This window comes from Tyto alba, unplaced genomic scaffold, assembly GCF_018691265.1.
Source record: "Tyto alba isolate M040663 unplaced genomic scaffold, T.alba_DEE_v4.0 Super-Scaffold_42, whole genome shotgun sequence".
Taxonomy (NCBI): Eukaryota; Metazoa; Chordata; class Aves; order Strigiformes; family Tytonidae; genus Tyto; species Tyto alba.
Genome location: NW_024881318.1, coordinates 12,810,412 through 12,880,310, shown reverse-complemented (window position 1 = coordinate 12,880,310; position 69,899 = coordinate 12,810,412). Strand labels below are relative to the sequence as shown.

Below are 69,899 nucleotides of genomic sequence, written 5' to 3'. Positions count from 1 at the left end.
AACAGAACAGAATAGAACAGAGTAAAATAGAATAGAACAGAAAAGAACAGTTCAGCTGGAAGGGACCTACAATGGTCACCTCATCCAACTGCCTGACCACTTCAGGGCTGACCAAAAGTTAAAGCATGTTGTTAAGGACACTGTCCAAATGCCTTTTAAACACTGACAGGCTTGGGGCATCCATCACCTCGCTAGGAAGCCTGTTCCAATGTCTGTCCACCCTCTCTGCAAAGAAATGCTTCCTCGTGTCAGGTCTAAATCTCCCCTGGCACAGCTTTGAACCATTCCCATGCATCCTACTGCTGGGTACCAGGGAGAAGAGCTCAGCACCTCCCTCTCTGCTTGCCCTCCGCAGGGAACTGCAGAGAGCAATGAGGTCGCCCCTCAGCCTCCTTCTCTCCAAACTAGACAAACCCAGAGTCCTCAGTTGATCCTCACAGGACATGCCTGCCAGCCCTTTCACCAGCTTTGTTGCCTTCCTCTGGACCTCAAGGAGCTTCACATCCTTCTTAAATTGTCTTGAGTTGATGGACATAATCTTGTCCATATGGGATCAGGTTGACTGGCAGGACACGTGGGCTGGGAGCAGTGCTCTCACTTCACTGCGAGGGTTCCTGGGTGGCAGGTACTTCCATCACTGTTGTCTTTGGCCAACCATCTCAGTACTTTAACATCTGGGCCACTCCTGGGAGGGCTCCAAACACAATGGCCTCAGCAGCACTTCCTCTGGGACAGGGAACACACGTTACCACTGCCCACCACGTCCCACCCAGCTCCATGACATGGGTCAGCAATGAGTCTTTGGCTTCGTCCCAGTCTTTCCTAGTCTCAACAGCCCAGTCCCAGCTCTCCATGCTTCATTACTGTTCCCTGCTCTGCAAAACCTATCAGCCACATTCACACCTCCATCCCTGCCTCCCAAACACCCAGGCTTAATGTCATAGTCATCATCATTTCCCAGCCCCAGCATCCATTTCCAGCTGCCCCTTTATGTGCTCCATTTTCATTGCTAACAAGGATAATAATGCATCTGAACCAGAGAGCCACACTGTGACCTTCCCTGTTGATGCCAGCCAGCAATGACCTGCTCTGCTAACAGGGCGTCCCAGCTCACCAGTGAACCATGGTTTTGCTCATGCTCAGAGGAGAATGTTGGGTTGATTCAATGTGCAACAGCCAAGCCCTTTCAGGATCACGCTGCCCCTATTTCTATGGTAATCAAAACACCTTTCCTCGCAGCCAGCCTCCAGTGCAGGCTTTGTCTGAACCAACCTAATGCTGGGAGAGATTGGAGAAGTAAAGTTTGGATCTATTCAGGACTTATTTTCGCCTGCTGCCTGTCTCGAATGTTAACGAAAGAGGTAATCATGCAAGGCAGCAAATAAAGCAACCCCTAGTGTATTCAATAGGGCAGGCTGAAAAATTCCCATCAGGCCTGCTTTTAGAGAGAATATTGGTCTTTTTCCCCAAAAATTTTTTCCCCCCTCTCCTACAAAAACATCCACTGCTAACAGAAAATAGAAATTGTTGAAGCAACAGAGCATTTTGAATCCTGGGCAGCCCCCTCTGAGGGTCCTGCCTGCATTTCTGCCCACGCTCCTGGGGAGGCTCAGCCTCCCTTCCTGGTGTCCCCTACCCTTAGCCCAGGCTGCCCTGAGGCTGACATAACTTTTTTGATTTATATGGCATTTCTCCCCACTAATCAGCTCTGATATATTACAATGAAAGGATTAAGCCTTGTCCTCCTCCTCCTTTAGCTGCTCTCCCATGGACAGTCATTGCCTGTCTTTAAGCAGGGCTCTGCATAGGGTGTGCTCTACCACAAACTGTACTGTTCCCTCTTCATTTGCCTTTTTTTTTTTTTTTTTTTTTTTTTTTTACACCTGAAGGAATCAGTTTGTTCTTTGTGCTCAGAGAACAAGAAATAGGGTCTGGTGTAGGAACACATGGCTCCAGAAAGGGGAAGTCTCAGCAGGAGAGGAGGAGGTTACATGTGCCATTAATCCAGCCCCCCAGCAGTGGAACTTGTTGCTGTAAACTGGACCTCAGGACACCACTGGCGCTGTATGTAAATCTAAGATAAAAACTTCTCTTAAAGTCCTTTCTGCTTTGTTCTCATCATCTATTTTTAATATCTCTCTTCCTCTTCTCTTTTCTCCTTCCCGCAAGCCACATTCATGAAGGATGACAAACTGAGAGTTAAACCCTCTGCTTATCAACAACAGAAGCTTTGAAAATGCAAGTGCCATCTCGGAGTCATATTAGAGGGTTACTGCCCCGTGAGCTGGCAGAGAGAGGGGATAAGAGGTGGGAACATGGGGGTAGCTCCTGCCTATGTGACTGTGTTCTTGGGACAGGATCATTTCACAAGATATTCTTCAGCACTTAACCCAATTTCTTTCCTGAGTGGCTCAAAGGATGAGACTTCTGCTCCTTCCCTAGGACGATACCATCTCCTCTCCCGGTTCCTCCTCCCTGCTCCTCTTCTCTGGCAAGGCATCGGCAGGGATCCTGAGAACTCTGCGCTCGACTTTGTAACACAGTCTCACTCCCAGCACATCAGATGGATGTTCTTGTGATGGAGAAGATCAGGCAGGGGGTAGGAGCTCTGATCAGCTCACTGGCAAACTGCTTACTGCCCACCCCGTATAGCCCCTTGGGCTGTACTGAAGCAGAGCAGGACATCTGGAGGTCCACCTCATCACCCTCCTGCTCCAAGGCAGTATCAGCTTGTCCTAAGCAGCCCAAGACATATTTGCCCAACCAGTTCTTTATTATTTGTCCTTCAAACTGCCCAAAGTGGAGATTTACTTGCTCCTAGGTCAACATGCCCCTGGGCTCAGCTCACGTCCCTGTTAGAGAGCTGTTGGGTGGTCCCCCTGCCTGAATCTCATCCTGTTTCTTCTTGTCCAGATCACTATGAGGATATGGAAGATAGAGCGGGGAACAAGGATTATTTCCTCCATCTCCTTCATGGAGTGCCATTGTCCAGGCTGGACGCATATCTCCAGCCAAGGCCATACCAGTGTTGGCAGCACAGCGTTCCCACTGCAGCAGCACGTGCTGCCCGTGAGCCAAGGGGAAACACCACCTGGGGCTTTGCAGGCTGGTTTCTCAACCCCAGAGGAACCAGTGACAGAGAAATATGGAGTTGCTTGTTTTATTTACACTAGATATCTCAGTCCCAGACTGGAGAGCAGACAAGCACTGTAGTGATGGATCTCAGCCCAGGCACTAATGCCCTGTTGCCAAGGAAAGATTTCCCCAAAAAACTCCCCAAGTATTTAACGAGGGAAATAAAAGTGCAATTATCTGCTCTGCTGCCCAAGTGAGCAACACAGCATTACCACATGGGCTGATTCTCACCTCCCAAAAAAGAAAACTGGTGTACAAGATTCCTCACCTTCACGTTGGCACCGATATAGGTTCTTCTATTTGGGGAGCTGAGCATCTGAGCACTGAAGGGAAGGAAACATCAATCTTTGAGAATAAAACTGTCTACAGTTCACCTTTTGGCTCTCTTTCACCTAAAAATGGGGCAAGTCGATCCCCAGGCAAAACTCATCACACGGATGAAAAGATGCTTTTGAGTGTCAGTTGGCAGCATCTGGGTTAACAGGAGACTCCTGCATCAAAGTATCCACCAGCAGAGAAATGCAAAGTTTGGAAGATTCAGAACAAAGCAGAAGAAAAATGAAAAGAGAAAAAAAATCTTTAGTGGAGGTTTTTATAACCTTATTTTGATTTGCCCTTTTTCATGCTTGTTTAAATTTGAATAGAATAAAGTTGGGTTTTGTTGTTGTTGTTGGGGTTTTTTTTTGTTTGTTTGTTTGTTTGTTTGTTTGTTTTTTCTTTCTACTCTAGTTTGCTGTTCTAAAATGGATGAAGTCCATCACAGGGGTTTGATAAAAGAGTGCTATCAAAATGCCTGCTGCTGCTCTCATTCAGCTGATGAATAAATTATAAGCGCATTACAATGCTATTTCAGCTGTGATTCCAGGGACTGGGGAGGGTGATGGCTGTGACCTTATGCCTGTCAGAGACTGGTTTGCATTTCCAAAGAGTTTGTGTAACTGACTGTTCAGGTCATCTTACACCTCCCTTTCTGGGCTCAGTGTGCAGAAATGTCAGAGCCTGTTCAACCTGCCAGCTGTAGGGACAGTCGTCTAGCTGCACACAGCAGTGATGGTACATGCTGTGGTCCTCAGAGGCTCCAACTCCGATTTCTGTTGAAGTCTGAAGTGACCATTGTCACCCTTCAAAGCAGCAATTTGGGCAACATCTCGCTTTACTGATGGGGATGTAATTAAGATATCCCTATTGTTTGGTCCCAGCAATATTTTCTGTATGGGGCACTGGCATTTTAGGTTATTCTTGCTGCACAAGACATCCCTGTCTCAAGCATTATGGTGTGGCTGAGATGGTGTTGCTGTCAGCATCACTGGAGCTGGTGTAGAACCCTGGGTGTGCTCAGGGAGAGGCACCAACCTAAGCCAACACCCCTGGTCCTTCACCATAGCCTCTGCTGTAGCGTCAGCTCTGCAGGACTGTCCTTCCCTTGAAACTGGGTGACCATCAGGCAGGGACTCATAGCTGCCCCCATTCCTGGGGATGAGCCGTGTGGGTTAGGCAGGCACTGACAGCAGGGTGAGGGAGCTGGAGCCCATGGAGCAGCTGCCCAGTGAGCTCCTGAGTGGGTCTGTCAGACCCTGGTTTTTACCTTCAGAGCAGCCAGCTCCTTGTATTTGGGCAGAAGCCACAGTGAGACGGGACCGCATTTTGCAGAAGGCAAGCGAAGTGTAGGAGGAAGCTCTTCTGAGTCTCACATCGCTTCTGGTTCAGGGACTGAGTGCACATCAACATCATGATCTGTGCTTTCACTTCCAGGATGTTATCGGCCACTCTCAGCTGAGCTTATGAGCGCTCTCACTTGCTGCTGTACTGCTGGTGGTCTCTGTGGTCTGGTCTCCAGCAGCAATGCCATCATCTTCTGCCACTAGTTCAATTAAAATGCATGGACAGCTAGGCTTAGCTGAAGATGCACATCTCAGGTCCTGCCCAGGACCTTGAAAAATTATCACAAAGAAGAGTTTCCATTAGGAGCCAGAGGAAGAGCAAAGTGAATTGATCTGGACCTTATTCTGTCAAGACTGAATGTGGCCTTTTCCTGACCCTTCTCACAATAAATATGAACAGATTCAGAGGAAGGAAACTAAACTGCAGCATGAGCACCAAGCCTCAGGCACAGGCAACAGGCTTGGGTGGCTGAACAGAAGAGAGAATCCCTTGGGCAAGAAGGTCCAGATTGGGGTTGGGGCAGAAGATGTTCCCTTAGAGCTGCCACCTCCAGCTTCCTAAAAATGAGATGTTCCTCTGAAAAAACTGCTTGCAGGGCTCATGTAGCAGATGCAATGTGTCACTCTTCTGTATGCACGGGCAGACTATGAGCTCTGGAAACCACACTGTGGTGGGTGTGAAGCAGCATTGGGAAGGGGAAGACCATTGCACCAGCCCTGCAAACTGCTCTGTGTGCCCATGTGTGGTGAGGAGGAGGCTGAACTTTCCTGCAGGAGCCTGAATCACCAGGAGGGTAATGCAAATTTCCCAGACAGGAGAACAAGTCTGGAAAAGCCTCACTGTTTGGCCTGAACGCGCTGAGCAGCGCAGTCATCTCCACCCTGGGGCTTGCCGTCCCCTGGAAATTTGGGAAGAGCTTCTAAGGGGTCTGAGAAGAAACAACGAGAAAACCACTGGTTTCATCTCACAAGGCCAAAACCCTCCAGCATTGTCTGTGTGGGAGAGTGATGCTCACATGTCCTCCTGGAAAAGCGAGGCCGGTGGAGAGATAGGCACCTCAAAGCCAGCCAGCAGGAACGAGGGCTCAGGAGGCAATAGCTGGAGGTTGATCGACAGCCCCTTGGCCCCACCAGCTCCCCTGCATCCATGTCCCCTCCAGCCACCCCTTGTTGGTCTCCCTTGCTTCATCAGCACCCTGTTGCAGACCTTAGGGTAACCCAGTTATGCCCCTGCCCTGTTTTTGTGTCTGTGGCTAGAGGGCTCAGCCCTGTGAGAGGGTCCTTGGGGGAGCCGTGGATATGGCAAAGGGTGGCTGTGCCCTGTAGGTGCTGTGCCTCAATGCTTTGATGTGCCAACATCTCAATCCCCATCTACAGCTGCCCCCAGGGGCAGGTAACTCTCCTTCAGACTTGTTTACCTGCTGGGAGATTTCCATTAATTACTTGGATGCTCATCCATCCTGCAGGAAACTCCTTGGCTGCACCAACTTGGAGCTCTCAATGTGTGTGGTGGGTTTGGCACATCCCATATCCTTGTCCTGTCTCGCACATCTCAGCATCCTCTGCCTGGCCTGTAGGATGGGTCATCCCCCTCTTCAAACTTTGGCTGTCAATTCGAGGGCTGTCAGAGCGTGGAGGGAGCCAGCACCAGGCTGCATGTTTGCATATGGGTGCGCATCAGGGATGGTCTCCTCTGCAGGAGTATCCCCATTTTAAAGGTAGAGAAGGCTCTGAGGCTGCCCCAAACTACCAGCTGTGGATTTTATCTTAAATGAGTTTGTTTTGTCTTTGCTTGGACATGATGAAGGTGTAGAAGAGTAGGAGGTAGGGTGCTTAAGAGACAAGCCTTTGCCTCTAGACCCTCGCTTGTGCAGTGCTTTAAATTAAAATGCTCTTGTTCTTGTCTCCAGTACAGGGTGGGTGGGAAACCGGTGGGAGAGGGCGATGCATTCACTGGTGCTGCAGGGGAGGCATTCAGCTGGGTGAGCTGGCTGCAGCCTGGTCCTGCTTGGTCTGTACTCTCCTTATCTCCCAAGATAATCAAAGGACCTTTCCTTGCTCTTGCCCTGCAGAGGGAAAAAAAAAAAAACCAACCACCTGAATGTGCTTGCTGGCTGGTGGGAAGGACCAAAAAGGGCAAGTTTTAGCTACTTCTCTCTATCTGCTGCCCCTCTGGTGTGAAAGGCAAGTGAGTGAGGCAAAGCGTGGAAGGTCTGCGGGGTGGAGACCCGAAAGCATCTCCCACCACAGGGAAAATGTGTGGAGCAGGGACTGCAAAATGGGAACCAGAAGAAGCAACAAGCGCCTCACAGGGAGCAAATCCTCTTCACAAAGAACCAGCCAAAATACCACAAAGGCCACACAACTTGGATAAAAGCTTTTCTCCACCTCAAGTGTGTTTTTCTTTCAGCATCCATTTTTAATATATTTCTCTCTTTTCTTCTTTTTTTTTTTTTTTTTTTTTTACTTTAAGTGCAGCACTGGTAAGCATTGCCAGGGCACTCAGATCCTTCCCTCTGCAGCAGAACACATGCTCAGCTTCAGAAATGCAGAGTCTTTCTCTAGAGTGAGACGTATTTTCATTTACCTGATCATTTAGGAGGAAAAAAAAATAGAAGGGAGGGTTTAGTAACATTATGCTTAGCCTGTCCTCTAAGAGTAAGCTGCTCCTTCCAGAGCCATTTCCAAGCGTGACTTGATCATAGGACATTTTTCTCTTTTGTTTCATTTTTTTTGTTAGTCTTTTTTTTATATATATGTGAAAATATTGTCCCACTCATTCTGCTGCCCCACCTCCTTTTTGTTTACACTCATCAACATCATGTCTTTCACATATATATGAAACATATATATATATGCTTCTTTCACATCTACTTCCTGTCTAAAAATTTGTGAAAGCTGTTGAAGGATCTGATAAAAGAGTACAGTGAAGATACCCTGCTGTTATTCTTAATATTCTGATGATTAATAAATAATAAAGGAAACCACATTTGAATAATATTTTATCTGGGCTCTTGGAACACAGGACATAGGAATATATATATATAACCTGTGAGGCTGCCAGCTGTTCTCATCCTTGGAAGTATTTCCAAAGGTTTGTCAAAGCAGAAGAAAACAAAAAGCTTCTCACTTATGGAATCATGGAATGATCAAAGTTTGGGTTGGGTGGGACCTTTAAAAGTCATCTAGTCCAACCCCCCAGCAATGAGCAGTGATATCTTCAACTAGATAAGGTTGATCAGAGTCCCGTCCAACATGGCGTTGGACACATCCAGGGATGGGGCATCTACAACCTCTGTGGGCAACCTGTTCCAGTGTTTTATCACACTCATTGTAAAGAATTTTTATATTGTATCTAGTCTGAATCTAGCCTCTTTTTGTTGGAAACCATCACCCCTTGTCCTTTTGCTACAGACCCTATTAAAAAATCTGTCCCCATTTTTCTTATAAGCCACATTTAAGTACCGAAAGGCTGCAATAAGTCCTCCCTGAAGCTTTCTCTTCTCCACGCTGGACATCCCCAACTCTCTCAGCCTTTTGTCATAGTAGAGGTGTCCCATCCTTCTGATCATTTTTGTCGCCGTCCCCTGGACCTGCTGCAACAGGTCCATGTCTTTCCTGTGCGGAGGACCCCAGAGCTGTACACAGCACTGCAGGTGGGGTCTCACAAGAGTGGAGTAGAGGGACAGAATCTCCTCCCTCAACCTGCTGGCCACACTTCTCATGATGCAGCCCAGGATACAGTGGGATTTCTGGGCTGCCAGCGCTCAGAGTCAGTTTTTCATCCATCACAACCCCCAAGTCCTTCTCTGCAGGGCTGCTCTCAATCCACTCATCACCCAGCCTGTGTCGATACCAGGGGCTGCCCCAACCCAGGTGCAGGACCTTGCACTTGGCCTCGTTGAACCTCATGAGGTTCCCATGAGCCCACTTCTGGAGATTGTCCAGGGCCCTTTGAATGGCATCCTGTCTCTGACTGTGTTTCTTGGGCTTCATGTTGGCAATGTGGCCAACAGCATTTTATTGACATAGGTGGCTACAGAGTAAGACCCGAGACTTCGAGGCTCTCTGCCAGCACTGACACTGACTTTTCATACAGACAGAGGGATGGCAGCATTTTGCAAAGCCCTTGGTGTGAAGATGGTATTCTTTTCATATGGTGGTTTTATGCTAATAAGGGGGTAATAGATGACTGAAGACTTGGAGGATGTTTTGGGTGCAATGGACTTGTCTCATTTACAGACACAGACATGAGAGCAGCCCAAAAGATGGGAAGGTGCTACCATCCATTGCGGTGACTCTGAATCCTGCTCCTACCAGTGCTTTAACCATGCAACTCTTAGGGCATCTTGTTCATGAAGACCGTGAAGATATTGCACATACCATGTCCTGCTCACACCTTCAGAGCCTGGCCCTGCAGCTGGGTCTGGGGCAGCTGGGCTGGGCTGGGCTTGCTCAGAGTATGTAATAATTACTTTGAATATCGTACTGGGTTTGCGTGTCCAGGTTTTGGTACCAGATGGGCTGCAGGAGTGGCTTCTGTGAGAAGCTGCCAGAAGCTTCCCCCGTGTCCGACAGAGCCAATGCAGCCAGCTCCAGGATGGACACACCGCCGGCCAAGGCTGAGCCCATCGGTGACGGTGGCAGCACCTCTGGGATAATGTATTTAAGAAAGGGGAAAAAACCTGTGCAAGGGCAACTACAGCCAGGGAGCAGGGTGAGAATATGTGAGAGAAAATATGTGAGAGAAACAACTCTGCAAACACCAAGGTCAGTGAAGAAGGAGGGGCAGGAGGTGCTCCAGGTGCTGGAGCAGAGATTCCCCTGCAGCCCCTGGCAAAGCTCATGGTGAGGCAGGCCGTGCCCTGCAGCCCACGGAGGCCCATGGTGGAGCAGATCTCCACCCAAAGCCTGTGTAGAACCCCATGTTGGGGCAGGTGGATGCTTGAAGTAGGCTGTGACCCCTTGGGAAGCTCACAGTGGAGCAGGATCCTGACAGGACTTGTGACCCTGCAGGAGACCCACACTGGAGTAGTCTTTTTCTGGGAAAACTGCAGCCCACAGAAGGGACCCATGCTGTGGATTAGTTTGTGAACAGCTGCAGCCCATAGGAAGGACTCATGTTGGAGAAGTTTGTGGAGGACTGTCTGCTGTGGGAGGAACCCCACTCTGGAGCAGGGGAAGAGGGTGAGGAGTCCTCCCACTTAGGAGGAAGGAGTGGCAGAGACAACATGTAATGAACTGAACTGACTGCAACCACCATTCCCTGTCCCCCTGAGCCATGGAGGGGGAGAAGGTAGAGAAATCATGAGTGAAGTTGCACACAGAAAGAAGGGAGGGTAGGGGGAAGATGTTTTAAAATTTGGTTTTATTTCTCATTTTCCTACTCTGATTTGACTGGTAATAAATTAAACTATTTTTCTCTAAGTCAAGTCTGTTTTGCCTGTGATGGTAATTCATGAACGATCTCTCCCTGTCCTTACCTTGACTCATAAGCCTTTTGTTACATTTTCTCTCCCCTGTCCAGCTGAGGAAGGGGAGTGATAGACCGGCTTTGGTGGGTACCTGGTGTCCAGCCAGGGTCAACCCATCACAAATATTTCCCTTTTTGATGTTGTTTACCTTCATCACAGGAATGAAAAAGGAGATTTGGAAATTCTCACTGCAAGGTCATGGGCTGGTTTCTCTCTACCTTCTCCTTATCTCATGGCCTTCAGGCTTGGTTTTTCACTTTGAGAGCCAGCAGCTGGTGCTCTATCAAGGAGCTGCACTGAGTGATTCTCCCCCTGTCACCCTATCTCCAGGAACCTGCCTGCACGGGTCCTGCTGGGCACTATCTCCTTTCCCCACCTGCTGGGTGCCGCATGTCCCCCCCCCCCCCCCCCCCCCCCAAACCTCATGCCTCCAGGAGATGCTTTGCACAGCACAGCAGTGAGATCCTGGGGCAGATTCACACAAGTGGATAACAAACTTATGATGATCAACACCACATTTCAGCGCTGGGTGCTTCTATATGTGACCCCAATGGCCCGTCTGGCTGTGCAACTCTCTTTGTGGAAGTTTAACCTTGGAAGGGCATAAGGACAAGTGATACTTCCCCAGAATATTTCCTTCACCTCTGACATTTTTTAGTGACTCAGACTCCTTGCCTCAGAGGTGTCCTTGTATTTAATAGCCTTCAGTAGATTTTTCTCCCATTAATTTGTTTAGTTATTTTTGAAGCCTAATAAATTTTAAGCATTTGCAACATCATGTGGCAAACAGCTGCCCAGTCTAATGACCTGTTTGGGTGCAGAATCATTTCCTTTGGTTTGGTGTGATCCTGCCACCTGCTAGTTTTTTGGATGCCCTCATACTCACAGTGGAGAAGACAACGAGTGATCCTTTTCTGTCCAGCCACACTCTGCCCCTTGTAATTTTGCAGGCTCTACCATAACCTTTCCCATGGAAGTCTTTTGGGGACAGAAGTCAGCCTCTGCAGCTCTTCCTCCTATGGAAACAGAGACCTTATGGTGCTATGATCACCTGAAGATGTTTACTTTTTGTCTCCATCCCTTTCATAATAAGCATCATGAGTCTTGGGTACACTCTCCAATTGTTTAGAAGACAAAACAAAGGAAAATACCTCAAAGCAAGATCTCCACCATCTCCCAGGTGACTTCAAATTGCCCCATGTCTGTATTTTCTCCCCTGGCTGCCGCTGCTGTCCTCACTCAGGCTGCAAGACCTGTTGCCTGGGGGATCTGTCCCTCTGTGTTTCTTCCTACACTAGGCACAGGGGCAGCAAAGGAAACCCCAAACGACAGCAGAGTCATTCCTCTCCATCATAAAACTTGTGTGCAGTAACCAGCCTGTTTCAGGACATAGGCTCATCACCCAGGAGGCAAGGAAGCCTTCTGCTCATGACTTGGTAACCCACAGCAGGGCAGGAGTGGGTGTAGCCAAGCAAGAGCATCCAGATGGGAGTTTCAAGTATCCCTGTCACCCCTGGGTCTGGGCATTTGGGATTTTTGGATCCACCTGGATGTCAGACGGCACAAAGCCCTCAGCTCCCTCTGCAGCCTTCAGTGCCTTCAGGAGGCAGCTGGCCTCACCCCATGTTCCCTTGATTCACCTCAGGGCATGTTTCTCCCGGGTGTCCAAGCAAAGGCAGGTAACTCCTACCCTTTGAGGCCAAGCCAGGCTAAAGGGCAACAAAACAGATTTGCCCAGATTCCCCAAAGACCATGCCCAGTTTTTGTTTTGGTGCAAGGACCCTCATGTAGACCTCAAAGGGGTCTTCCATGATGAAGAAAACACCTCTGACCTCAGCAGAAACAGCTCTGGCTCACAGAACAGCCTTGTAGGGGTTACAGTGGCTGGGGAAGAGGGGTTCATCCCAGACCAAAGCCAGAGTGTTCCTCTTTGTCCTTCCTGCCCCAAAGCACCCCCTGGGGTGAGGCCACATGCTTGGGACTCATCCTTGCAGAGAAGGATGCCCAGGAGAACAGCTTCAGCACCCACAGGGTAAGACTTGCAAGATGCTCCTGGAGCGGCAGAGCTTTGAAGCTGCTTTCTGCTAGCACCCTCTTGTGTGGAGTCTTGGGTTGATAGTAATGCAATTCAGTGCACCCCGCTATCTTCCTCCCAATGGAGGAAGACTGGTCTTTCTCCTCCTCCCAGCTGAGCTGCCTAATTCCACAAAGCATCTCTGAAACACCTACATCTGGGGGTGAAGCTGTCCCCATGGGTTAAAAGCCATGAATGAGGAAGGATCTGGCAGAGACACAGGCAGCACATTTGCACAGTCTCTCTTTCTGTGGGAAGCAAGATCAAAATGGAGAACTGTGAAGTAGTTTCCTGAAAGCCCATGCCAGCTTTGACTCAGCTTTTCTGTACCCTGGCAAACCCAGTCACTGCCCTGCCTCTGTTTCCCCCATTAGGTGAACAAGGATAGACCATACCTGTCTTGAGACATTGGGACGAAGGTGCTGGGCCAAAGGAAAAAAGAGCCAGAGCTGTTAAATCTGAGCCAGGTGTGCCTGAATATTTCAATTAATTAAATCATAATCATGATCACTTCTGCTGATGTTTACCCAGTGCCATGCAGGTTGAGTTTGGCTGAAAGGGAGGAACAGATGGCACTCACATTGCCAGGCAGTTTGGCACTTGGAAGTTTAAGCCATTAATAAGTAAAAGCTGCATTTACATGTTCCTGTCTCTCTCCACTCCCTCTAGTCTCAGTACCTGCCCTGGAGATTGAATTTTTATTTCAGGGAGGGGGGGAATCAGAGCACTATTCTACTGCAGGGAGATTGCCAAGGGCTGCTTTGGTGGGACACACAAGGCAAACCAACCATTGCTGATAAAACACGGCACAACTGCAAGAGGAAAGAGGGCAAAGCTTTTCCCCTCTCTGAGTGTCTCCAATGTGATTGTTGGAGGCTGCAGGTTGTTTCTAACTATCAGGAAAAAAAAAACAAAAAAAGTTTTTTTTCTCCTTGTTGCTATGTGTAAAGCCCACAGCAACAGCCAGGAAATCAGATAAATTTGCTCTCTTGCCTGTCGCAGAAAGCAAACAAAAGCAACTGGAAAATAAATACAAGGACACAAAACAATCTACTCAAAAAAGCAAGTTAGTGTTTTAAAATGAGACAAAACATTGCTAGCATGTTACAAAGTATATTAACTTCCCATTAATTCTCTTTGTGCAATTCAGGTCACTACAGTTTTGAGATAAAGCTGCCAGAGCCACTGACTTTGGACAGTCAAAGTAGTCTCTCCCTCTCCACCCTTGACCTATATGTATGGATTGGATTATTCCTCTTTGAATTTTTGACCTTCTAGGTTTGCTTGGACTTGTTTTGGTTTGTTTGGTTTGTTTGGTTGGTTGGTTGTTTTTTTTCTAAGGAGAAGTGTATAACACACCCTCCTAGCATATGACCCACCGAGGAGGGTTCTGGCTGTTGTACCACTCCATGAACCTCAGCTTTACCCTCATAAAGCCATGGAGCCACTGCTGCTGCAGTGGGGGGATGCAAAGTGGCTGATCCATTCCCATGCAGACAGATGAGACTTAATGAGCCAGGTGAGACTTAATGAATCATCATCCATCCAAACAATGAGTAATGATTGAGGGTCCTTTTAATCAACATGGTGCTGTGTTGCCTGGGTGGTACCCAAGCACCAGGAGGGACCTTGGCATTCCTCTGACTCCATCCCATGGGCAAAGAGGTGGTGGTGTCTGAGCCAGCAGCTGGCCTCCGGCCCTCTGGGGAGATTTTTTCTTTTGGTGGCTGCCAGGAACATGCTGGATGCCTGCCTGAATCCCAGGGTGAAACTCTTGGGGTATTGTTTAAAACTTCAATGACTATAAATATCTACTTTACCCTATTTCTTTGCCCTAATGAGGTCCCCCACTTCTTGGCCATCATGAACTTTGCTTGTTAGCTACATGTTTGTGTGATATTAAGTGTGTGATATTAAGTGTATGTATATGAATGCATGCAGTATTAAGTGTTCGTGTGTGTATTAAGTGTATGTATATGAATGCATGCAGCTTGGGGAACAAACAGGAGGAACTAGACCTCTGCGACCAGTCAGAAAGTTATGATATCATGCAGATAACTGAAACATGGTGGGACAACTCACATGACTGGAGGATTGCTATGGATGGCTGCAAGCTGTTTTGTAAAGACAGGTAGGGAAGAAGAGGTAGAGTTACACTCTATGTTAAAGAGAACCTTAAATGTATAGAAGTCAACTACGGTGATTGTAGAAGCATTGAATGCCTCTGGGTCAAGACCAGTGGGGTTGTCTCCAAGGGGGATCTTGCAGTAGACATCTGATACTGCCTTCCAAACCAAGACAATAAGACAAACAAATTAATACTTGGGTCACTTAAGCAAGCTTTAGGTCAAAAGAACCTGGTTCTTATGAGTGGTTTCCACTACCCAGACATTTTTTGGAATAACAATACAGCAGCTGACACATCATCCATCAAGTTCTTGGAATGCGTAGGGGACTGCTTCCTCATACAAATGTTAGATGTGCCAACCAGGAATGAGGCACTGCTGGATTGCTACTCACAAACCAAGAAAATCTGCTTTATAATTGTGCTTTTTTTGTATGTGTGGCAGGGTTTTTGGTAGCAGATGAGGAGGCTACAGTGGTGGCCCGTGTGAGAAGGTTCTTGAAGCTCCCCTGGCTCCAAGTTGGATCCACCTCTAGCCGGGGCCAAGCCAATTAGCGATGGTGGATGCACCTCTGTGATAATGTATTTAAGAAGGGGAACCTAGGAGTAAAGGAGGTAGTTGTGAGGAAAAATTGCAAGGAGGAATAGAGACTCCCTGCAGCCCATGGGGAGAGAGTAGGCTGTGGCCCGTGGAGGTCCACATTGGAGCAAATGCCCACCTGTGGCCCATGGAGGAGCCCACACTGGAGCAGATGGCTGTGCCCAAAGGAGGCCGGAATCTGAGGGGAGAAAAAGCCCCCACTGTTGTAGTTTGGCATTGGAAGGACAGCAACATGTAGGGGGGAACCTGTATCTCAGGAAGAGCTGCAGCCCATGGGAAGGACTCATGCCAGAAAAAGTTCATGGAGGACCGTCTGCAGTGAGAGGGACCCGTTGCTGGAGCAGGGGAGAATGCGAGAAGACCTCCGCCTGAGGAGGAAGGAGTGGCAGGACTGACTGCACCCCCCATCCCCTGCCCCTGCACCACTGGAGGGGAGAAGGTAGAGAAATAGGAAGCAAAACTGAGCCCTGGAAGAAGGGAGGCGTGGGGTGACGGTGTTTTTAGGATGTGGTAATGCTTCTTACTGTCTTACTCTGTCTGTTAAGTGGTGTTGTTAGTGTCTGAATTAAACTGATGTTCTTTTTCTTCCCTTAATGAGTCTATTTTTTACCTGTGACAGTAGTGCACGAGTCATCCCTACCTGTCCTTATCTTGATTCTCAAATCTTTTCCTTTATTTTCTCCTTCCCCTTCCTGAGGGGCAAAGTGTGAGTGAAGGGCTGCATGGTGCTCCGTTGCCCTCTGGGCTCAAAACACGACAGTAATATCTTGGTTAGTGTTAGCCTTGGCTGCAGTGATCACAATATTGTGGAATTTGGGATACTGTTGAGCATGCTGTACTAAGATCAAGGTTTTAGAAGAGTAAACTTGAACTCACTCAGAGCTCAGTTGGAAGGTATTCTGTCAGCAGGTTCCGTGAAGGATAACAGAGCTAGCAAGTGCTGGGAGTTTTTTAAGCACGCTCCCCTGGAAGCAGAAAACCAGTTCATCCCCTTTAAAGGTGAGGGAAGTAGGCAAAGCAAAAGAACCTCTTGGCTTAACTGGGAGCTTCTGAGTCTGATCAAAACCAAAAGAGAACCATACCAGAGACAGAAAAGAGGATGAACGCACATTGAGAACTACAAGAGCATTCATTGACAGGGCTTACACAGATGCAATTAGAAAAGTAAAAGCTCAGCTCAAATTGAAATTGGCCAGAGATTTTAAGAACTACAAGAAAGGGTTCTTCAGGTATGTAAACAACAAACAGAAACAGAAGGGAAATACTGGCCTGCTGTTAACCAGGGGAGGTGAATTTGTCACCAACAATGCTGAAAAGGCAGAGGTTCTCAACACTTTCTTCACCTCTGTCTTTACCAGCACTGTTGGTTTCCAGCACTTGGGAGCAAAAATCCAGGTCAATGCAAACACAGACCCACTACCAGTGAAGGAAGTGTTGGTATGCATACAGGAGCTTGATCCCTACAGATCCATGGGCCCTGACATTATCCACCCAAGGGTGTTAAGAGAGCTGGCTGATGTCATTGCAAGGCCTCTCTCCATAATCTTTGAGAATCTCCAGATCAGGGAATGTCTCAGAAGACTAGAAGAAGGCTAGTGTCACCCCCATCTACAAGAAAGGATTCAAGGAGGGTCCAGGAAATTACAGGCTCATCAGTCTTACTTCAGGCCCTGGGCAAGTTGTGGAGCAGATCCTCTTGCGGGCTATCACAAGTGAAATGAACCGCGTGACTGGGAAAAGCCAGCATGGCTTCACCAAGGACAAATCATGCTTGACAAACCTGATCACCCTCTACAGCAAAATAACTTGCTCGGTTGATGTGGGTTGAGTGGTGGACATTGTCTACCTGGAGTTCTCCAAGTTTTTTGATGCAGTTCCCCACAGCCTCCTCCTAGCGAAACAGATGCGTTACAGCCTAGACAAGTGGTCTGTGCGGTGGGAGGGGAACAGGCTGACAGGCTGCACCAGCGGGTGGTGGGAAGTAGTTCTTTTTCAAACTGGCAATTTGTCACAAGTGGGGTCCCCAGGGCATCAGTATTGGGCCCAGTGCTGTTTAAATACCTTCATAAGTGATCTGGATGATGGGATCAAGTGCACCCTGATGACATTTGATGGCAATACCGAACTGAGTGGGGAAGTGAACACTTCAGAAGGGAGATCCATCCTGCAGGAGACCTGGATAGGCTGGAAGAGCGGGCTAACAAGAACCTGATGAAGTTCAGCAAGGACATGTGTAAGGTCTTGCACATGAGAAAACATAATCCAGAGTGCAGCACAGACTGGGATCTACCTAGCTGGGGAGCAGCTCTGTGGAAAGGGACCTGGGGGTTCTAGTGGACAACAAGCTCAGCATGGGTGAACGGTGTGCTGCAGCAGCAAAGAAGGTCAACAGGATGCTGGGCTGCATCAACGAGGACATCACCAGCAGAGGTAAAGAAGTCACCATCTCACTCTACTCAGTGCTCGTCAGGCCACGTCTGGAACACTGTGTTCAGTTTTGGTTCCTGCTATACAAAAAAGTCATGGACAGGCTGCAGAGGGTCCAGAGAAGGGCCACAGAGATGATCAAGGGACTGGGAAGCCTGACATGTGAGGAAAGGCTGAGAGAGTTGGGTTGGTACAGCCTTGAGAAAAGAAGGCTTAGGGGAGACCTTATCACCATGTTCCAGTATTTAAAGGGTGGCTACAAAGAAGATGGAGATTTCCTTTTTTCAAGGAGTCACATGGAAAAGATGAGGGGTAAAGGGCACAAGTTATTCCTGGGGACGTTCCGAATGGACACGAGAGGAGAATTTTTTCACAATGAGAACAATCAGCCACTGGAATAATCTCCTCAGGGAAGTGGTGGATTCCCCAAAACTGGACACTTTTCAGATTCATCTAGACCATGCTTTTGCCAGAAATGTTGGACTGGATGATGTTGAGGTCTCTTCCAACTTGGTATTCTATGATTCTACGATATGGCCATACTTGGGATGGACAGTGAAACATTACAGGAGTGCTTTCTTATGTCACTACCCTAGGTACCAGATTATTTTTGCCTGGGAGCTACAAATTACTGTCACGTGTAAATACTTGAGAACTTAATCCTATAATGAAATATGGATTCTGCTGGGGTGGGACACAAATCCCTCTCCGCAGCAGAAGCAAGAAACCCATCAAATCTGGGTAAAGCTACTGGGGGGGGTCAGCCAGGCAATGAGAGATGCCATTCTCCTGCCTCACTCCAGAAACTATTGCTGAGATCAGGTTTGCGGGGGCTTAGAAAAGAATCACCCATAGCCGCGGGGTGAACAAGGAGGGTTAGAAGCTGGCGTTGCCCATGGGGAAACATGAGGCATCCACAGGTGATGCCAGGCCTGGGGACATGCCGAGGTTTTAGCTCAAGGTTTAGCTCCCCACAGCTGCCGTGTGACCAGAGCATTTCCGCAGCAGCAGCATTTGCGGGAAGGCCCGGAGGTGGTGCAGAGGGAGGGTGGATGCAGCACTAGCCGGGGTCAAGGTGACGGCTAAACCTGCTCGGCAGCCCCATCCGACCACAGCCCCTTCCCGCCGGCTGTGCGCGATGCCAGCAGCATTCCTGGGGCGGGCGCAGAGGGAGCAGGGATCTGTGCGCACATGGGTGTGCGTGCGGGTGTGCACTTGTGCACAGAGGTTTGAGCCACGTGGTCGAGGGCCTCAGCACCCCGGTGGGCTGAGGTTTGGAGGTGCTCAGGTTTTTGGGAGGTGCTCCCAGGAACGGCGGCACTGAGCAGCCACGTGCCTCCCCATGCTTCTGACAGCCCCTCCGCTAGCACAGCGGGTTCAAGGGCTGCGGACGGGAGGTTGCCAGGCTGGGATCTAGCACCCTGTTTGCAAACAGCTTCGGCAGGTCAAAGGGATGTGTGTCCCCTCAAAAAGCAACAAAACGCAGGAACCGTGCCCATAAATCACCACCAGGCTTTTCATTTTGCCAAGCCTAAAGGGATGGTGGGGAGCAGCAACCTCTTTTTTTTCTGCTGCTCCCCCTTCTCGGGACAGCAGCGATCCCCAACAGTGGTTCAACAGCAGCCCTGGCCCTCCTTGCATCCCAGGGGAAAGGACAGCCTCGGTCCACCAGCACAGGTGAACCAAGTGAGGAACAGATGGAAACAGAAATAACCCTACGGGGAGGGGAAGACTCTCTGCCCCAGCCTGTTGGTCCCATTAGTGTTGTTATTATCTCACAGGAGATATTTCAGGTGCTGAATGTCACACTGGCTCATCCCAGTGTGGGGCAGCAGGCTGCGTGCCCACTTATGATTTTCATTTACACAAAGCAAAGGGGTGGCTGTGGTTTTTACTCTGGTGTCAGTGGTCATAGATCTTCTGGAGTTTGGGGTTGACTGTGTAGGACACAGCATAAGGTATTTGGATGGCTTGGCTGGCTATGTGACAGCAGTCAGGTGCTGTGTCGTGGCTTCTGCAGTGCACTGTAGGTGTTTTAAAGGAAGTATGCATGTTATTTTGGGGAGTTTTGCCATTTGTAAGATGCCACTGTTGAAATTTGATGGTGGTGTCTGGATAGCTGGTGTTGATGCAGGATTCCCCCAGGAGGGCATTGATGCCAGCTCACTGTCCACCTGCACCTTTCAGGAAAGCAGGAGCTCTGAGATGCCATGCCAAGAAAATGCTGGTACGCAGAGCTTGGGGATGCTCACCCTTGGTGAGAAACTGCCTAGGTATGTCTTCACCTGGGCTGGGAAACCCCAGATTCCTGGGGAAGGAGTTGGGGGAAGTATTCCTCCAGTTCCCCAGGGGTTTCCAGGCAGCAGGGATGAAGCGTGGCTGGAAGCAGGAGCCTGGCAGTGGGTGGGCAGCTGGGGCCACGCTGAAGCTCTTTGGGCAAGGTGGGACGGTGGGAGGTGCATGGTGCCTGTGAGGGTGGGAAGGGGGTGTGGAATGCTGTAAATTTTGGTGGTTTTTTTTTTTATTAGTAGTATTAGTATTAGCACTGTAGGATGGCATATAATTAATGACTCACTAGGTGCTGAAATACTTTATTAAATAACCTCTTCTGGGAAAGACGTCACTGTTCCTGCTCCCTGCTGCAGAGCTGGCTGAACTGCCTGGCTGCCCTGGGGTGGCATGTCCAGGAGCCTACCTGCCCTGGCGCCCCAGCCCCTCTACCCCCCTGCCCCCAGGCCCCCCTGGCTCCAGCAAAGCTAGCAGCTTCTTGCTGTGGCTGTGTGCAAGAGTGTGTGTGTCTGTAGATGTGCACACGTAGGTTCATGTGTATGTGCATGCATGTGTCTGTGTATGTGTGTATTTTGTGTGTGCACATGTATGTGTGTGTATAAGTGCTCACAAATGTATGCATATGCATGCTCACAAATGTATGCATATGCATGCGTGTGCCTGTGTGTGTATATATATGTGTTCGTATGTATATAGGTATCTGTGGATCTACGTGTGTGTGTTTATGCATGCACATGTGCAGGCATGTGTGTGTGCATGCTTGTCTAGAGGTATATGTGTGTGGTGGGTGTGTATACATCTGTGTGTGTGTGCAGCTGTGTGTGTATCTACGTGTCTATGTGCACATACATGCACGTATACACATCTATCTGTGTGTATGTGTACGCATGTGCACATGCCCCACTCTGAAGGCTAAGGAGTGACCTCGAAGTGGGGGGACGCAGAGTGCTGGGGGGGTGGCAGGAGGCTGGAGAGGCTCCAGGCACTGGCTGGTTATCCATCTCCCCTGGGGCCAGACCCTGAGCCCCTCCTGCCACCCTGGCTGGTGGTTACACCCCATCCCAGGGCAGCAGGGGCCGGGGGGGGATGCTGAGGGGTTTGAATGATGGGGATCCCAGTGACCCACCCTGGATCTGCCGTTTATTCCCCTAGTGACAGAGTCCTTCCTCCTCCATTGCTCTCAAGCAGTGCAGGGACGTGACCTTGGGGCCAGGGATGACCAAACCGGTTTTCCCAGCCTTCCTAAAAATCCTGTGCAGGGCTGCAATTACCCTCGCCTTAAATCAGAGGGGCACCTGACACCAGAGGTATGCCCAAAGCACCTGGAGGTGTTGGGCAGTGAATCACATCTCGGGCATCAGCGTGGCACAGCAGGGACAAGGCACAACAAACGGGGAATGGGGAAGAGGAGCAGGATCAGCAACAAACTGGGAATGGGGAAGAGGAACGGATTCAGAGCGCGGGAGTTCTGGCTCCATCGGGGGCAGGAGGGAAGGGGGAGGAATGGAAGCTCCTCCAGCCAAGGAGCTATTTCTTTTGGGAACATGGAGGATAAATTTCTCCTAAGTTAGGAGCTGGCACTGTAATTCATACTCAGTGGAGTCACTGGGGCTGTGCACAAGAATTACTTGCAAAACCAGCCAGGAGTTGAACATCTACACTAAGTGGAAGTTCATTTTGGAGGTGACCTTGGGGTGCAAGGGAGTGCAGGGCAGCATGTGCATGGGTGCGGATGGGTGAAGGGGGTTCATCTCCCTGCCTCAAGGGGCAGCCCACAGGACCCAACTGGGACATTGAGATGGAGGAATAAGTCAGAGGTTACAGTGAGAAAAATCCTCTCCTGGGATGCTCTAGAGAGGTTTGGGGATGTTGCTGCTGGTGGCTGGGATTGAGAAAGGCTGTGATGCAGCGACTAGGCAGGAGCTGCAGCAAGCAGTAACAGGGACCATCAGTCTGGCCTCATCCCTACAGCCGTCACCAGCATCCCAACTACAAGCATTTGCAGGCAGGAGGTGGTGCCCAAATACAGCAATGGGTCAGCTCGGCTCTTGGGACACTTTCATTGGAAAGAAGGACTCAAATGCCCACCTGCAGAAGTCCCAGTCCCCTGGCTGACACAAGGCTCAGACCTGGCTTTCGGAAGATTTTCCTGCATGGACATTGTTAAATACTGGGTACGTGAGGCTTGAGGAGGCTCTTGGCAATGACACTGGAGACTCTGCCCAGCTAGGCAGCAGGTCAGGCAACATACAGGCTGATGCCAGCCTTTTCTGGGAACAGAAACAATTACTGGCTTCAAGCAGGAGCTCAGCACTGGGATTTCCAAGGCAGAGATGCTGTGCAGCAGCAGCATGTGGAAACGAGCTCTGCAGGGTGAAAGATGGGGAGCTGTAGGTGCCAGCTGACATGGCGTTTGTCTGCTTTCCCTAGAAGAGGTAGGGGTGAGAGCCTGCCCCGCTCCATCAGAAGCCAGATGCAGCAAAGATCTGCAGGGCAGATGGAAAATCAGCTGCAAACATCCTCTGAACACCCAGCTTGTTTATTGTGGTGGGTTTTTTTTTTTTTGTTTTTTTTTTTTGTTTTTTTGTTTTTTTTTTTCCTCCAACACCCAGTCTGCTTATTTTTCCCCCAAATCTCCTCATTTTTCCCCAAACCTGATCATATTTCCGGCGAGCACAGCCCATGAGCAGTGTGCTGATTTGGCTTAGGTGTCCCGTGTTGGGGTCAGAGCTTAGTCCAATTCACTGGGGAGTTCTCTAAACTCCTACATTTACCTTCAGGTTGGATATGTGATCTTCCACTCTTTGTCTTAACATGCCTAAACATTTGCTCTTGAAGAGATCCTGCTTTCCCACAGTGCAGGAGAAAACCTGAACTGTGGGTGGACAGGGTTCAGGGAGAATTTGGACCTGGAATGAAGATGATACACTCCAGGCTGGGGTGCTGACCCAGAGCAGGGTCCTTCTAAAGGACGGTCCCACTGGAATCACAACATTCCTGTTTCACAGCAGGGTTGTGGAGAAGCGAATTTAGCTATCTACAGTTATGCAAAAGCCAGTCAAAGAGCTGGAAGCAGAACCGACATTAGCCAAGTCTCAAATCTGTGATCTACTCAGGGACATGCATGGGTTGGGCTCTGAAATACCCTGACAGCCCAAATCTGGTCAGACCTGGGGTTCGAAGTTGCTTCTGTAAAGGTGTCTACATGTAAAGGCATACACAAGAGGGGATATTTCTCCCACTGTGGTAATCTGCATGTAGGCTGCTGCTGGCCCAGCACCACTCCTGGAGCCTGCGCCAGCCCCTGTGGGAGCTGGCCAAGACGGGTCAGGCAGCCGCGGCTTTGCCTCGCTGCTCTCCGCAGGTCACGTACGGGATGTCCACCCTGATTAATCACGAAGCACCAGCACCCAGCTCCACAGCGTACTGGCAGTTCCACGCTCGCCCTACCCACGATCAACCCCGCCACGCTGCCTGAAAGCCTTGGCTGCTTCGGAAAAATAAAAGTTCTCTTCTGGGCATGGGACATGCTGCGTCCCAAAAACATCAAGTAACTTGGGATTGTTCTAAAATCCTCATGCCAGAAGGTACTGGCAGTCCTACCGCTGAGCCACCTGAGGCTCGGGACTGGAGGGGGATGATTTTCCAGATCTGGTGGAGCTGTTTTGCCAGAATCGTGTATTGTGCAAATTGCAACTTGTTTTACTACGTGTTTATATACTGCGGGCGTCAGGTGCTCCGAGCCCAATCAGTGCCCTGGTTACCCACCTGACCCCGAAGAGCCCTGAATTTTCTGTGTCTAGGATGAAGGCACAACACACTGAAAACTCGAGCCGGGGATGTTTACTAACTCCCGATACACTTCACCTCCCCCTCCCCTGCTATTTCAAGGTCCCTGAAAAAACGTGGTGCTGCTGAAACCAGGGTCCCCGAGAGGCACCGCAGGGCAGCGCGGGTCCCCGAGCTTCTCGCGGGGTGACCCGGCTTGTGGCCAGCCCGAACGCTGAACCACGCCCGGCTGCCCTGAGAACCTGCCGTTTTGGGGTTAAAGAGTGTGAATCTGGCCCTGGACAGCCGGCGAGGATAAGCGCCTTGGGCTCCATCCCAGCCAAAGGCCGGTGGCCCAGCCGGAGGCCTGGGAAGGTGGGGGGCAGCTCGTCCGTGCCCCGCGGTGGGTCCTGCGACCCCCGCGTGGGGAGAACTCATGCACCCTCCCCCCGCCCCTGCCTCCCCACTGCCGTGCGGGCCGTGGCCCACGCTGTCGCCCAGAGCGCGGAGCTGCCGCAAAACGCGCCGCTTCCCAGCGCGACCCTGCCGCAAAGCGAGAGGAAGGAACCGTCCCTCCAGCGCTCTCGGCTCCTCGTGGGCGGGGCGGAGCGGGGAGGGGGGCGGGACGCAGGCCGGCGCGACCAATCAGAGGCGCCGTGCTGGGCCGCGCGGCCAATGGGGGAGCGGCGTTGCGCGGCGCCCGCGCGCGGCGGCGGGCGGGCCGCGCGAGCGCGTGTGCGGCGGCCATGGCGGTGAGGCGGCGGTTGAGGGAGCGGGGTCGGGGGCGTGGGAGGGACCGGCGGCTCGGGGTCCCTGCGGCTCGGGGTCCCTGCGGCTCGGGGTCCCTGCGGCTCGGGGTCCCTGCGGCTCGGGGTCCCTGCGGCTCGGGGTCCCTGCGGCTCGGGGTCCCTGCGGCTCGGGGTCCGGGTCGAGCCGTGCTCTGTTCTCCCCGCAGGGCTCTCCGGAGGCGGCGGCGCACGGCCGGCGGCCCCCCGCCGGGAAAAGGGGCGCCCCGGCCGCGGCCGGAGCCCTGCAGCCGGCCAAGCTGAGCCGGGCCGAGCTCTACAAGCCGCCGACCAGCGAGGAGCTGAGCCAGCTGAAGGAGACGGAGGACCTCTTCCACTCCAGCCTGCTGCGCCTGCAGGTCGGCCGAGGGGCCCGGGGAGCCGCCGTTGAGCCACTCCTCGCTCGGCTGCGCGGGTGGGGAGCTGCGGGACACCGGAGCTTCCCGGGAACCGCCTGGGAAAGAGACCCCGAGGCGCTGGCAGGCTCCTTGTCCGGTAAATCCGGACAGCCGCCGCTCCTCTGCGGGAGCGGGGCACGGGGCAGGGACAGAAAGCACAGGCTGTACGAAGCGCCGGGTGTATGATGGGTGTTTCAGCCGTGTAATTCCTATTGCTGCCCTGAGCCAGACTCTGGGCCTCTTTTACCCCATCAAAATTGAGCCGCTCCATCACATAACTGGTGTGGTGGAAGCGTGACCCGGCATACCTTGCTGTGGTGATTTGCTGCTCACAGTGGTGAGGAGGTAACATCACCAGCAGTGCCTGGCTGCTGCCTTGGACCAGCTTCTGGAGGGGACAGCAGGATTTTTTTCTGTGTCCTGGGAAAACAAGCAGTTTGTGCTAGGGGGAGGTCGGGCTGGTGACTATGGCTCCAGGTGGTTGTAACGTTGGTTAAGAGGAGTGGCTTTGATCACCAGCTACCTGCTGGTGTCGGTGACAGGATCTCTAGGGCCTGGCTCATGGTGTGAAGCCACACGGTTGTTTCTTGCAGCTGAAGCTCTATCGTACAACAAGCCTCTCTAAGAGATACACCCGTGTGAGTCACAGCAGTTTTTTTGTGGCTGGACCTTGCACAGAAGCTGGTGGGATGGAGTTGATTGTCATCCAGCCCTTCAGAGGAGATGGCAGGAGCTGTGTTATCCTTCTGCCCATGGCCTGACGGGAATCCCAGCTCCAGGCTGGGTCTGTGGGAGAGGCGCAGGTGTGTTCCCCATCTCACCTGCTGCCCTTTTCACCAGGCTTGTGGTTGGTGCTGGAGAACAAGGTAAAGGGCAGGAGCAATTCCAGTATTGCAGCTGCCTTTGATGCTGCCCTTTACCCCCTGCAGATCGAAGAACTTCTGAAGGAGGTGACGCTGAAGGAGACAAAGAAGAAGAAGATTGATGCCTTCCTCCATGAAATTAACAGCTTACTGAATACCATCCCAGAGACTCCAGAAACTGAAGTATGTTCCACAGGGATAGAGGAGGCAGTGAGACCCCTCTCTGGAGCAGGTGCTGCTGTTGCTATGCAAGCAGAGGTCCTCGTGGGCTGTCTCACTTGGGGGCTGAAAAAAATATTACTTTGCTTTACCTTTGAAAGGAGAGGCAGACACTCCATCTTAAAGCCTGGCCTGCAGGTTGTGTGTGTGTGTGTGGATACCTGGTCTCTGCTGTTGGTGATGTTTAGATGGTTTTGCGTGTCCCATCTGTTCCCAGCTCACCGACCAGGCCTGGCTCCCCAAGAGCGTGAAGGTCCCATTCCTGCAGGTGCCATTCAGCGTGAAGGGGAGGTTCCGCTTCGTGCCTCCGACCGAGCTGAAGGTGGTGGGCAGCTACCTACTGGGAACCTGCATTAAACCGGAGATCAATGTGGACGTGGCGGTGACCATGCCACGGGTGAGTCTGGCCTTGCCTGCTCCTGAGTAGCCTGGGGCCTGGGTGACCTCTGTCCCCTCCTGTCCCCCACGACCTCTGCCCTGTCGTCTCTATTCTGAGTGAGGTTAGAGCATCTGGATATTCAGTGTGGTGACTCCCATGAGAAGCTGGGGAGTGTGATCTCACTGCTTGCTCTATCAGAGGTTGCAGCTGCTTTGATTTTTAGCTCCTCATGAGGATCTTCCCTCTCTCTGCCTGGGCTGAACCTCTTCCACAGTGCCAGGGAGACAAATGCTATCCATCTTCATACCCCATTGCACTTCTGCCCCAGTTCCCAAAACTGTGTTACAGAGAGGGTGATGTTCATAGGATGTCACCCCTCTAGAGTTCCCTCTCCTTGCTGTCCAGACTTGCTCTAACAGGGTTTGGGATGAAGTGACACACTCTTCGGGTGCATGTCTCTGTCTCCTTCAATCCGAGAGCCTGGAGATCCAGCAGCAAGGTAGTGCTCCTGACTGCCTTGTAGCTCCTTGGGGCTGTAGCTACATGACTGAGACAGGCCTGCCTGTGGGGCCGGGGAGAGTGGTGGGTGGTGTAGTGCCTCGGGCTGAACTGGGCTTTGCTGGCAGGTGAGGTGAGATTGCCCCATCCTTCTCTTGCCAGGAAATCTTCCAGGACAAAGACAACCTGAACCAGCGCTACCACCGGAAGAGGTCTCTGTACCTGGCCCACATCGCCCAGCACTTCTCCAAGGAGAAGCTCTTTGGCAGTGTGAAGTTTGCCTACATGAACAGCAACCATCTCAAGCCTATCCTGCTCCTGAGACCTCAAGGTAGCACTTGAGCCTTGCTCTGATGGGGGCTGTGAGTGGGTACTGGTGTTAGGTGGAGGGTGGAGGTGGTGATGGTTGCTTACCATGTAACAGGCCCTTTGGAGGGGGGTCAGTCTGGGGCTGTCATCACAATTGGTGACGAATGTTGGAGCTTCAAGGATCCCAGTTGTCCTCTCCCTCCATACGGAGCCTGGTTCTCAAGGTCTCTTCCCCTCTAAATCCCCTCTGCAGCTTGGTTGGGTGCCCCAGCCTTGGCCTTGCTGGCTGACTCACTCTGTGGGTACTTCAGGGAGTAAAGCAGACCCTACAGAAACATGTCTGGGTTTAGCACTGTCCTTCCTCCCTGCTCTCCCCACCCCTGCTCCCTGCCATTATCTAGCCTTCCCCGGGCAGCTGTGTGCAGCCTGGCTGTTCTTTGAGGTGACGGGATGGTTGGGCTGCTGGGTGCTGCTTGTTTCCCCAGGTCACAGATGACAGCAGGTTTGTTGTGTCTGGGACAGGCAGTGGCGTAGCAAGGCCAGGGCAGGCAAGAGAGTGCTGGGGTACCAGACTGGCCAGTGGGGATGAAGATGGGACTTGGACATGAGGAATGTGTCCTCAGAGGTTATTGCTGAATCTGGGATGTGGACACTCTCTGCTCTCAGATGTTTGCCACGGCTGCTGAGCTCTGCCAGGAAGTAGCTTTTTCCTTCCCCCAAGCTGGGGATGCTTCCTGTTTTCTCAAGTTAGTCTCTGACATCTCTCCCTCCTGCACATCTATCCCCTGGTGTATACAGGCAAGGATGAGAAGATGGTCACTGTCCGACTCCATGCCTGTCCTGCCCAGGGTCTCTTCAAACCCATCCGCTTCTATCCCAGCAAGAACAATGTCCGGACAGCCTGGTTCATGGAGCAGAGCACCCCCAAAGAAGGTAGAGCCTGGGACTAGGGCAACACAAGGCTGCTTGGTGCAGCTGTAGACTGCACTCAGTGCCCGGAGGTGGGTTCATGGCAGCCCTTTCCTGTGAACAGGAGGTTCGTGGTTGGGTCAAACGTACTGTTGTCTCCCCACACAGGAGCCACCGAGCCCCCAACCCCACACTACAACAACTCCATCCTCTGCGACATGATGCTGCTGTCCCACCTGCAATTCTTGTCTAACACAACCACTGACTTCCCAGGCATGAAGGATGGCCTGGCCCTTCTCAAAATTTGGCTGAACCAGCGGCAGCTCAGCAAGGTATATCCTGTGCCAGGGCTCAGGTCAGGCTCTGCTCACCTGGCTAACCTGTCTTTGGCCTGCTTTCCCTTCTTAGGGGTCGAAAGGTGGTGGCTTGGTTCTGGTGGGTGGTGTGGTGGGCTTGTGACTCTAATCTGAGCAGTTAGGTTTCAGGGAGCTCCATGCTAGCCTGTGGGTTGTAATGAGACTGTGTGTACTGAGGTAGTGTTATTTGTTTGGTTTTGTTTTGTTTTGGTTGGGGGTTGTTTTTGGTTTTGGTGTTGGGTTTATGGGGTTGTGGTTTTTTTTTTGAAATTCATACCATTTCCCAAAGAACTTTGAGGTATTACCTTCCTGCAAGGGGATCTGTATCTCTGCTTCTTCTTGTTGTACAGGGCTTTGCCTCAATGTCTTCCTGGCAGGCTTGGGGCTTGAAGGCTGCCCTGTTACTGATGACAGAGGCCAGAAGCAGTTGTGTGGGGTGGGCTCTGGGGCTTGTGGTGCCTCACTGAGCTCTTGTTCACTCAGCCCTCTGTTTTCACAGGGCTTGGGGTGCTTCAGCGGCTTCTTGGTCTCCATGCTGGTTGCCTACCTGCTGATGAAACGCAAGATTGTCAAGATGATGAGTGGGTACCAGGTGCTGAGGAGCACTCTGCAGTTCTTGGGTGAGTTTCCAGGGGTGTCTCTGAGCAGGGAAAGGCTGGTATCAGCAGTCTCTGCACAAAGCCTGAACACAGTGGGGGAAGGAGAAATTGTGGCTTTTCTCTCTCTGATGTTGAGACCCTGTGGGTGGGATGGACAGGAGGTGATGAGGCAGCAGAGCAGGGCTGGATGGAGCAGCTTGCAGTGGAGTGGGTAGGTCCCATCACAGCATGGAGACCACGATGGTGTTGGCACATAGCTGTACCACTGTCGCCAGTGGGGGAGATGTGGGTGGTGGTGTGATTTTTCTCCTTTCTGTCTGCCCACAGCCACCACTGACCTAAGCGTGACAGGAATCAGTCTAGTGAAGGATGTGGATGCCTCCCTGGTAAGCAACCCTCTGATGGGGCTTGTGTCTGTGTCTGGCTGTGCTGCCAGCACTGCCCAGGCAGGGATGTGCCCGTTAGAGAGACGTCAGGTGGCAATGAGGTGGTGGTGCCCTGGTATCTGAGCTGCACTGTGGCACTAAGGACTGTGTTTGCTCTTCCAGCCTGTTCTGGATGACTTCCACCAGGCATTTGAAGTGGTCTTTGTGGATCCCTCCGGGCTGGTGAATCTCTGTGCTGATATGACTGCCAGCAAATACCACCAGGTACTGAGCAGGTTGTAATGGCATCCTGAGATGCTGTCTTGGGAGTGAGCTGAGGCAGGCAGAGGGTGGTTAGATGTCTTGGAGGAGGACGTTGGATGTGGGGAGCGGTTTCAGTGTTGCTTTTTAAGCTTTTAACATCCATTTCCAGCTCTGAATCTTAGAAGTGAATTTTTAGACTTGGTGGTTGTATGAGCTGATACCGACGAGGATGCAGGAACAACGACAAAACCACAGATGAAATGCAAAGAGTAAATATATTCTTGTTACCTCAACACAGATGTTCCGCTTGTCAAGCACACAAGACTAAACGATTAGTATGCTATACATGTTTTCTGACAACCCAGCTGCAAGTCACTTGAGTGTGTTTGTAGTCCTCCTTGCTAGTCTTCCGTTATTTTCTCACAGATGTACTGCTGTTTTGCTTGAATGATGGAGGAAAGTTGTTTTCCTCTTTACGGGCACCTTAGGGTGAAACCAAACAGCTATTTGACAGAATTAACTGTTCTGGAGCAGAAAAAACACACCTTAATGGCAAGGATATCAAGAAAGACTGTTTGGCCAGCAGCAACAGTTGTTGGTGACTTGGCTTCATGCTGAGGACAGGCTGTCTGGGATCAGGGTCTTCTGGTGACCACAGAGCTGGGGTGGCTGTGGTTGATGGGGGAGCATTGGTGACCACTGCTGGAGGGATTTCCTTTTTTTCTCCCCTCCCATTCATGCTCTTATGCTCTCTTGTCTCCTTGCTCAGGTCCAGTTTGAAGCCAAGCGCTCCATGGAAATTTTGGATGATCGGACAGTGGATGGCTTTCAGGTGCTGCTCATGACTGCAAAGCCCATGATCAGAGCATTTGACCATGTCTTCCAGTGAGTCTTGCTGTGTTGGTGGGGTAATGCCGAGTTGTCTGTTCAGAGAGGAGTGGGCTGCTTTTGGCTTTGCACTGGGGTGGATTTGGACCTGCTTGGTGGGAGGTGGCCCTAATAGCCTTGAGGTAGACACTGGTAACTCTTGCATATGGCCATTCTACTTTTGCTGTCCAGATAGCCTCCCAGAAGGAGGAAAGCAGTGCTTTGACCTTTGGAAATGGTGACTGTACCAAGGAGCAGCATCTGCTGGGGTGCATCCTGAAATACCACAGTGCAGTGCTTCTTGTAGCCCCCATCCTGGGCCAGGACCCTCAGCTCCCCACGTTAGCTGTCCTCTAGCATATCTCTCAGAAAAGATTTGGTGGCAGAGATGGGTGACAAGCTTCTTTCCTTCTCCTGTAGCCTGAAGCACGTCTCCAAGCTGCAGGGTGCCTGCAAGAAGATGCAGCTGCTGAATGAGCTGATGGATCGGGGTGGGAACTACGTGGCCACGGCCCTTCCCTACATTGTGTCACTGCTGGCCCGTGGGCTGGCTGGGAGAGCACTGCTTGTCACTCATTCCTTGCCCGAGATCCCTGAGGTAATGCAGCTCACCAGTGACAGTGCATCCTTTGCAGCACGTGGGGTCTTGTGTCCTTCATGGCACTGCTGGGCATGGGAAGGGGATCTCTGATCACTGGGGGAGGAGATAGGCCTGTCCGCTTTTTGGAGAATACAGGTCCTGAGGCCCTGCACTAGGGTATGGAGTGCAGCTGAAAGGCTTGGTCTGGGCAGAAGTCCTGGCCCAGTAATGGATCAGGGTGAAGACAACTGATTTTCTCATTGGGGAGACCTATTGAATGAGGCTTTCCTGTCCACGCTCGTCTGGGTACTTGAGAGCACATAGCAGGATGTTCATCTTGGACCCAAGCAGTCACTGCTCCAGCAACCTTGTCTCTCCTTGTGCTTCATGTTCCCCTTTTTCCCACAGTGGCCAATTGATGCTGAGCCCCCAAAACACAAGGATGTGGGTGGCCTGATGTTTGGGCTCCTTTTTGTCCCAGATTTTGCTGCCAGCACACTGGAGAAGGGACCACAGGCTGATCACCCTGAGGTGAGGAGAACCTTGCTTGTGCAAGGGTGGTAGAGCAGAGCTGGTGCCATACTGTGGGGCTGGTTGAGGGTCATGGGAGTGGTTCAGCTAGCCCCAGTGGTGACCCATGTCCCTGGCCTGGCTTGGCCAATGTCCCTCCGCAGGCTCTGGACTTCCGAACCTTCTGGGGAGAGAAATCAGAGCTGCGCCGGTTCCAGGATGGCAGCATCTGCGAGGCAGTGGTGTGGGAGGCAGACACTATCTGCCAGAAACGCCTAATTCCTGAGCAGATTGTTAGGCACCTGCTGAAGCTGTAAGTCACACCGGACAGCAGTGGAGGCTGGGGGACCCACAGCTACGTGGGGGTCACTGCCACTCTTCTGGCTCGTGCCATGTACCTGGTAACCCCATTGTCAGCTTTGTGCTTTGCGGGACATTGTGGATCATTTTGGTTTTGTGAAATCTGGAAGTCATTTTGGTTGTGGTCTTGGTGTGAGCTGCTTCCCAAGAGAAGGTGAGGAGGGCAAGCACATGGTGCTGTACCTTCTGCTGATGGTAATGCTAAGGACAAGAAGGCAACATGGTCCTGCCCTTACATTCAGGTGGGATGTTGGGACACTTACTCTTGGCAGAGCTGGAGGAGAAGCTGGCTGTCTGGACCTTGCAGGATGTTTCATGAAATCCTCTGAGACCCTGTAGTGGTTCACAAGGTTGCATCTCCCTACAGCATTGGAAAGCCTCCCTGTAGCAGTTTATACCTCCTGCCAAAAACGAGACCCTCTTGCACATAACGAAGGAGTTGCCTGTGCCTCACTATCCTGGCTCAAGGAGGAGTCTTGTGAGGAAGGCCTGCACACTGATGGCTTTGGCTTTGAAGCTGCACGAGTTGCTGGACTGTTTTGGGTGCATGACTTGGTCGTGGGAGGAACACAAAGAGATTGGGCTTTTCACTGTGACCTTCCTGTCTGGAGGGATTTATCATCCTTGGATTGACCCTTGCCTGTGTGTGCAGCGTGCAGTGTCAGGATGGATGGGTTGGCATGATGTAGGTCTAATTCTCTGTTGTCATCTTTCATGTAGCCATGCAGACATTCCCGAATCCTCCATCTGCTACATGGGAGCCCTGCTGGAGCCTGTGATCAGGATTGGGCAAGAGGTATGGTTGCTCCCCCACTGGGGCTGTGGGTTTCTCAAGGACAGGCAGTATGGGGAGTGCTACAGGGAGGTCGTTTTGGCTTTGTGACCCTGGGGCAGCTATGTGATTACCAAGAGAAGGTAGCGAGGGTAAGGAGAATTCCTGCCTGTGAGTGCTCCAGTCGACAGTGTGGTGCTCTCCTTGGATCTAACAAACCTTTTGTGCTGACTGGGGCATAGCCACTGAAGTCCTCTTGCTCTGACAGTTCCCGCACCCCATTTTCCCCTGCAAGCATCCCACTGGCCTCTGTCTACTGGTGTTTGCTATGTCCACATCATCTGAGGATATGTCACTGCTCCATTGTGCTCCTCTGGCTGCACTTTTCAGGCTTTGTGTTTTTCAGGACATGGACCAGACATTTGTGCCTTTAATCCCATATATCCAGCTGGAAACCCAGGAGAAGGATCTTTCCTGTCATGGTGCAAAGTACTAGATCATGTCCAACAAGCCTGACTTAGTGCTCCAGCTGAATGTGGGGCTGAAAGAAAGAAATGCCACTTTGAGACAGAAAAGATGCATCTTGGAGGTGGGGAATGTCCCCCTCCCTACTTTTCAGCTTGTAAAATTAAAGCCTGGAGATGAGCCATGAGCACTTTGGCACCACTCTGCTGGTTTTTGGTAAAAGCAGCTTTTTACCTGGTGGTATGATAGAGGAGAAAGCTGTTTCCTTTCCTGTTTTAAAGAGCAAAGGGAAGTAAATCTGATCGAAGGAATCTTCTGTGCCAGGACCAGTTGCACTGTGGGCAGAACTGCGTGTCAGATTTGGGTTGAGATGCTAGTTTATACAGCCTGTTGTCTGGTGAGGCAGCAAAATCTGTGTGTTCTGTGCCTCTGCTAGCCTGGGGTGAGCAGGGCTGATAAACCCCACACTGGGAGGGGACGCAATTTCCTGGAGCCCGAGGGGTGTTTAAGAGTACAATTGTTGCCAGTCCTTGAGGAATGAAGGAGAAACTCACTGTTGTGTGTGGGGTGGTGGGTAGGGGTGTCTGTCTCTGCTCCTCAAACTGTGTGCAAGCAGCCCAGGGAACCTACGGTTGTCAGGGGACATGGTGGGTGATGGAAGATAGACTGTGCATCCAGCTCTGGAGACAGGCAGGATGGGGGTTTGTCATTCGTGGTGCACCCTGCAGAGGGTGCTGCTGCTCTGCTGGAAAGCCCATGCTGGCCGGATCTGTGTGGTTCAGTTCAGCTGCATCTGAGCTGAGTGGTTTGGCACCAGTGATGTCTCCTCCTCCGTGTTCAGGCTCCTCTCCTGTGCTTTGGGGAAATGGAAGCAGCAAGGGCAGCATCAGTTCTCCTTTTGATGGTTCTCATCTGCCCACCCCAGGGCTCCTGCGATGCTCTGGATATTTTCTGTCTTAGCTTTTGCCATGCTTCACAGCTCTGCCTTGGCTAAGGATGTAGTTGGTGCAGTTTTCTGTTAACCGCTGCCTCTTGGCATCGCAGTAACTGGTGGGGAGGCACTAGCAGAGTTCTCACTTTGCCAGTATGTGATCTCTTTATTCACAAATCACTCTTAGCTTCTTCCCTCTTAAGGAGAATGGTGGCAGTACCACTCTTGGTGCTGCTTTAATGTCTTGCACAGGAAGTAATTTCACTTACCATTTGAAATGCAGCGTCTAGGATGCCTATGGCTGCTGGAGAGCCACAGACAGTCTTGCCCTTGTTTTCCCTCTCTCTCTTACCTTCCAGTTTTTCTCAGTGCTCTTGCCGGAAGCTGCTTCCTGGGGTTGCAGTGCTGGGTCCTTGGAGCTTGGCTGCAGTGCCAGTCCGAGATGGAGGTGAGGTGGGCACCCATGCAGGAGCAGGAGGTGAATGGAATATCTTGCTGTGTGTCTGCAGGTGTCGGGTGTGGGCGAGGAGGCCATGGTCAGTATTGTCTGCTCCTACGATGACTTGAGCCGCAAGCTTTGGAACCTGAAGGGGCTGCCACTGACAGTGACAGCTGTGCAGGGTGTCCATCCAGCCTTCCGGTACACAGATGTGAGTGTCCCTCGGCATGGCCCATGCATTGGGGTCTGCAAGGAGCTGGGGGATGCCCTAGAGTGAGGGGGGACCGAGAGAATTAGTCACTCTCTGCTTTTATGGCTCCTGAGAGCCCTTGGGGCAAAGCGGTGCCTCGTTGCTGCCCTGTCCCTTGGGCCGGCTATGCAGAAGTTGGCTAACCCCTCTGTGCTGAAGGGCTTTGCTGGGGCAGGAGGTTTGGGGTGAAGAGGTGTGTGGTGCCCCAGGGTTTGTGCTCTCTGTTCTTAGTCCACAGGCTACCCTTCTCTCCTAGGTCTTCCCTCCCATTCCCATGAAGCCAATTTATTCCTTCTACAACCGAATCAGGACCAAGCACTTGCTGCTTCCCTTGGAGGAGAAGCCTTGCCCAGCCTACATAGCTCCTTTGAAGAGTAAGTGGGGAAGAGATGTGAGCTGGAGATGATTTGGTGGGGCGAAGTGGAACCGGCTAGCAATACTGGCTCCGTTACTGCTGCATTGGTGTGCTGCAGGCAGGAGCAGAGCCCTGGCTTCTGCTTTACTGCTGTAACCTCTAATCCCAGCCACCCCCATCCAGCACCTCATTCTGTGTGGGGCTCACTGGCCTCCTGCTGTCCCTTTGCCCTCAGTTGTCTGCCACATGGAAGGCAGTGGCCAGTGGCCACAGGACAAAGAAGCCATCAAGCGCATCAAGGCAGCTTTCCACCTCCAGCTGGCTGAGCTCCTCCAGCAGCAGCACCAGCTAGTTTGCAGACCTGCAGCCACCCACACAGATGTGTACAAGGTAGGGGGGTGACAGGGACCTTTTCCAGACCTGACTTGTTACCAAGGAGGCATGTGGTGGGCTGTGGCAGTAGTCCCACTGGACAAAGCTAGGATTTGGGCAGTGAGCCTAGGAAAGAGCATGGCGAGGCTGTGCTGATGCCAGGTTGCTGCTGTTGTGCCCCTGAAGTGCAGAGTACCACAGCAGCCTGCTTATGTTACCACCAAGCCTGACTTCACCTTCTGCTCCCATCTCAGGACGGCTATGTTTTCCGTCTCCAAGTAGCCTACCACCGGGAGCCCCTGATCTTGAAGGAAGTGGTCACCCCCGAAGGGATGGTGAAGTACCAGGACACAGAGGAGTCTCGGCAGCTGGAGCAGGAGACCTTGCATCTGCCCTACCTAACCAGCTCCCTGCATGGGTAGGTGAGGCAGGTGGTGCCTGGGGGACCAGGACATGGGATGTGGCTGGAAGCCAGTGTGGAGGTGCCCATGGATGGTGCAGGGTGATGGTGAGGAGAGGAGCTCACCGTGGTTAGTGGCCCTTAAGCCCACCTTGTGAGAGGCTCTGTGGGAGGATAGAGAAACAAATCTGGGTTAGAGTGGCACCAGTTGTCCCTGTTGTAACATGCGGGGTAACTGGTATGGGGAGAGAAGTGCCAAAGAGCAGTATGGTTAGAGAAGAGCATGTGACAGCATTTCCCCTTTGTTACCATCAAAATGTCAACACCTGCAGAGCATGCCCTGTGCTTGTGATGCCGTGCACATGTTCCTGGCAGATTTTTGCCCCTCTCCTCTCTCTTGCTGAATGCCAGAAGGCCATTCTGGGTCCTGTGTGGGTTAAGCAGTAGCTTGTCTCCCTCCTTGCAGGCTCCAGCAGCAGCACCCTGTCTTTGGCAGCACTTGCCGGCTGGCCAAGCGCTGGGTCAGCGCCCAGCTCCTGAGTGACAACATCTCTGAGGAGTGTGTGGACCTCCTTGTGGCATTTCTCTTCCTCCACCCTGCCCCCTACACGCCACCCAGGTGAGGATGAGGAACCTGGGCTGGCCAGGTGGGGACTTAGTGCTTTTTTCCTTATCTGACATGGAGGAGGGATGGGATGCTGCTCGGGCAGGAGGTGCTGGGATTGTGTACATCAGGGACCGTGAGGCTCCTCTGCTGCCAGAACACTGTCTCAAGCCGCATTGGGAGTGGCTGACCAGAGGAAATGGAGATGTTTGGTGCTGTGGGGCTGTGGGTTCTCCTACCCTGTGTGCTGCAGAAGACAAATGAGGGAAGTGGATAAGGATAGGAGTGAGTGTACTCACAGCTTCCGGGTGCTGGTGGCACAACTGCAGGTAGTCTTGTGCCGCCTTGAGGACTGGTGGGGCCCCTTGTCGTGGGAATGATGGCCAGGAGAAGTAGAGGTGAGGGCTGCATTGCGGCTACCAGCACACTGGGGCTTTTGGGTTGCCTGGGAAAGATGTTACATCGATGCTGGTGGCTGTAGCCTCTCTCCCTCCTGGAGAGGTCTCCTGAGGGAAGGGTAAGAGGTCAGCTACTGAAAGCTGAATGAAGTAACATGTTGGTAAATAACTGTGTGGGCCAGTTGTTTACTGGCCCCTGGCAGGTGGATGGGATGTGGCCCAAAGGGCATGAAATTAGCTTAAAGGGAGTGGTTTTGCTCTGTGTAGAGCCAAAAGATTATTTTGTCCTGCTCTGGGAGTCTGGTTTCCTTCCCAAAAGTAGCCAGAGTAACAGCCTGATGCCTACAATGCTTTCCTGTCTCCTAAAATACTCTGCTAGCAGGAGCCACATCTTCCCAGCTATCTGGCTTCACATGTGTGTTGTGTTGCTAGGGAAGAGGCACAGTGGGAACTTGGCTGGCATTCAGAGCTGCGGCAGAGATGGGACCAGCCCTCTCTCCACTTCCCCTTTGCTCCAACCCCAGGAGTCTGGGTGTGGTGAGCATCAGGAGGTGGGCCAACTGGGGGCAATGTTTCACTTTCTGCTGGTTTCTTGGGGAGGGAGGAACAAAGGGGGAAAGATTTTTCCCTGGGGATTTGGAGAATGGGAAGTGCCTCATGCTTGTCCTGGACTTCCCTTTCCCTCTATGGACATCCCTTCCTAGTCTGCATGTGGGCTGTGCATCAGTAAGTCACCCCCAAGCACAGCTGCTCTTGCTGCCGGGGAGCAAATGCCAGTGTTAAACTGTTTTGTCTTGCCTGCAGCTCTCCCCAGGTGGGGTTCCTGCGCTTCCTTGACTTGCTGGCAACCTTTGACTGGAAAAACAACCCTCTGATTGTCAACCTGAATGCTGGCCTCACAGGTGAGCAGGCAGCGTGCAGGAGACCCACAGTGTCAGGGTCCTGAGCTCTTCTTGGTCAGCACTTGGCTTCAGGGGTCTTGGATATATGGAGGCATCACAGCTTCTGCTAGAGGGAAGGAAGATTTCCACTCCCTTACTCCTGTCCTGCTGTGCTTAACTTGGCTTCAGGATGAGTTTGGTTGTGGCATGGGTTTTTTGCCCCCATCTGCCTTTGAAGAGGTGGATCTCAGTGATGATACTCCACTGTTTCTGGTCTTGCTGAAGTCTGTGACGGGCCTGGGTGGTGTTGGATGTGGTGATGTCTTTGAAGCCCTCTGTTACTTTGTAGCCAGCATTTTTCCTTGAGGCTTTATCCTGGCTCCTGGGGCCAAACCTTCAGTTGTGCTGGGAGAGCAGCTGGGCTCTTGAATGGCAACCTTCTAAGCATCCTGCTGTGTGCCTGCTTTGAGGACCTACTGAGACACTCACATCATGGAGGTGATCTGCTCTTCCCCAATTTCAAAATCTACAAGGGAAAAAGACTGCAGTCCTGCAGGTTTTGTTACCTCCTGAGTCTTGAGAATTTTCTGGTAAAGGTCTCTGGTTTGCAAGGGAGTGTGTTGCTGCATCCAAGTGGACCCGCAGTCCTGCCCTCTTCCTTGTATTTTGTCCATTGATTGTCTTTTGGATACATGACATCTTTCCCAAGGAGCCGGAAGAGACCATGGGATTGTCTTGGCTTTGCATGTTTGTGGGGAGGGGGATATAGCTACACCCAGCTTTTAAAGCTGGTTTATAAAAAAAGGTAAAACTGCTTGGGAGAAGATTAGGTTTTGGAAACTGGTATTTTTCTACCCTCCAGCTTTTTTTAATGAACTAAATAAGAACTGGTTTTGGCCAAAGAGCTATTTTTTTTCGCACTTGAGCGGGGCAGGGGTGAGGGGAAAAGGTAAAAAACTATTTGGGGACAAACTGTTGTCAGCTTGTAGTGTGAGTTCCCAGCCTGTGTCAGTCCCAGTGCCTGCCATGCCTGGGCCTGCCTGGGTGGGTTTAGAGCAAAGGTCTGTCTAGCCCCACATCCTGTCTCCAAAACTTCCCACAAGCAGATGCCGAGGGAAACGTGAAGCGTGAGAGTAGAGCAAACCTGAGGCGATGGAGCTCTGGTGGCATGTGGACTGTGGGATCAGAGGGTGGGAGAGGATAAAGCCTGTTGTACTACCCTTTTCTGGGCTGTGATACATGGGCGAGGAGGCCGGAGGGTTGTGTATGGGGCAGGGCATCTCACCTGTCTGCCCGCCTGCCTTTTCCAGATGCTGACTGCACAGAGATAAAGAACAAGTTTGTAGCTGCTCGCTCTCGCCTCCCTGTCATGTTCATTGCCACACCCAAAGACCGGTGGAGCTCCATGTGGACCCAAGGACAACCCTCTGCCCAGGTGAGCTGGGCCCTTTGTCCTTGCTCTATGGTGGCTGCTAGTTTGGGGCAGTTCCCTGCTCCCAGTGCTGGAGCGAACTCTGACAGCGCCATTGGGTGAGCAGGGGTCCCTGCTATGTCCAGGGCTGCCAAGTTTCACTCTCTGGCTTTCTTCCCTCCCCAGATCCTGCAGCGCCTTCTTGTGCTGGCCTCAGGATCTCTCCGGGCCCTGGAAGAGCAGCTCATGGACCCGTTCAGCAGCCAGGATATGAAGGTAAGCCCCTGGGGTGCCAGCACAAGGTTTTCTGGCTTTGGCAAAGCATACTAGTCTTCTTTGGTGGTTGTTGTCGGGATGTGTTAGTAGGATTCAGGCTGTGGCCATGCGTGGTGGCCCTGGGATGAAGAGCACCAAGAATGGGAGACTGGTGCCCCGCTGTACTTCTCTGTTTCTGGGGGTCCCAGCTCTGCATAGCAACTTGGGGTGAAATTGTATTCTCTGGATTTCTTTGGATGTGAGCAAACCCATGACATTCCTGTGCTGAATTGGTTGCGTGACTGTGGCTGGAGCAAATGGCTCCTCTGGGAGACTGTCTTAATGTGCAAATCTGTCTTGTGTGCTCAAGTCTAACCAAGCCTAGGGTGGTGGAGGTTTTGGTAGGATGCTAATAGGCACTTTAGGAAGATGTTATTAACAGTGATTAGTTATGACAGATTCACATTAGGAAAAAAAGAAAACCACTTTTTTTTCTGCTTAGGCAATATAAAAAGGATTTACTGATATTGCTTTCAGTCCTGCTGCATGTTATGCTGGAAGTATTAGAGGGGTGAGATCTAGTGGAGATAGTAGCAGTACATGTTACAGGGGTGTGAAGGGATGAGACACTGTATGTGTGAGATGTGCCTGGTGTGCTGCAGTCACAGTGCAGACCCAAGACAGAAATTCAAGAGGTGCGATGTGAGCTGGGGCTGGTTAGCTGCCAAAATGAGCCATTGTCTGTCCATAGCATCCTCGCAACACCCTGACTCAGCCTCCTTGGTTGTCCTTCCCTCTCCCCTCTTCTTGGCCACTGCAGTAGGATCCTTTCACTTCCCCAGGGTATCCCTCTGGTCCATACCAGTGTTCTCCCAGGCCTGCGATGTTCCTTAGGGATAAACATGGGATGCTGTTTCCAGGGTTGCTAATCTATTTGTAAGCAAAGCTTGGGGCAGTGATGAGGGAAAAGCCTTTCCAATGCAACCAGGAGTTTCCCTCTCTTCCCATGTATCTAAGAGTGTGCTCCAAGTTTTTTTTGGTCCTTGCATTTGGGTCACTTGGGGGACATGTCCATTCTCATGCAGATGCTGATGTGAGTTTGTGAGCTCTGTTTCTTTGCTCCCATGGTGGGTACAATAAGCCATAGACTTGGTCAGCTGGGTGGGAAAGAGGGTCTGCATGGACCCTAGCTGGGACTTGGTGGTGGTCACTGATATTCTTCATGTGTGTTCTCCCCAGCCTGACTATAAACCAGCTCTGAGCAGTGGGTTTTCTGCCAGTGCCAAGTTGGGTGGTGTCCCATGCCTCTGCTCATGTCTCTGCATCATTTATTTTGTGAAAATGTACACACAGTCTTCATTTTTTTCCATTTTAATACAGCTGCATCCACAGCGCCAAATCCTGCCTGTCTAAATATTTATGTGTCTGGGATTGCTCTCCTCCATTAATGGGGCTTGCTCTCACCCTCTGTGTGCTTGATGGAAGATGCTGCTGCCCTCTGGAGAAGCTCCTGTTGGACAGACGGGACTGTCCCATTGCTACACAGCTCCTTGTGTCCCCTGGGTGTCTTTCAGCTCTTGTTAGCTTCTTGGCTCCCCTCTTTTGTTCTGGGACTGTGCCACATGCAGTGTGATTGCCTGGCTCAGCTCACTGTCTGTCTTGACTGCCCACCCTACTATCCTGCACTCAGGTGGGCTTTTTGTGATCAGTGCTGGAGAGGGAGGACTACCTTGGCTCTGTGGAAAGCTTTTCTCCAGGCACAGTCCCCAAGTCGTGTGGGTAGTGGTTAGGTTTTTCTGCTGACCTGGGAAACCAATAAGGCAGAGTGTGTCGTCCTGGCTAGACATCTGTTGTGGGTAGGGAGCAGCTCCCTTCTCTAAGTGGAACTTGCTGTACAGTTGGGCTATGGCAATCAAGTGTGTCCTTGCTGGTGTACTTTGTTGGTCCAGGGAACATTTAGTCTATGCACCAGGAGATGCCCGTGGGGAGAACCACCTTGCTCTTGACAGAGTCCTTGTTACAACATTTGCTTGGGGTGTGAGGGTCACATCCTTCTGACATGAACAGAGTCCATGCTGGAATGGGGACATGTCTTAGCCCAGAGGGAATGGGGTGACCAGTGAGGGCTGGAGCTCCCTGCGGCTCTGCCACAGCCATGCTTTTCCTGTCGATGTTTTGGCAAACTTCTGGCATTAATCTCACAAAAATTTTGGCTTTTTAAAGAGAAGGGAATAAAATGCAAGCAAGCACTTGGGAAGCCTCTCATTTCTCCTGCTTGCCTCTGTACTATATTGAGTAGCACTGATCTTTTCTCCCTGCAGATGGTCTTCCGCCCTCCTTTGGACTTCTACGATGTCCTAATCCACCTGAATCCAAACCAGATTCCTCGTCACCTAGAGAGTGTGGACCGGCCACTAAAGTCATTTTCCCGGGGCGTGGTGAAGAACAGCAGTGCAGTGAAGATCCTCTTTCCTGTGGTGGATTATGACCCTGTACAGTGCTACCTCCAAGAGCTGAGAGTAAGCACAGCCCATTGGGGAGGCACAGGGGGCTACCTGCCTGAGGGGGAGTTGCCTTCTGGTGTTTAGGTTGCCTTCCTCTGCAGGACCTAGTTGGTGACATCTTTATGTATTTTGCATAGGATTGTTGCTCTTTATGTGCATCTGAAGTCACTTCTTCAGCGGAAGACCTGGTGAACGCCCACCTATTCCATGGAAATGGGAGTGGTGCTGATCTGAGAATGACCTCAGATATAAAGCACCTGGATCTTTTGATGAAGAATATTATATTTCAGTGCAGAAGTATCTTTAAGCCATTAGTCTCTCTAGTCAGTTAGTTGACTTTTCATGGCTTCATTCACTACCTGGGGTGCATGATGAACAGTAGCTACCCATATTTTCTGGACGGATGTACAGGAATCCGTGACAAGGTATCAGTAGAGCTCCTGCTGTTAGGCCAATGGTTGCATGAGCCATGGAGGCTGAATGTTGGACACAGGATGGTTTCTCTGTGTCTGATTACGTGCATGGTTGCAGAGGAAGTTGGTAGTGTGGATATATGGAGAACAGCAGTATCTGAAGTCATCAGCCCTGTTCTCTTCTACTGTGTGGCCATGCCAAAGCTTCAGCAAGCTGGGGAGATAAGGAACATGCTGGGTGGCAGCAGTGATCCACACTGGATCTGGACAGCCAGTGCTTTACATATGTACAGCCTCTGCCTCTTTAGCCTTTCTCAGCTACACATGAGGTATCTGAGTTAAATGTTAGTGTGCAGAGAGGTGGGGCTGTGATACCCTTCTTCTAAACCTGGCTTGGCTTTCAGGCACCATCATCCTTTACCCACAGAAGTGCTGTGAACAGTGTCAGAACTTCTGTAGGAATTGTAGTTTGGCTTTGTCAGAGGTTTCTGGCCCCGTTCCCCACTCAGGGCAGGGCCAGCTTTGACATTAGAGCAGGCTGTGTAGAGCCCAGTCCTGCTGAATGCCAGCTGTCTCCAACTGGAGATTTCCCACCTCCCTGTGCCAGTGTTTGGCCAGCATTGTGAAAGAGGCACCTGAATGGAAACTCCAGTTCAGGCTGGAAGATGCTGGGGCCCTTTCAGTTCAAGCTGGTGTTTCACCTTAACCGGGGTAGCTTAGGAGATGGGTAAAGAAAACTTGTAAGAGTTTCTTTGAAGGTTTCCTCACTCTGAGCAAAGCCCTGTTATTTCCCAAGCTGCTTGCCAGCTGCGCTGCATGATGACCTCTGCTCATGGGAATCTGGAGCATCTTCAGTAGAGCTACCAGGTCTAGCAATGTGCAAGCTCAGTCCTCCTGTCACCAACAGCAGGTTGGGACAGTCTTGAGGGGTGAGGAAGTGAGAGACAGGGATGCATGCAAGGCCTCTTTAAATCGAGGAAGACCTCAAAATTGTCCCACAGTTTCCCAGTAGAGTTGCTTCTTTGTATGGAAGGACATCGGGGAGAGGATGTGTCCAGTACTGTCCTGCCTTTGGGGAGGAGGGTGGTTGAGGAGCTAGAGGTCCTGCAGACACATTGTAGAGAGCACTGGGGGATTTTTCAGGGTCCAGGATATGCAAGAATAAGGGGGAGAAGCACTTTGCACAAGACTTTTTAAAAGGGAGCAGGAAGCACAGTGTTTGGGGAAACTATCTCTATTTCACTCTCTTTCCTGGTGTCTGCATTTGAGGAGGAATATCAAGACCAGCCCTTCTCTTTTGTTCCCTAAATGATTTGACCTGCTGCCATGAAACCTCAACCAGGGGGCATAGGTATGGGTAGGAAATCGAGTTTGTTAAGCCTGAAATCCTTCTCCACCCTGTGCTGGTAGCAAGGTGCTTTAGAGCTGAATAGAGCCTTTCTGCTGGTGCCAAGGTGCTGGAGGTGCCTGTATGCACAGGGCCAGAGCCTCTAGACCTGGCAGGAGGCTGACTTCTTGCTTGAAGAGGAACTGGAGGCTGCTGGACGAGCTGATTGGGAGAGCAGGCTCCTTGGGGGAGGCTCTTAACTGCTTGCAGCAAATCTGGCTGTATATTGAAGCAGTCACGAAACTCACAGTGTGTGTTGCAGTTTATAGGATGTTTTTGTGCTTCTGGTCAGCTTGGTGTCAGCAAAAGGCTCCAGAAGTGAAAGGTGCAGAAGAGACTTCACTGGAAAGCGGCTTCAATTATCCTTTAAAGCAATTATGTCTTAATTGGTCCAGTCTATAGTGACATTTAAGCTGTCTAAATTTTTACTGCCTGTTTTCTCTAATATAGAGAGAAATAGACTGAGAATAGGGTTTGGTTGAGTTACAAATTGCAGCTGGTACTAAATTCAATATACTAACATCCCCACGAAGAACATGTATATGAACAAAGATCGTGTTTCCTTGTTGGAAGCAGTGTTGGGTTTGCTTGGTATTTCTTGTTGTTTGACCTGAGGGTGCTCAGGAGGAAGCAGAGCAGAAATTGGTGACAAGTTTCTCTGAAGAGTGAGCTATGGAGTAGAGCCTGAAATCTGCCTTGGCACCCCTTTCTTGGGGGGGCTTTTCCTCCTCTTGAAGCCTCTGAGATAGGTAATGCTGTGTTCCCTTGTGGCCATCATATTGGAGGTATCTTGTAGTACCAGTTCACTTGTCTGGTTTAGCTTCCAGATCAGTAGCAGGCGTACCTGAAGGCACTGATGAATATCTTTCTGGGAAAACAGGTGTTTCTTCTGGAAACATCACAGAGGTGATGCTGCACGTGCTCTCAGATAACTCAGCCATGTCCACCTGTGTTGGAAGGCCTCAAAATCTGACTTCGCAGTGCAGGGTCACCAGCAAGCAGGTGATGCTGACCTTCTGATGCAGTAAAAACTACTCTGTCAGAAATCATCTGGCTTCATGTCTCAGTATACTGATACTACTGCTTAAAGGCAAGACCTTTGCATCAGCTTCATGCTTTGACCTGGCTAAGCCAGGTCACCCTGTATCACTAGCCAGCACCCTTGTATTTTTTGTCCCCTGGGTTTCGCTGCTCAAAGTGGCATTCAGCTTCTCATCCTGCAGGCTGGGAGCCCCAGGGGTGATCCAAATGCAACAAGAAGTTGGAGCTGGAAAGGAGTGTGATGGCAGCAGTGAATCTTTGAGAGATTTTGGATGAGAAGGCACTTGGATGCAGAACTGGCTGGCTTTGACTCAGAGTAATTTGCTCTCCATTAATAGCACAAACCACAGAATTGAGCAACAGGGTTTTAGCTGAGGCTGACAGTGCAGCCCTGGTGGGTTTATAGCAACAAAGGGAGACATCTGCCATGCAGCAATGCTACAGTATTTTGTTCTCTTCTGTGGGCAGAAAAAAAACACCTGACCTTTTCTGAGCTTCCCATGTGAAAAAGAGATTTAAATGCCTGGACATACTGTTTGTGTTGACAGGGAGTATCATCTTCCTCAGTGTCCTTGGCCCAGTAACCAGGAGACTCACTTTTCTCCTGTCTAACCTGTTTGCTTCTGAGAGGTCCCTGTTCTCCTCAAATCAAAGGGGTTAGCAAGGTGGGAGCACTCTGGAGCTGAAGGATTGATGTGTGCCTTCCCCAAGGAGCCTAATCAGACGAGAAAATGAAAGGAGGGGAGGTGGTGTCCTGACTGTTTTAATTTTTCCTGCTCCAAGGAGATGTGCTGCAGGAGCTGGTCTGATTAAGTTGCTCTGGTGCCTAGGAGGCTCTGGGTAGAGATGAAAGGCTGGTTGTGGGTTGCAGACAGCAAATTCTTAAATTCCAAGACAGATCTGATAGAAAAGGCCTGTTCTGGGAGTCTGTCCAGATGAGAAGGCTTTGCAGACAGATGCTTTTGAGGGAAAGCAGGTGCCAGACGTCCTGGAGAGAGAGGACATTCCTGGAGCTTCAGTGCATCACCAGCCTCCCCGCTGCTTACCATCCCAAGCACCTCAGCAAACAAACCCTGGGTTGGATCCTGTCAGGGATTCTTCAACAAGGCTAAATTACGTTTAAGTGTCTCAAATGAGGCTCCCATTGGATCTCCATTGTGACTGTTGGTCTGTGTTGTGGTGGCTGTCGAGCTGCAGAACTCCCAACCATTTGCTGGTACGTGGTGTGGGGAGGCTTGGTCAGTATAGCTTTTGCTCCCGGGTGGCTTGGCTGTCCTCTGGACTTCAGATGATCCAGAGGACACGGGACTTGTGGATATGCTTGCCATGCCCATCTGCATGTATTCAGGACCTCACAAAGCTCAGAGGATCTGGTCACCTCTCTGAGGTTCAGATCTGTTCTCTCATGATGAGGGAAATCAAATGAGGCTGGCTGTGCCATGTCCATCTGTATGTCTATAATGGCTGTTAAAAGACCTAATGTTTCTTATCAGGTCTTTGGTCTCATTAGGTCACTGGATGTGAAGTGCTCTGTTTCACTGAGATTTAGCTTTCTCTGGCTGCACATGCCTGTGGAAGAGCTCATGACAGAGGAGCTGCCCATCTTGTACATGGGAGAACTTTACTGTGCAGATGAACAGGAAAATCTTTCCCACGTTACTGTAAACATCCTTCCCTCTAAAGCAATGTTTTGCATTTCTTGCATCTTCAGACAAGACCTATCTGGAAGACTTATAGCCCTTTCATTTCTTCTTCCCGTGGTGTAGGAATGTGTATCTTGCTACTGCATGTTAGGAAGGAATTAATGATACTAAAAGTTTTCCATCTTTTACAATATGTAAGCTGTGGTTATGGAATGTAGCTGGAATTGGCAAAATCTCTTCAGGTCAGACTGCTCCCTTACTGTTTTGACTGACAGGGCTGACTTCTCCTGTGGTGACTCCAGACGGGGCAGAGACAAACTGAAAAAGCTCTGTGGGCTCATGTAGCTTAGAGGAAACCTTCCTGCCTGGTTCCACACCCCTGGAGGGGCAGGTGTGGCAGGAAATTACATGTCCCTACAGCTGCAGAGCAGCTATGTGACCCTTACCATAGTGCCCAGGGTTGGGGGTGAATGCACATGTGTGTGTACACATACGGGCATACATGTGCTTAGCCAAGGCATCAGCCTGTTGTGCTCCTTGGGTGAGCTGACAGGGTATAGTGGCTGCGTTTCTTCTGTGTTGGTAATGCCTTCCCAGAGGTCCTTGTCCCATAAGAAGTGACTGAAGACTTCAGTCACAGATGGTTTGGTGGATTTGCAGACAAGGCATGTTTGCTAGCACAGCCAGGAGAACATGGGTGGCTTTTTTCCATGCATATTTCTTTGCTGCTGCCCCAAGCCCCTGGGATAAGGATGAACACGTGGCTCTGAGGCACTTGGAGGTGGAAAAGTTTGGATGGTTTGAAATGCCTTCTACCAACTGAATCCCAAACCTGACACCCATGTTAATTTTCTCTTTTAAAACCTCTCTGACACAGAAGAAGTAACCACAGCACAGTTTTCTTGACAGTGCTCCTTGATCTCTTTGGACACAGGGGAAGGCTCTGTCTGTGTCACGTAACCTGTGAGCGTCAGGACAGGTCGCAGTAGGATGACAATGACCTTAAAGTGTTAACCACAAGGGCAGTCATTTATTGGCAGTAAGTAGTTTTAATGTGGTTTTATACTGGTAGATCCCTTGCTGAAAGCATTTAAAATGTTCTAAGCATTAAGCAAACATTGATTGATGCATTTGCCACTTGAACTGCATGAGAGAGAGCTGCTAGGCACTTTTTGGGTGTAGAGACCTCCCCAGATGGCTTCTGTTTTTCCAGCAGCTGTGTTGCAATGAGCCTGATCTCTGGGTATAAGTAAGAGCGGTGAAAAAATGGGTGGATAAATGGTTAGGCCAAAAAAATCCCACCCTTAAACAACAACAGTATAGTTGCTTAACTAGTGATGAGTGCTTACATCACTGCAAAATCCACACTTCAACCTGAGCTGCTTAATTCAGTAATCCCATTTTAAATCAGGGGATTGTTTTACTTGCCACTGTTCTCCATCCTTTCATTCGAACAATGCAGATGGCTCCTTACAGACCTTGAGCTAATCTTCCAGGTGCCATGTACCCCTTCCCAGACCATTAAGCTCCTCCAAATCACAGCCCTGAGCTTGCAGGTCCCCCATGCCCCTGTGAGATTGGAACCAGCTATAGGTTTTGCTGATGGCAGGGATCATCCAGAGCATGGAGAACTTTTCCCAGGCCTACAAAGCTGAACTGCAACCAAAGATAACGACAGCTCAAGAAGGGACTAGGGGTTCAAATGCACTCCCTGACTTTTCTCTTAAACTTTCACTTGAAGAAGGTGTTTGCAGGCTCAGGCAAGCCCACTGGTACTGGGCATGGAGCATGGGATGTGGAAGGGGAGGTGAACTCTGTTTGCCTCTACTCCCTGAGCCTCCGTACAGACAGAAATGTGACTCACACATCAGACCCTTTAAATGCTGCAGTTTCTCAAGAGTTGAATGTACATCTCCACAGCTTGAAGCACTATCATGTGGATGACGCTGGGAGCCATGCAAGCGCAGAACCTTGCCTTATGCAGGGATTTTAAACTGGATGCTATCCTTTTAACATCTGCCCTCTGCTCCCCACTGTCTTCATAAAAGATGCTGGGTATCAGGCTGAACAGTGGTTCTACTGGGAAATGGGCTGTGCCTGGGAGGGCTTCTTTCCTGCAAATGCCCCTGGCTCCTGTCCAGTGAGACATGCCTGTAAAAAAATACCTTTCTTGTATGAGGCATTGCATGGCACTCAAGACCTTGTCCTGTAGAATAGCGGGGCTTTTTCAAGTTCTCACATGCTCTGTTCCCCTTTGGTTTGGAAAGCTGCATGTTGGCTGTCACTGTGCCCTGGACTTTCTTGCCCTTTATTGAGCTTTCCCTCCCTTCTGCTGTTTGCTTTTGGGGAAAAGGAGAAATCTTCCCTCTTCATTGGGCTCTGAGTGTAACCCATTGCTCTCAGCAGAGAAATGCCAGGATGGGTTGCCTCTTTCTCAATGTATTTTTAGACAGTGGTTTTCCTAGCCAGTTTGGTGAGATAATGTCTTGACCAGGCTTGCCCCTGTGAAGATCTCATGAAGTGAGATGAGCTGGTCTCAGGATCTTCCCAGCTTGATGGCCTAATCATGTTACCCTCTGTTTGTGATACTTAAGTCCGAACTCATAAATCTGGCTTTGAAGGTTGCAGACACCATGACCCCTCCCTGCTTATCAGGTCTTTACTCTTAAAATGCCACCCCACCCTTTGGGATCACTGGTAATGCCAACCTAGTCCACCTTTTTCTCCTACTGCAATCCTGGTATGTCCATACGAGACTCTTTCCAAGCTTGACTTTGATGTTGATTTCTTTTTTGCATGCACATCCTCATGAAAACCTCATGGTACAGTGATGCCAGCGGAAACCTCTTTTTGTAAGAGTATGGCAGAGTTGCAGCTGGGGAAACTAAGGGAATAGAGGAGGAGGCTGAAGAGGGAGAAGAGGATCTGTATTTCTTGCAGTAGGTTGCTCTAAAGGGGTTGAGGCCAGGTGCAGAAACTTGTCCTGTACTGATGCTGGGGACTGTTTGCTCAGCCTGGCAAACGTGCTGTTGCCGGATGTTCATCTCCACCAAGATGAACAAGTGTCAGGGAGCAGCTTCTTGGCTCACTTGGTCAGCTGCACTCGGGGTGCATATCTCTAGGTACCAGCATGTTCGGTACTGAGCTGTAGGGCCAGACTTTTGGGTTTGAAAAGTTGCTTGCACAGAGCATTGTTTACTTCTGCTGCAGTGCTCATCCCTTGCCTCCTTGCAGTGATGGGAATCTAGCTTGCGTGGTCTTGGGGGAAACCAGACTGTGGTCTTTAGTCATCTATTTATGCAAGAGCTCTTTTTGAACTCAGCTGCCCAGCACCACCAAAGGAGCTACTCATTGACACAGCTGCTGAAACATGGGCAAAGTTGGCAGATTCCTGTAGCGCCTCCATTGAGCATTTTGTCTTTCTGTACCTCACAGGGTTCTGCGTTACTTAAAATTTCTACTATTATGTTTCCTTCTGGGATGCTGTGCACTGACATAACACGCAAGGTTTATCCTGGGGGGAAGAAGGAGCTTTGATACTGGGTTGCACAGATTGCAGACCTCAAGGTGCCTCCAGCAAAAGGTCCTTGACTGTGGTTTGTCTGTGCTGCCATGTAGTGAAACATTGTGGTAGGATTGCCTGCTGCACAGGGCCCACATCTTGCCATTGGATGCATTGTGTAGCCTTGGACATGGCTGTTGGACAGAGGGATAGGACAGCTTGGTAGTGCTAGATCTAGCTGATGGGGGACCTTGGTGAGGAACACTCAGTGGTTGTCACCTAAGGGGTCCAGTGTCCTAAAGCTGGATGCTGATTTCTGGGTGCTCTTGCAGGCCTGTGGGAGGTGGTGGATCATGTTTTTGCTTCTTGGGACAACAGTAAGTAGTCAGTGATGAGATCTGCATGCAAAACTTGGAGGCAGTGCACTGTATCCATCAAGGCTGGGGGAAAAGAGGCAGCAGGAGCTACCTAGGACTTGTCCATGGGCGGCCAGTTGCTTTCCTTGTTGGGAGTCTGCTGTAAGAGTTGAGCTGCTGGTCCTGACTGGTTTGAAGCTACTGTGTGTCCTTGTGTAAGGAAACTGAATCAGGAATGGGCTCTAGCTCTGGGATGTTTGGCACAACTTCTGTTTTCTACCCAGGACACCTTCAGTGATCTCGCCTTGTTCTTCTATGACAAGCATGGTGGGGAAGTGATTGCAGTTTTGTGGAAACGTTTGAGCTTTCAGCCTCAGCCTTTTAAGGTGAGTTTTTGTCTCTAAGCTTTATGTTACCTTTATGCCCTGAAAGCTTGGAGGCCTTTTTTCCTGCATTGTAATTGCTCTGTCTAACTCTCTTCAGCCCCAAAGCCCTTTGAGAAATTAAGTTCATACTTCTGTCCATTCTTAGAAAGGGTTAAACCAAGATAGGGCTGTGGCCACAGTGCCCCCAGTCATCAGCAGAGCTGAGAGGGGAACGTGTTCTTTGTGAAGCCCCAGCACCATGATCATGGGTCAGAACAGAGCTCTGTCCCAGGTGCTCTTCTTCGGTCCCTTCCTGGGAAATGGGCAATGCCTCATTTGCCAAAGACATTTGATGTGTGCAGCAGGCTGTCCCATTCTTGTGGCTCACCTAGAAACACCCAGCCTGCAAGAAGCTGGGGTGGCAAGACTAGGTTTGTAGTGCCCAAGTCCAATCAATGTATGGAGACATTTTCCAGCTATACTGTGTGGCTTGGCAAACTATAGGGTGGTTAAGCTAGGTTTGAGGCACGCTGAAGTGATTCATGCTGCTTTCTATGAAGGAAAGACGCAAAGAAACCAGTGACTCATGTCTTGAGAGTTGGCAGGCCAGGCCCTTCTGCTGTCAGTCTCTGGGTGATTTATCTCCCCTCTCTTCATGACCAGAGGGCATTGGCCACTCAGCCTAGTCACAGTTGTGAAACCCAGTTATTCACAGTGGTGAAATGGAAGGAGGAGATGCTTGTATCCGAGCTGAGTGTGACTTGATTAAACACGAGGATTTTTTTTTCCCTTGGTGGGAGCCAAGGATCTCTTCCCACTTGAGGTCTTGACACCCACCAAAAAGCAGAGCAGAGCCCAGGCAGCCCTTAGGTGTGGTCCCTTCTGCATACCCCATCTGCTCTGCTTACACAGGCTCCATCATGCACCTGAACACCCTTCCAAACTCCACCATGCCCCTGGCCATTACTCTCACTCCCTTTCAGTCTTTGGACTGTGGCTCCAGGGTAAACTGTAAAAGGGACTGGAAGAGCCACTTTTGCACCTTGTTAGCTCTGATAATGAGCACTGATGGTGTTCAGAAGTGAAGCTTAGAAAACTGGGTGTAGTGGTGTGGCAGGGGTTGGATGGGACAAGGTAGGAGACCAATCTACTTTTCTTATTCAGGGCTTTCAGAGATTGTAAAGCAGCTCTGAGCCGGTGCTTCCATTTTCACAATATTTGCATGTGTCCTGCAGGTCTCCAGCATGAAAGGAAGGATGGTGACAACTCTGAACAATGAGCTGGTCTGCGTTCCGAATGTGGAGGCAATTCTGGAGGACTTTGAGGTTTTAGGAGAAGGTCTGGTGAAAAGTGTGGAAGCTCGTACAGAGAAATGGACTATCTGAGGCCACTGAGAGGTGTGAGAGGGACCCATCCTGAAGCAGTTTGTTCTTTCTGGGACCGTTCCTTCTTATAAATCAGTTCTAGGGAAGGCTTTTGGATTTTTATATCTGAACTGTGTGTTTTACTCTATTTATCTTTATATGCCTTGTTCAGAAAAGTGGTGGGAACTGTTACTGTTTTCAAGAAAACAAATGCCTTTTTATTTTAAAGAAAATACAAAGATGGGTTAAACTTTTTGAAAATGTTTCTGTTCTTTGTAGGAAACAAAGGTGTCTTCACATGAAAATGTCAATGTCTGAAAATTCTGGCTGAGGTGTGCCTTAGGAAGACAATTTCCTAGTTCTATAAAGAGTTCATAGCAGCTGCTATTATTCTAGTGGTTAGCAAAACCAAAGAAACAGAGACATTCAGAAATGACCAGGTTATTCTCCTCTACTTAACCCCAGTGAGGTCCATCTGGCATGCAGTGTCCAGTGCTGGGCTCCCCAGTAGCAGAGACATGGACACTGAAGCAGACCCAGTGAAGGGCAATGAAGATAATAAAGGGGTTGGAGCCTCTGTCAAAGAAAGAGAAGGGTGCAAGAGCTGGTCTTGTTCAGTCTGGAGAAGAGAAGGCTGAGGGGCATCTTACTAATGTGTTCAAATACCTGATGGGGAAGTAGAGAAGATGGAGCCAGGCTCTTCTCAGTGGTGCCCCACAATAGAATGAGAGGTGTATGTTGGAATGCAGGAAATTCTACTTAAAGCACTTCTTTACTATGAGGGTGGTAAAACACTGGCACAGGCTGTCCAGGAGGGTGGTGGAGTCTCCATCACTGGAGATACTCAAAACCCTACTGGTTGTGGTCCTGGGCAGCCTGCTCTAGGTGACCCTAGTCTGAGCAGGGGTGTTGGATTATTTATCTTGTGTGAAATGATAATGGGGACTTCTGTTAGGGAAAGAGAGAAAGAAGAGGGAGCAAATGCACTATTCCCATCCCCTTTTCTGGTGGAGGCAGCACAAATGTTCCAACAGCAAAGCATGGGTGAATTATGTGTGGAGTAAAGGAAACAGACTTCATGACAGCAGCTATTGCAGAAACCAAAAATAGATGAAGCTTGGAGGGCAAGTGAATGTTCAGGCAGTTTGATAACTGTAGACAGTTGCTGCTTGGTAAGGAGCATTTTGGATGGGATGTTAAATATGTTGCTTCAAGACCAACTGACCTGTTCAGCTGTTGGAAGTGGGTCCACGGCTTTGTGGAGCAGATTCACAACTTACTTTTCAAATGTTCTCTCTGAAGCATTTGAAAGCGGGCTGTAGCAGAGATGAGGCACTGGGATGTTGCTGTCTACCTGGTGCCTATTGATCCAGTGTTTGGAGGCACAGTGTGTCCTACAGGATAGATACATGTGTGCAGTGTCCCTGTTTTGAGATATATCTGCTATATTAAAATCACAAGAAACATTTTTCTCTTTTCCCCGTGTCAGTCACTGAGGGAGGTTGTAGGTAAATCATTTGCCTTTTCTATGTTTGCAAGAGCTTTTTGAGTACACCTAAATTTAAAACATTAAAAGCATTTAGTGGGCAAAACAGATATCAATCCTGAGAACAAAGCAGTACTTTCTGTTGCTGCCTTGACCCCTGCAGCCTAAGAAGCTGCTGACAAGTCCATTAGCAAACAAGATGCGGGCAATGATTTCGACAGGTTTCAGAAGTGGTTAATTAGGGATTAGTTTTTAAGCCTCTCTTTGTCTGTTTTATCTTCCTCTAGATGTTGGAATCACCCAGTCTGCCCTCAGTGCTGGCTGTAGTTTTCCTTGGTAGTCAGATTGTTCCTGCTTTTTGTGCCTATCTGTCTTCACTCTCAATGTGCAATTTGACATGGGGATCCTGTAAATTTTCCAGCATGACTGCTGGACAACACTTGAGTTGGTGCACTGGTTGCTTGTGCCAGAGCTCTGCCTGTTCCCTCCATGCCCCATCCTGCCCTCTCTTTTCCCCTTGCTGTATGTTGTGGGTGTAAATGGTTTTGGGCCAGGGTGCTCTCCTTGTGGCATATATCCGTGCTTTTCCCTCGGGCAGAGGCGTGTGCTGAAGCCTGCATTAGCTCACAGGGGAGCAGAGCTTCAGCCCTGCTGCTGCACCAGGCAGGTGGGAAGGTCTGGCTCCCCCTTCCCTGGGGTTGTCACGGGATGTAGCCCCTTGCTGGCTTGTTCCCTGCCTGGCAGCATTTAGGGAGAGATGGTCTCTGCTCTTGCAGCTGAGCAGTGCTGTAATCTCACCTGCTCTGTCCTCCCCAGCCCAGCTACTGAGGTGGGGTAGCTTAGGGGGTAAGTGAAGAAATACCCTGCAGTGGTAGCCCTGCAGCACATCTGCTTTTATCTGCTTCTGTGATGCTGTCAGGTATCACATTGCTACTCCTTTGCCTTTTTGCCTTTGAAAAGACATTAAAACTAGGTATAGCTTCAAGCTATCCTGTACTGGATCCCCTCTCTGCTCCTTGGGTAAAACTCTGCCATTTGCAGTGTGCAGCAAAAGGTCAGGAAGGCTAGCCTTCTGCAAAAATAATGATGCTCAGTTAACCAATGATAAATTAAATCACTCATAACCAAACCCCTGTGCAAGTACCAACCTGCTAGCGTTTCACAAGGTAACATCACTGTGCTCAGAAGCCACATGTGAGCCTAGGTCAGGCCTGTGCTGCAGATGTTTGCTGGTGTAAAGGTCCATTTTGGTGACACATACTGGTACCTCGGCAAATGCCTTGAAATAAATGCACTTAAGACTGGCAAAACTGACCGCTACTAACCCAGCATACATCACCTCGAGGGTGTCAGCAAAAGTTATCCAAGTAACATGTTATCCCAACTGTGCTCACAGTGCTGCTCATCTGGACACATGGACTCCTGCCTTCTCTTTCAGAGGAAGAGTAACTCATCAATGCCCCAGATTCCTCAGTAGCCGAATATTTAAAGGCACCTTTGAACCATTCTGGAGTCCTTGTTTGTACAGTCAAACATTGCAAATGTTCTAGGTCATGTTTTATCTGCTAATGTCAGACCCCTGTGGCCAATGTAGGTGGACAAAACCACCTTGAAATTTAGCTGGAAAGCCTGGGGATGCTCCTAGGGACTGGGTGTTGGTGCTGTTTGACTTCTTAAGCAACCATTGGTATCTAAAGCAAAATGCAAAGCACCTCTGCCTTAGGAGCAGAGGCTGCCTGTGCCTCTAAGGGGTCGGGAAAGGCAGGATCCAAAGGAAAAGGATGTCTTGGGTGCATAAGAGAGGGCAAGTGATGTCTCCATTGCAACTTTATCTCCTGTTGCCTGATTTACTACGCTTGTTGGTGGGTGTGCTGTGACTAATTTCTATTGTGAAAGCTGGGGTAGGGCCTGGGTTATTCAGAGCACACTTGTTTGACAATTCGTGCTGGGTTACCACTTCCAAATCAGTGTGTGGGCACTTGCTTGCAGGTGTTTGCTTAGCTGTGGTTCCGTCCATACAGAAGAGGTGTGCGAACAAAGAGCTGCCCTGGAGAGCCCATGCCTTGTCATGTCACAAGAGGTGGGATGAGGGGAAAGGGAGGGAGGTGCTGGAGCTGAGGTGATAGCAATGGGCTTTGATGTGTTGACATTGCTACTGTGTTGATTTTGCAAAGCTACTGTTGAAGCTCCTTTAAAGCTCTTCATGGCAGATCTCCCATGCACAGGGGGAGAGCACAAAGGGGGAGCTGTTTCCACATGCAAGGCTGTGCATATATGTTGATACATATGCTTAGTGGATGGATGGGGTCAGCCAAGACAGGGCTCAGCCATATCTGCTTTCTATCAGACCTTTCCAAAAGCTGGTGTGTCCTCCTGGGCCTTTACCTGAGCCACCCTTTGGTCAGCTTTCTCCTAAAAGGGTCAGCTCATGCTTTGCAAGGATGCACTCTGAAAAAGCTGGTGCTGGCTCAGAACAGGGGGTGGTGGATGGAGCCTCTCTTCTGCCACCAGACCTCTGCTTTTGCCAGGCACCCTTAATAGCTTTGGGTGGCAATCACAAGAATTATGAAAGGAAGCTGGGGAAACAAGTTGATGAAACACAGCTGGGACAACAGGATGATCAGAGCAGTTTGAGTGCTGTGGGGTTTTCCTGTCCACTGAACTGTTCAGCCCTTGCTTATCAGGGCCACCAAGATCTTTTCAGAGGCAGTTTAGGATCTCCGTGGCTGTCTGACATCAGGCTGATCCTCTGAAGGCAAGAAGCACATGTCTCCTGGAAATAATGGCACCTGTAGGGAGGATTTTACTCAGGCACCAACAATCACTGGTCATTTTTGAAAACCCTTAGGCTAAATTTCCATGACTGGCTGGGGAATGAGCAATTGTTAGGTTTTTTGGCACATGAAGGGCATACGCTCCCATAGTTTGCTGTTCCCACAGAGGCCATGCTGCCTGGCTGGGGGTTGACTTGTTTGTTGTGGTTTCTGTTATCAAAAACACACTCTGGACCTGAAGTGATGTTTCCCAGCCAAGGCAGCAGCTTTTGGGAAGCACCAGTAGTGAAGGCATCAGCTTTCGACGCCTGTGGTCTCCCTGAAAAGAAAAAGCGACACTGCTCAAGGGGTGAGGGTGGCACTTAGCAAGCACAGGGAAGAAAAAATCAAAAAGTATGGGGGGGCGGGGGCAGGAATTGAAAAATGGGAGAAATGTGGTCTGGAAAGGTACTGGAGTTGTGAAAGGAAATGCAAAAGCAAAAGGCATGGCAGGAGCCTGGGAGAGTGTTGATATATTGGCTAGAGTCCCTTTTGGCTGAATTGCCTGTTGTTTCCATGCATGTTAAAACTTTGAGGATCACAGTGCTTGAGAGGAAAACTACAGTGGCGGCTCCACTGGGCTGCAAGTTTGTAACTTGCTGGCTCTTCCCTGCCAAAACAGGTAGCCAGGCTTGGTTTTGCTGGATGCTGACCTGCCTTGCCTTAACCCAGGGTGAGACTGTGGTCATGGGCCAGAGATGCTGCCACAGGGTAAGCATGTCCTTCTGTGTGCTTGGGGTGGGGGTACAGGGTGAGGGATGAGGGGCGTTGTGTTGCTGCTGGGCAGCCAGCTCCCCAGTGACACCAGGGAGCAACAGACCCTGTCCTGGAGCCAGGATGACTACACCGCCTGCCCCCAAACCAAAGGAAGAGCAGAAAGGGCCGGTGGTGATGACTTTCCTCCATCCAGTGGGATCAGGGCTCACCAGGCGGGACTGCCTGGTGTGCGGAATGTCCTACAGCACAAGGCTGAGCCAGCTTCTCACTGTTAGGCCTTGTCAGTGGGGATTAGCTTTGCTGAAGGCTCAGCCAGGTGGAATAATGGGCAACCTAACTCCAGACTGCCTTCCAATCCTGCCTAGGGCTGCAGAAGGGTAACCTTCCTCCTCTGGCCACAGCACCAGGACCTCATCCCTTCTTCCCCCGGCAGTCCCATCCTAAGGACCTTTCCTTTCCACTATGCCCTTCAAATTAGACCTCCATGTCCCTCGCTTACATAGGGCGATATATTCCCCTGCCGTATACCTGCCCTATACCTTGTATTTATATAGGTATGCCTGCACCTTTCCTTCAATTTTTTAGGGGTGCCTGGGTACCTGTTGGGGGATGATGAGGTGCTGGGGAACCACATGCCTTTCCCCGGCACAGGTAACTGGGGGACTGGTGGCCTGTGCCACTTCATCATCGGCTGGTAATGAAGAACAAGGGCTCCCAGTCTATCCCTGCAGCTCCTGCCCCTGGCCCCTGTTGAAACAGCCAAAAGCAATTCCCAGAGTGAGTAATACTCACAGCTCCTGCCCTGTGATTGTGATGTTTTCCATCAGGAACTGCAGTTTGTTCAGCGCCAGCAATTCGCCACAGCCCATCGCGAAGAGGCAATGAGATACTTTCCCTGCCCTGAAGCACCAACGGTTGTAGGGAGGCGGGATGAGACATGGAGGGTGCGAGCAGCAGCCGAGGGGGGAGTGTGGGGTCCGGTGCAGGGATGGGTTGGCACATCACAGCCATGGGTTGTGGAATAATCCCAGAAATGGGGGGGAGCTTGTCCCTGTTGTCTGCGGCAGGAGGATGGCTCCTTTTCTCACTTGTGCTGGCTCGCAGCGAGATGGGCTTGCAGGTCACCTTCCCCTGCTGTGGACATGGACCTCGCCGCAGCCCTCAACAGAAGCATCCCAAACTGTGTTTGGCACTCTGTGCTCACCCTACTGATGTGCTGTCCATCCCAAGGCGGGACGGTAGCACTGATGATCCCACCGTGCTGAGGAAAAACTTTTTCCTTTTCCCCACCTATGCTTCCTGTCATGTTTACACCATTTCCGCAATGCCACAGACATTCCCCCTTCTCCCTAGGGCCAGGGCAGGGGGAAAACCCATCAGTTTCCCTGAAGGGCTGCACTCTTTGCCACCTGTACGTGAAAAGCACTATAAAAACACCTTACAGCAGTGGTCTGGTGGTGCGGGGACATGACTGCCTTTATCTTCCCCTCTCAGCTGGCCACTGTGAAGCTTGTGGAGGAGATGGGGCCAGAGCTGCAGGGCAAATTGCCATCAGGGCTGGAAGCAGTGACAGGGCTCCAGCCACTCTTGCCCCCTCTTCTAATGCGTTGATGCTGCCTCAGGGCTTTTCAGGCTGGGAAGAGCAGTGTAACATCTCACGAACAGCTTGTTCCTGGGCATGAAAATATTTCCACGTGCCTGCTGCTGTGCCTGAAGAATAACATTTAAAGCTGTCAGCATTTTCTTCCAGAGTGTGGGATTGCCGGTGCTCAAGAGCAATCCAAGATAAACTATCAGCCTGTAACACACTTCTGTGAGGCCTCTCCTGCACCTCTGGGTGCCAGCGTGGGGCAGCTCCATGGAAATGAGACACTGCAAAGCTGCCGTCCCTCCTGCAAACACGATTTCCCCTGCAAACACGATTTCCCCTGCAAGGCGATTGCTCCTGGAAAATAAGAGGTTGCCTGGCTGTGGTTTTGCACAGGGGAATAGTTCTTTGGTGGTGGGAGATAGAGAAAACAGCCTGCTCAACAACGAGCATCCCCGAATCTACAAGTTGCATCATTCTGGGGATGCAGGGCAAGAGACGGAGAAGCTGGATGATGCCTTGGTCATGCAACTCTTGGTGGCAGTGCTGCTGGCAGGGATGGAGAGTGTGGTTGTCATGGAGGTGCCCCAGGGTCCAGTGGGCACCGCGGCAGGTCAGGCTGGTGGTGGAGGAGCGCGTGGGCTGCCTGCCCAGGTCTCAGCTGCATTCTGTGGCTTGTGAGACAGGTGCCACCCCCACGTGCCTCCACTGTGTCCCCAGTGCAAGCTGGAGAGGGTTGGTCTGCCTCCCTGCACCTTTATGGGCAGCAAGCTGAAATCTGGAACCTGCAGGCTGCCAGGGCACCCCATAGTTGCAGGTACAGGGCAGACCAGCTCCCCTCTGGCTCCTGAACCAGCCCAACTCCTCCAGCCTTGGAGGGGCCATCTGTGCTCCCAGCCATTAGCCTGATCTCCCGGCGCTGCCTGGGCTGCGTCCTGCAGCAGTGGCTGGTTTCTGCTGCTGAGGGTGACACTGAAACCCAGCGGTGAAACTTGGCCAAAGGACTTGTGTGTCTTGAGTTTCACCTGAAACCACAATGCTGTTGGTAGGTTTATGTGCAAAGCTCAGCAACCTCCTTCCGTCTTGTGCCAGCACTTCCAGCAAACCTTTATTTATTAGTATTAGTTTTTCTTCAGGAATTTTGGTTGGGCCACGTGAACTGGCAGGCCTCGCTTGGGCTGGGATTTACAGCTTGAACTGGTACCTCTGGGGCAAACAGGTCTTGGCATGAGCCAGGGCAGACCTCAGCTGTGCCAGCACATGCACTGCAGCCCTTGGGAAGGTGTTTATCTCCTAGAAAAACACTCAACGGCCTCTCTTAGGAGCTGTTGGAGACAGCAAAGGTGAGTTCACTACTAGAACAGCCTTTCGGGGCTCCCGAGATGAGGAAACTGTTTTTCTTGTCCCTGAATTGCTGGGCTTTGAGCAGCTCCTTTGAGGAGTTCAGCATGCATGGCAGGAGTGTTGCAACACACTGGTGCCAGGGGAGCTGAAATCTGTTTGCGGATCACCCACACTGAGTTATCAAGACGACGTGGATCTAGGCTGTGTGCATTGCCAACAAAAATACCTAACTTAGGAGTGGGAGATGTTGGGCATAGATGTAGCACCAAGAGGAACATAGGTCTTGCACTGCGCTCTGCTTTGCCCAAGCTACCTCCATGCTACTTTCTGTAGCATACCCATCTAGTTAAACCCTTTGGGCTTCATGTTGCCCTTGCACTGCCCGCTAGGACAGCCTGAACCTGCATTACCCCAAAAAGATCTGCAAAGCCCTGAGAGAAGACCCCCCCTGCAAGAGCTGTGCATCCATCCAGATCACACCTTGAGCCCATGTGTCCGCTTGGCTGGTGAAGCATCTGGGGGGGCTGGAGGGCAGCATCTACCATCCCACTGACCTTCTAGGGGGGCTAGGCGACCACATATTCCACACATTCGAGCTGAGTGGGAGCAGAGAGGCCCTAGTTGGGCTCCTGACTCCCATGGGTCCCACAAGCACTGTCATCCTGAATGCTACTTCTGTGCCCTTTCATGTCCCCTGGGACACAGAGGGAAAGGCTGGGAAGGCCAGAGCAGGTCGAAACTTCTCAGGCACAAAGGACATGGGCTGCTTTGTGGGTAGGTTTGTGTTTATCCTTTCCAGTGGGAGTGTGGCAGTAGTGTGAGAAGTTCCTGTATTCATCTTTAATCCACCTGGGATTTCAGCAGGATCACGTCCAAGGAGTGGTCTCTGGTGGGTGGATGGATGGATAGACGCTGCCTGTCCTGTCAGTGCACAGGTTGGGTCCTGGCTCTGCAGGGTGGTTTTCCCTGACCTCATTAAGCTTGGACTTTGAAGGGATAATGCTGAATATCACACAAGACACGCATCTGGGGACCACATACCAGCTGTGCTGTGGTGTTTGCTCCTCTCAGGATGAACTTCAGCTTGTGCAGTCCCTGAGGGCTGCATGTCTCTTACACCGTGGGAGTTGGTCACCCAACATGAAGTGGCAATGCCAGACTGTCCTCTGTGCTTAGGGGGAGGAAACATCACCTTTACCTTCTTGTCTCAGAAAAGAGATGACATGGTGGAGCTGTGCTTGCTCTTATGCACTCTCTGGCTCAAGGGACTGGTTTGGGTTTGGTTTTGCTTTTTGTTGTTGTTGTTGTTGTTGTTGTTGTTTTGTTTTTTGTTTTGTTTTTTGCCTTGTGGGGTCGAACAGCCCAAGCAAAAGACACAGAGAGGCCCCACTTGCCCTCCACCCTCACCCCACCTCTCTGTAACCCCATTTATGGCCAATCCCCTGCTCCCACAGCTCAGGTCCCCAAGTCCAAAGTCCCAGCTGTGACCCTGCCATGCCCTGGCTGTGTGCTGCGGAAATGGCCACACTGGAAAAGGTACAACTGTGGACAGAGGTGGGATGGTCAAGACAGTGGCAGCAAGGAAAGGTGCAAAATCCCAGAGGAAAAAATTTCAGGGAGTCAGAGGGTTTGTTGGGCACCATTGTGGGGCCATCCCTAGGAGCTGTGACGACCAGCAGAAAGGCCTCTCTGGGCACCTTTTCAAGGTGGTGAGCACAGTAACACCGAGTTGCAGAGCTCACAAAGTCCTAGCTATCTTTTGTGTGCATGTGTTGGCCAATAAATAATTGCTTTACATTTTTAAAGCCAAGCCTGTTTTCCACCCTCGGCAGGTTTGATTCATCCAGGCCCCTTGTAAGCAAGCTGAGCACAGTCACGTCATCCCACTGCTCCTTCACTCTTCTCCTGCCCCGAGCATCCTGTGCATGCTGGGGACGGTGCTGGGGGTAGGGGAGACTGTGTGGGGCTGAGAGGAGGTACCCCGGCATGTGTTGGCCACTGAGTGCTGTACCTCCCCTGTTAGCTGGGTGCTCTGCCTATGTTACCTAGTAACTGCTTCCTACCACCATCCTCCCTCAAGCAGAGCTTCAATGAGGTGGTTCCTCACTGCACCGGGTGACAAAGCCTTTCAACCAAGATCTGGTGTGGTTCTGAAAGCAAGACCCCCTCCACCAAGCAGGACAGACAAACTAGGGGTGGGAATTGCTGGGTGTGGAACTCTTTGGCCTGGGTGATGCCACTGGTCAGCCTTGATAGTTACAGTCCATCTGCCTTGCAGATCTCTGGATGTCAGGGTTTGCTCCACAGGAGTCATCAGCAATAATGCCATGAATGGGACATAGCTGTGTGTCCCAGCCTGAACTAAGGAATCTGACCCAAGAGCAGGTTTTCCTGCTCATGCCTTGTGCTGCCCACGTCATTGCTTCATCCTGCTGCTGTTTTGCCTCATTACCTCCCCTTGAATGATCCAAAGATGTCCCTTCCTTCAGCAATTCCCTGTGCAGTGGAAGTGAGGTGTGAGACCACCTGCTTTGCTGGGCACCCTCCCCATCGCAGCACTTCCTATGATGGGGTTCAGGTGGCTTCCCATAGCTCAGCTTCCCTGGGGTGAAAAAAGGAGTAGGTGAGACTAGTTGTGAAGAAAGTTACAGTACCTTGAGAGCCTTAACTCCTCAGTGAGGCTATTTTTTCACTGTTGTAGTTGTCATTGCCAGCCACTGACCCCTTTTGCGGTGTGAACCATAAGAGATGGTCCCAAGGCGATGTTCCGGTGGGCTGTAGCTTGAGATCCACAGGCTGATCCTGCAACTGGGTTTGCTCTGCTAGGCGGAACTCATCACAGGGATTCAGCTCTTCCCTTCCACATGCAAGAATGTGACAAGATAAAAGTGCATGTTCCTCCACCCAGTTTCATCCTGAAATGCTCCCTGACATGCTGGACTAACAAGGTCAACAGACCTGCTGCTGTTGATGCTTCTATTCTCTCTAATTTGAGAATTGCCCGTGGTCCATGAAAGATCTGGGCTGTGTACGATGCAGCAGTAGATAGCAGTTCTCACACCAAGATATGCAGGAGGTGGTTTTGGCCAAGGGAACCTTCCAGTTATGAGTAGGTGCAGCCCTTGAAACAGGAGCTCTGTCAGTTGCTGTTTGCATGTTACAAGATGATCTCTGGATGACGAGGCAGTGTTTGCACTTGGCCTGATGAGCTGATCTTTCTCAATTTACTTCATTTATTTATTCTCCAATTTATCCTTGATCTCAATGTGAGAAGGAGCCAGCCCCCACATGCAGAGATAGGAGAGTGCACAGCAATAGCTGACGGGGCAAGGAGTGCTTGGGTGACCCTAGGAAGGGGAGGTGAGTGCTCCTATGTTGCATTCACAATGTCTACTCTGTCTGTGGCTGCCCATGCCTGATGCAACTGAGAAGATGTCAGTTTCCCTTGCCTTGTAACAGTTCATTAACCTTGACCAAAGAGGCTGTAGAGAGGAAGATAAGGAGGTGGATGTGCAACAAGTTGTGCCCCAAAGCTCTAGCAGCAGATGAGCAATAGACTAAAAAAGGTAAGGTGCTGAAAAAGTTGACAAGGAAGAGACCTGCTTGCTGAGCTGCCTGACAACCTGCTTTCCCCTGCCCTTGGCACCATGCTGATGTTTCTCCCATGCTCAAGCAGAAAAGCACCAAGAACAGTGGTGTAGGGAAAGCCTTTCCTGCCTCAAACCATGCACAGGGCATCACCAGATTGGTTCAGCAGTGCTCCTCACCTGGGGTCTGGGGTGAACACTGCTGCTTCTGCTCTGGTCAAAACCAGGCAGAAAACATTTTTTACAAAGAGTGTCCACCAAGCAACAGATCCCTTATAAGACACAGTTTCTGAGCAGGAGGAGTAGCACTAAACTCAGAGGTCTGTAGGCTGAGTTGGACCAGGGAGCCAAGCTCTCTCCTGATGCAAATCAATTGGGCTCCCTCCCTTCACATGATGTGGACCATTTCCATCGCAGCTTTACAGTGTGCCTGACCTTATGCAGGTAGAGCAGAGCCCTGGAAATGCCTTAAAGTTTGTGGTAACTAACAGATATGACAGAAAAATGCTTGCAAATATTTTACTTTGGCAATTAGTATACAGTGATGTCTGTACAATTAAGTCAAGTGGTAGCTATCAATGTGAATATCACTGCTACCTGTCTCCCAATATATATACATGTATCACTTTCCATTGCCATTCCTTAGCCAGGCACTGGACCCCAGAAATAAGGGAATGAAGAAACATGTTCTTTACTCTGCTAGAGCCCAGGGAAGGGTGGACACTTCTATGGGGCTTCTGGGGGGCAGCTGTTCCCATGCAGAGACCACGTTTCAACACATGGGTGCCTCTGCTCTCTAAGAGCTCCCCAGAAATCACACTGACTCCAGTGGGTGCTTTAGCATTCCCACAGCAGCAACCAGATAATTTCCGCACTGGGCTGTAGGTGACCCGAAAGTTGCTGTACCTGCATTTTGTGGTCTTCTGCCCTGTGACCCTCCCTGCACAGCCCGAGGCACAGCAACTCCATTGTCACCATTTCCAGCTGAGGCACGGAGAGTCTGTGCAAGGCTCCCCCAGGATGCTGGAGGAAGGGGACTGCTGTGGGACAGGGACACCTCTAACCCCAGTGGCCTTTCCCGTCCAGGAAACATGGTATTATCTGCCCTGGCTTCTATACTGTGCACAGCAGGGCGATTCCCAAAATGCTCCAGTCTGAGAATGGATATTTTTCAGCCAAATACTCACCATTTCCATCTCCCTAAGTTCAGGTCAAGGGAAGGTATTTAGTTTTGGTCTATCCTCTCCAACAGCTAGCTTCTTTTCCTTCCCCTGCCGCGTTCTTACTTTTATCTTTTTACCTCTCTATCGCACCCTGTGGTTGCAGGAGAGCCAGGTCCAGCTCCCTCCCCACCTTCAGTGACCTGAACCCAAGTCTCTCATGAAAGCTCAGGTGGAATTGAGAGGGCACTGAGGTGAAGGGCTCTCACCAGCTCTCCTGCTGAAGGCCCTCTGCCATGTCCCTTCTGATGGAAGTGATTTGAACTTTCTCTTTTGGATTATTTCATGCAAATTGGGAAAGTTTTCCACAGGAGGGATGTGGAAATGACTGATGGCCACCTGACACTCAGGGTGGCTGTTAACACAGGGGCTAATCTTTCAGTTTTGGGTGTGATTTCCTCAGGGAGAGAAGGGATTTGAGTATGGATTCCCCTGATCATCACTTCACGGGGTGAAGGAGGTCAGTGCTGACTACTCTGCATTATATCTGAGGCTTGACAAAGCCTTGGGAGATGGACTGAGGGGCCAGTGCCTTGCCAGGAACCCTTCTTGTGCACTGTTTATGTTGTACCAACATGGTTGTTGCTTGACCAAGTATGTGCCATTAGTAATTTCTGTTACTTGGCTTTGCTGAATGGTTTGACCCTAAGAGTTTGCTGTGTTCTCCCCCGAGCCTTGTTCTTTGGTGCAAAGTGTTATTCATCGTCATTGGTTCCCTGACCCGGTAAACCCTTGGTGCAGGAAGGTTGGTGCTGATCTGTATTGCCTCTGCTGTGGCCCATGGAGGGTCTCACCTCCCCTGTGCAGCTGGGCAATTGTGTGCTGTTACCCGCAGTGACAAAAAACCCTGTGAGACATCAGTCTGTATATTAAGTGGGATTCTGGATTAGCTGACTGTCACTAAGGCTTGCCAGGACCCACCATGAGACCATTTGGTCAAAATATGTTGTCTTTTGTTTGACTTAGATGGGAGCTTTGTGTTAGTATGAGCTTCAAAGCCTGATCTTAATAAGAATAACATGACCCTATGATTATCTCTTCTTGCACCAATCACAGTGCAAAGTCTGTTTTTGTTCATAATAAGTGGGGATCTCCTGAATGCACCATCTATGTGAGACAGAGGTGTGGGTGGCACATCAGTCTTTTTGGGGAAAGTGTGAGTGGAAGCACCTATTCAATGCTATTTCATACAAAAGGAGGATTTGGGGCAGGCACAATGGGGGCCAGGTTTCCCTGGTCATGCTGCAGAACCAGTTTCCCGACCAGACGAGCAGGAAGCAAAGCCAGCCAGAGCATCCCACGGATTGGCATCTCCTGTCTGCCCAGGGAATTATACTTGGAATATAAAAGCCCACAGCTTTCTGCCAGGTGTGGGGCCAGTCATCATCTGGAACCCAGCAGCTTGTGCAAGAGGCCTCTTGTTCTTGCACTGCACGCATTACCTCCCTGGTGGCATGGATTTGATTTCCATCTCGTGACTCAGTGAACTAGCATTGGCAGAAAAGTCTTTGTGTACTGAATAACCCCTAGACAACACCCTTTTTGGAAGAAAAGGCGGATGGGTAGAAAGAGTATAGCTAGGAGCAACCCCCTCACCTCAGCCCAAACCCAATTGCTATTGCAGCAGCCACTGAGATCAGGAAGGTTCCAAGTGTGTGAATTTCTCCTGGTGCCACAGCCAGGCTTTGGCATGTCAATCTGTCTGTGGTACCTCCACTCCTGAGGACCTGTTTGACCCAACCCATGGAGACTTTGGCTGTAAAAAAGGTCTCCTGAGTTGTCCTCTCCATTCCCATTGCCCAAGAAGGAGAGCCATCTCCGTGTTCTGCCTGTGCACACCCGCATGTCCCATCGTGCCTGTGGTAACCTCTCCTTGACTCATTCATTTCTGCAGGAGACATGGTGGGAACTCCCTCCCTGGGCTGGGCTGGTGACAGGCAATGGTGCTCTTGCTGCCTTTCCACCTCTCACAATTATCCTATTAATTTTATTATGCAGGGCAAGGTTTCTGTTTTTTTTTTTTTTTTTTTTTTTTTTGTTTTTTTTTGTTTTTTTTTGTTGTTGTTGTTGTTGTTGTTGTTTTTGGTTTTGTTTTGTTTTGTTTTGTTTTTTACCCTAAATCTGCTGCCGGTTGTGTTGGGATGTGCCAGAGAGGCATAATACCCCTCCATCGGTGTCATCCACCTGGTCCACCTCTGTGTTCCCATGTTGACAGTTGGTGCTTCTGTGACCAAAGGGGAATGTGCCAGTGCACAAAATCCCAGCTCCCCTTGGATTCTCTTATGGTCATTCTCCTGGGAAAAACTATTAGAAACCATGTCCCACCAAGCCTCAGGAATATTCCATGTGGACCTCTCTGTACTGCCCTTGCTATTTCCCACATCCTCATCTTGCTTTTCAGAATATCAACTTCCTCAGAGAGGGCTTTTCTCCTCTCCTTACACCTTCCAGTCTCTCTGCTGGTACAAGAAGCTTCTCTGCAGATCTGACACAATGGACCAAGCAGTTCCCAGCATTTCTTTGCCTCTGGGCCTTTCCATGATACTTCAAAGCATAGCTGAAACCTCACTGTTTATTTTCAGTGTATCTCCCCTATAGATTTATTGCTTTTCCTTTGTAATGTATGCTATTATCACTAAAAAACAGCAGCAGTAACAAATTAATTTCACTGAGATCCCTGCTGATTCGATCTGATCCTGTTAGGCATGGTGGAAACTTTTGCAGATGTTTCCTGCCCTGAAGTGCTTGCAAGCTCAAAATCCTGTCCAAGACCTGTTGAAGCTGATTGAAAGAGTTGTACTAAAACCACAGGTAGCTTCAGGGATCTCCAAGAACAAGGTTTTCCAGGAGAAGGAGCAGGTCTCACCTGCTGTCCCTATGGAGGATTCATTGGAAATGCTGGGTCTAACTCAGTGGGGTTCTTGGGCTTTAAAATCTATGAATCCCAAATCCTTTTCCTGGAAAAATCTGAATATTGGGGCACAGAAATAGGACCTTTGGCTTCTCTTGCATGTCTTGGGGGCATCTCTGGCACCAGACTCGGCACAGCATTCCCACTTTGTTTTGGTTTCCGCCTTCTGTTGTAAAACTTGCTCTATTACTGTCAGCATTCAAACATTCCCCATGGCTATTTCCTGCTGATTTGAAATCATAGTGTCAGAAAAGTAAACCAGGTCTTTTCGAACAATGCATTCAATGGAAGTTTCTCATTTCTTCCCTCCGAGGTGTGTTACAGTGGTGGATGGACACCCTGTGCCTCTGGGCAACCCAATTAGAGCCAGACGAGGTTAAGAGTGAGGTGGTAGTGATTATAGGTCTGTTTTCTGTGGGACACATAACCCTCCCCCCAGTTTGGGTATCCTGCAGGTGAGCTAGAAGCCAAAAGATGGGGTCTGGCTGGGAGCTGCTCCTCTTGGGACAGCTTGGGGATGGAGGTGCATTCAGGGCATGTTTGCCACGTGTGCCACTTGCCTCCTTAAGAGGAGAGCATCCTCCTCTTTCTTTCTTTTTCTTTCTGCTCCTCGGATTAACTTTTCTTGATGTAAGAAAGCTGAGTGCTGGCTGATTGGGCCATGACCTGAGCTTTATATAATGTGTTGTGCAATGCACTTTATGTAATCAGAGGTTTCTTGTGTAGTTTATTTGGAGGGCATCTGCTGAATCAAGGACCGGACCTGATTCCAACTATGTGGCAGAAAGCTAAGTGGAGGGTCACAGATGGGTTTGTTGTTTCTGGGCTGCTTGCTGCTTGGGAGGGTGTAGTGCTAGAGGGTCAGGAAAGCAAATCCATGCAGCTATGGGTTCAGTGGCTCTTGGTCCATGTCCGCCTCCAAAAAGGTCTCTGTTTTAATTAGAAGAAAGAAGGCAGGGCTTGAGTTCATCCTCCTGAGGGTCAGGTCTAAAGGGCACCCATCTGCCCCCACTTTCCATGAGTTATAGTGGGAGTCTCAGGCATGGCTTTCCCTTTGATGCCTCAGTGATGTGCTTTGAGCTAGCCCTTGTTTTCTCACCAAGGGGGCTGGATTGTGCTAAAAGGTGGGTCAGGAATGTGAGGTGCGTATGTGATTCAGGCTGTGAATGGAGGATATGACCCCTGCGGCATAAGATTAAAATCCAGTTCCTCCTGGCAGCTGCAACCTGAGCACAAATCGTGCTGGCTGCTCACGCTGCGCACTGAGGTGGTTAATCCATCAGTGGGGCTTCGTCTGCGCCCCAGGAGTGGAAGCATCCACACCCAGGCTGCGACAGAGCAGCTAATGAGCTGGAAACAGCCAATGAAGATGCCAAATGGAAGGAAAATAGTTATGGGGCCCTCTCATGGAACAGGCTCTGGCTCTGCAGCACTGCTGGCTCATTATGGTCAGATCATGAGTCGTCCCAAGGGGTGGTCAAATGGGGTGCTGCAGCATTCCAGAACCTCCCCAGTACTCCAATTAATCCTCTTCAGCCTTCTTCCTCTCCTGTTAAAGGAGAGTTGGGTCCTTCTTGCTGAGATTTCTGGGAATGTGCTGCAGGTTTTTTGAGTGCAGAAGCACTCACTCCTCAGTTGGCTGAGGTCTAATTAGTAAGGGAGATTTTAGTGATTAGGAGATTCTGATACAAAGCAAAGAAGATATACAGACAATTTGATGGATTTATGTTCTATTTTAATCTGTGACCTGAACTAGCTGAGCAGCTTGATGCCAGTTAAAATGTTCTTCAGTGTGAAGAGAAATAAGAGGGATATTTCATGAGATGGTTATTGCCAGATCTTTCATGGATCTGCTTGGCTTGTCCTCACCATCCCTGCAGGAATTGGAGTGCCCTGGTCTCACTGGGGAGGACGGTCTGTACATAACACACTGCATGACACACTCCACACAGATCTGGAGCATGGGGCATTTCAGAGTAAAGGTATTCAGTCAAAAGTCTACAGACTTAATTATTTTGATAAATCTAGAAAATTTCCTGAGACTACCCCTTCATCTATCTCATGCTTATTGCTGCTATTTTGCATGGAATTTCAGCTTTTGCTGAGGCGCATATGAAAGGCCAGGATGACTCTTATGGGTTTCCTGGCCGCTGTTCTCCAGAGATGCCATCACTTGTTTTTATCCACCTCACCTGCCAAGCAGCCAAGGCGTAGAGCCCTGTGTAGATGTTGACGCTCTCCCTTACTGGGAGCTCACAGGGTCACTACCCTCCACAGGTGAAATGTGCAGTGAAAATGGTTGTTGCGTCA

General features: G+C 50.5%; 1 protein-coding gene across 1 annotated transcript; it reads left to right on the top strand.

Annotated features, from left to right (window-relative positions):
* The first annotated feature begins 24,281 nt into the window (after window positions 1–24,281).
* On the top strand, window positions 24,282–52,184 carry NOL6 (nucleolar protein 6). Its single transcript, XM_042804658.1, has 26 exons — window positions 24,282–24,306; window positions 24,510–24,698; window positions 25,667–25,783; window positions 26,037–26,216; window positions 26,859–27,027; window positions 27,804–27,938; window positions 28,083–28,246; window positions 28,770–28,890; window positions 29,197–29,255; window positions 29,418–29,519; window positions 30,268–30,383; window positions 30,786–30,963; window positions 31,354–31,476; window positions 31,620–31,768; window positions 32,536–32,611; window positions 34,493–34,633; window positions 34,929–35,046; window positions 35,263–35,417; window positions 35,654–35,817; window positions 36,266–36,418; window positions 37,606–37,703; window positions 38,993–39,117; window positions 39,280–39,369; window positions 41,670–41,867; window positions 50,479–50,580; window positions 51,795–52,184. The coding sequence occupies exons 1-26, from the start codon at window positions 24,301–24,303 to the stop codon at window positions 51,942–51,944; spliced, it is 3,378 nt and encodes a 1,125-aa protein (XP_042660592.1). The 5' UTR covers window positions 24,282–24,300; the 3' UTR covers window positions 51,945–52,184.
* The last annotated feature ends 17,715 nt before the right edge of the window (window positions 52,185–69,899 follow it).

Excerpts from the sequence above, each read along its gene's own strand:
- NOL6 (XM_042804658.1), top strand. Across the intron at positions 34,634-34,928 it reads CAGCCTTCCGGTACACAGAT|GTCTTCCCTCCCATTCCCAT; the intron begins GTGAGTGTCCCT and ends CTTCTCTCCTAG. Across the intron at positions 39,118-39,279 it reads AAGGACAACCCTCTGCCCAG|ATCCTGCAGCGCCTTCTTGT; the intron begins GTGAGCTGGGCC and ends TTCCCTCCCCAG.